This window comes from Macaca fascicularis, chromosome 10 (genome assembly GCF_037993035.2).
Source record: "Macaca fascicularis isolate 582-1 chromosome 10, T2T-MFA8v1.1".
Lineage (NCBI taxonomy): Eukaryota > Metazoa > Chordata > Mammalia > Primates > Cercopithecidae > Macaca > Macaca fascicularis.
This window is the reverse complement of record NC_088384.1, coordinates 14,566,803-14,635,785: the sequence shown is the minus strand read 5'-3', so window position 1 is coordinate 14,635,785 and position 68,983 is coordinate 14,566,803. Positions and strand designations below refer to the sequence as shown.

Sequence of the window (68,983 nt, the reverse complement as noted above, 5' to 3'; positions counted from 1 at the left end):
TGAGGCGCTGGCATGGGGCTTGGGCCCCTGGGGTCAGAAATAGGGCAGGATGGTCAACCTGAGGTGAACAGAAAGAGGTTTTGGAACCGAGGTCCTTCCAGTGCAGCCCTGGAGGGTGGAAGCAGGAAGGAGAACAGGAGACAGAGACAGGAGCAGGGGTGGGGTGGGAAGCTGCCAAGAGCCAAGGGAGGAGGGGGCAAGCCCCAGAGGCTGCGACTCGCCTGGCCTGGCCATTGCGCAGAAGGTGCGAATGTGTTAGGCTGGCTGGCAGATTCAGCATGGGGGCAACGGATCGCAATAGAAAGTGAGGCTGAGTATCATTAAACTAAGTCACCTGCTTGCCATTCGAGGACAGCAGAGTCCAAACAGGAGTTGCAGGAACTGGGCTCTGAATTATCATCCCACTGAATCATTTATGTTCCAACTGATTCTGCTGCCTTTAAAAAAAAAAATTGGCCGTAAGAAATATTTATTAAAGACCCAAAAATAAAATGGCAGAATAGGCAATTAGAGAAAGTTGTGAATTCATGATTTCTAAATAACTGGTTTTTTAAAAATAAATTATTGGCCGGGTGTGATGGCTCACGCTTGTAATCCCAGCACTTTGGGAGGCCGAGGTGGGCGGATCATGAGGTTGGGAGTTTGAGACCAGCCTGGCCAACACAGTGAAACCCCCCCCTCTACTAAAAATACAAAAATTAGCTGGGCATGGTGGCATGTGCCTGTAATCCCAGCTACTTGGGAGGCTGAGGCAGGAGAATCACTTGAACCTGGGAGGCAGAGTTTGCAGTGAGCTGAGATCACGCCACTGCACTCCAGCCTGGGCGTCAGAGCTAGACACCATCTCACAATATGTATTATTGTTTGAGGAGACAACACCTGTACTCTGAATAAATCTTAAAAGGTACCAAAGGATTCACGGGAGCCTCTCTCCCAGAGCAGCCCCAGTGAGTCAATTCCTTTCTCCCAGGCGAACACTATGTCAGTTCTTGTGTATCATCAGAGACGATTTGTGCATCTAAAATAAAGCACATATATATGTGTATATATTGTACATATTGCCTCTCTCTTTTTTGTCCATAGCATTTTGTTTTCAGATAATATGATAGTATGCCTGAAAAACCCCAGAGAATTAATAATAAAAGTTACTCAAACAATAAAAAAAAAAAATCAATGAGGTATACAATTAACATATGGAAAATCAGGCTGGACACAGTGGCTCACGCCTGTAATCCCAGCATTTTGGGAGGCCAAGGTGGGTGGATCACTTGAGGTCAGGAGTTTAAGACCAGCCTGGCCAACATGGCGAAACCCCATCTCTACTAAAACTATAAAAATTAGTCAGGTGTGGTGGCGTGCACCTGTAGTCCCAGCTACTCAGGAAGCTGAGGCACAGGAATCTCTTGAACCCGGGAGGTGGAGGTTGCAGTGAGCCGAGATCATGCCACTGCACTGAAGCCTGGGTGACGGACTCAGACTCTGTCTCAAAAAAAAAAAAAAAAAAGAAAAAGAAAAAGAAAAAACTAACATATGGAAATCAGTAGCCTTCATACACTCAAACAATAGCCAGTCAGAGGATATAATGGTAGGCCAGGTGCAGAGGTTCACACTTGTAATTAATTCCAACACTTTGGAGGGCCGAGGTGGATGGAACATGAGAGGATGGCTTGAGCCCAGGAGTTCAAGACCAGCCTGGGCAACAGAGTGGGACTCTGTCTACTTTTTTAAAAGAAGAGAAAGAAAGAGAGAAAGAGAGAGACTCCAATGGTAGAGAAAATGCTCAGTTACAATAGCAACAAAAAAAAAAAAAATCAAAAGGACAAAAAAAGCAACTTAACAAGAAATGTGCAAAGCCTATTTAGGATAGCTTTAAAATAACCTCCTAAAAGACTCAAAAGTAGGTTTGAACAAATGGAAGACATTGCTCGTCCTTGAATAGGACAACGCAACGTCATAAAAATGTCAGTTCTCCCTAAGATAATTTAAACATTTGACCCAACCACAGTAAAAATATCAACACGCTTCTTTATTGGGCTAAAAATGCTGACCCAAGTCCACGTGGAAAATCAAACATGCAAGAATAACAGGAAAACTTTGAAGAGAAAAAGCTACAAAAGGTCTGACACTACAAGAATACTCTAAAGACTCTGTAATTAAAACAGTGTGTGGCTTGTGCATGAATAGACAGACCAATGGACTAGAATAGTGAGTCCAGAAATAAGCTCAAATACTCAAGGAAACTTAGTGTATGATAAAGGCATCTCAAACCACTGGGGCAAAGATGGACTTCTTTTTTGTTTAAGAGACAGAATCTCGCTCTGTCATGCAGGCTGGAGTGCAGTGGTGTGATCGTGGCTCACTGCAGCCTCGAACTCCTGGGCTCAGGCAACCCTCCTGCCTCAGCCTCCCAAGTAGCTGGAACTACAGGTGCATGCCACCACTCTCAGCTCCAAGTAACTCTTGAATGTGATATTTTGGCTGCTTAGACTATGCATACTCAGGCAAAATACAAAATAAACAAAAAAATTCCCATAACAAATATTGAATTCTTGTTAATAGGTTTGTTTTTCACAATGTTATAGGTTACCAGTTATAAAACTAGGACTGGCCAAATAAGTGAATATATTAAATATACTGGGAACAAACTTTTTCCCTATTGGAAAGAAGACAAACAAATATGGAAAGGGAGAAGACTTGAATGTTGGAGATATCAGTGTGAACTCAGGATTTCTACTATAGACAGGTGCAGAAACTGTGTGTGTGTGTGTATGTGTGTGCACGTGTTTCCCAGCTCTAGCTCTGTTCCTTGAGATTTCCTGAAAGCAGTGACATCCTAATGCAATAAGCCCACCAAATGCTCAGGTGTTGGTTTTAGTTTTATCCTTTTTTTTTTTTTTTTTTTTTTTTTGAGACGAAGTCTTGCTCTGTTGCCCAGGCTGAAGTGTAATGGCATGATCTCGGCTCACTGCAACCTCCGATTCTCAGGTTCAAGCGATTCTCCTGTCTCGACCTCCGGAGTAGCTGGGATTACAGGTGACTGATGCCACGCCCAGCTAATTTTTGTATTTTTAATAAAGACAGGGTTTCACCATATTGGTGTCGAACTCCTGACCTCAAGTGATCCGCCTGCCTTGGCCCGCCAAAGTGCTGGGATTATAGGCGTGAGCCACCGCACCCAGCCTGGTGTTGGTTTTTTTTTTTTTTTTTTTTTTTTTTTTTTTTGTTGAGACAGAGTCTCGCTTTGTCGCCCAGACTGGAGTGCAGTGGCCGGATCTCAGCTCACTGCAAGCTCCGCCTCCCGGGTTCACGCCATTCTCCTGCCTCAGCCTCCCGAGTAGCTGGGACTACAGGCGCCCGCCACCGCGCCCGGCTAATTTTTTGTATTTTTTTTTTTAGTAGAGACGGGGTTTCACTGTGGTCTCGATCTCCTGACCTTGTGATCCGCCCGCCTCGGCCTCCCAAAGTGCTGGGATTACAGGCTTGAGCCACCGCGCCCGGCCGTGGTGTTGGTTTTAAATACCATTAGCCATCAAAAGGAACTGGAGCTGCCGGGGCAGGGAAAGTATAATATGAGCCCAGACTGTTTTGCTGGGCCACAAAGGAAGGAAGTGCTCAAATGATAATGGGGATGAGTCAGAAGGATACAAGAGCCGGTTAGGAGAGGAGAATGGAGACCCACTGTTTAACGGGTACAGAGTTTCAGTTTTGCAAGATGAAAAGAGTTCTGTGGATGAATGGTGGTGATAGAGTCACAACAATGTGAATGTATGTAATGTTACTAAACTGGACACTTAAAAATGGTTAAAATGATAACTTTTATGTGCATTTTGCTACAATGTTTAAAAAGATTCAGTGTTTAAGAACCTGTTTTTAAAAAACGACACATGGGCCTGGTGCAGTGGCTCACGCCTGTAATCCCAGCACTTTGGGAGGCCAAGGTGGGTGGATCACAAGGTCAGGAGTTTGAGACCAGCCTGGCCAACATAGTGAAACCCTGTCTCTACTAAAAATACAAAAATTAGCTGGGCATGGTGGTGAGTGCCTGTAGTCCCAGCTACTCGGGAGGCTGAGGCAGGAGAATCGCTTGAACCTGGGAGGCGGAGGTTGTGGTGAGCTGAGATCACACCGCTGCACTCCAGCCTGGGCAACACAGAAAGACACCATCTCAAAAAAAAGAAAAAGAAAATTCAAAGGGGAAAGAAGTAACTGTACAGCTCAGAAACCTGGCAGACACCAACTTCACAAAATAATCAGCCGAGATCTCACCAGTAATGGGACAATGGACATCAGGGTCCTTCAGACCTGATGCACTGGCAAGAACACAGCTTCTTTTCTTTTCTTTTCCTTTTTTTTTTTTTTTTTTTGAGACAGAGTTTCGATCTTGTATCCCAGGCTAGAATGCAATGGCTCCATCTCGGCTCACCGTAACCTCTGCCACCCAGGTTCAAGCGATTCTCCTGCCTCAGCCTCCCGAGTATCTGGGATTACAGGCATGCACCACCACGCCCGGCTAATTTTTTTGTATTTTTAGTAGAGACGGAGTTTCTCCATGTTGGTCAGGCTGGTCTGAAACTTCTGACCTCAGGTGATCCGCCTGCCTCAGCCTCCCAAAGTTCTGGGATTACAGGTGTGTGGGCCACGGTGCCCAGCAACACAACATCATTTCTATGGGAGTCCTGCCAAAAATGCATACGCCAAATCAAATCATGAGGAAATATCAGACAAACCCACACAGAGGGTAATTCTACCAAAAAAAAAAAAAAAAAATCACCTATACTTTTCAAAAATGAAAGAGAGAGAAACTGTCCCAGATCAAAGGAGAACGAAAGAGAAATGACAAGAGAATGCAATTGTCCTAGATGGGCTCCCAAAGGCTTTTAGCATTTTTTTTCCCTTTCTTTTGCTATAAAGGACATTAGTGGGACAAATGGAGATTGGAAGAAATCTGTAAATAAGCTATGGTATGTATCAATGTTAATTTTCTGACTTTGACCATTGTCCTGTGGTTATGGAGAGAATGTCCTTGGTTTTCAGAAATCACGTTGAAGAGTTTAGGAGTGAAAAGTCATTAATTTTGCAGTTTACTTTCATATTTATTTATTTTTAATTTTTATTTTTTTGAGACGGAGTCTCGCTCTGTCGCCCAGGCTGGAGTGCAGTGGCGCGATCTCGGCTCACTGCAACCTCCACCTCCTGGGTTCAAGCGATTCTCCTGCCTTAGCCTCCTGAGTAGCTGGGATTAAGGCATGTGCCACCACGCTCGGCTAATTTTTGTATGTTTAGTAGAAATGGGGTTTTACCATATGGGCCAGACTGGTCTCAAAGTCCTGACCTCAAGTGATCCACCGACCTCAACCTCCCAAACTGCTGGGATTATAGGCGTGAGCCACCATGCCCAACCTGCAGTTTACTTTCAAAAACAGTTCAGAAAAACAACAAAGAAGGTGGAGAGAGATCAACAAAGGAAGGATTGTGTGAACACTTGGTGAATCTGGGTAAAGGCTCTATGGAATTGTTTACCTTAATGTTTGTAACTTTTCTCTAAGTCTAAAATTATTTTCAAAGCGAAATGTTTTGTTGTTATTTTAATGCAGTTTTTTTTTTCTGATTTAGTTTCAGTTAGGGCTGCTTGCTGACCCCACTTTCTTTTCTTTTTCTTTTTTTTTTGAGATGGAGTCTCTCTCTGTTGCCCAGGCTAGAGGGCAGAGGTGTGATCTCAGTCACTGCAAACTCCACCTCTGGGGTTAAAGCGATTCTCATGATGGGATTACAGGTGCCCGCCACCACGCCTAGCTACTTTTTGTATTTTTAGTAGAGACAGGGTCTCACCATGTTGGCCAGGCTGGTCTTGAACTCCTGACCTCAAGCGATCCACCCACCTCGGCCTCCCATAGTGCTGGGATTACAGGCATGAGCCACTGCACCCAGCCGACTCCACATTCTAAAACAAGGTGAAGTGATGGACTCTCGAAAGGATTTCTTGCTACTGAAGTGGTTAAGAGCTAGCTGTAGAACCCTAGGACCACCCCCCAACCCACACCTCTCCTGCCCCCCGCAGAGATAGGAGAGCTGCCACCAGGAGCAGCAGGAAGGTAGAGGATGCATTCTCTAGCGGCAGGTGGTGCTGTCCCATGGAGGAGGTGCATGGGGTGCCTCCCCTCTCCACAGGCGGAGAGGGCTTCAAGGAGGCCATCTGCGGTGCTTCACCGGTGTGTCCTGGATTCTGGGGTCTCGGAGGCTGGGTGGACCCTTGCCTGGAAAAGCCTGCATCCTGGCCAGCTGCTCCTTGCTGGGGTCAGGAGGCGCATGTGCTCTGAGTCTTGTCAGGGTGGGGCCTGCCTGCAGGCTTTTCTGGGCCCAGCTGAGAGCTGGCTGAAAGGAGATGGCTTGGAGCTGTCCAGAGGAGGACTTGGTGCATGAGGGCACAGAGGCCGGAAGCGAGGTTGGAGAGTGGGTGGACAGTGGAACCCAGTAAGCTGATCCTTGAGTAGTATCCCAAGGGGTGAACCAGAGAAGACACTGCCCAGGAAGAGACCTGTAGTAGGAGCTACTCCCAGCAATGGGGGTACCAAATAACCCCCAAAGCAACCTGCCAGAAAACAAGGAGGCAGCTTGAAACATCTGCTCCAGCCACAGCAAAACCACACCAGAGAACAAAGGATGCCAGGCAAGGAAAACCTTTCCTGCCCTTCCTTCTACCCACATCCCCACTCCCGCCAGGGAGGAAATAGAGGGGCACCAGAGGGTAGAAGGAGCTGGAGGAAAGGCTGGGGCCACAGCAGCACCGAACACTCCTTGGGCTCCTCCTCTGTAATGTGAGATCACGGCCACATCTCCCTGTTGGGTTAGGATTAAAAGATATCATCCACAAAAGTGCTTGGGCAGTGCCCGGCACATGGAAGTGCCCATAAACATCCCTCTGGCAGCAGGGGCAGAATCCACGGGGCCCAGGGGGTCAGACGGTAGATCCCTGTTCTGTGCAATCAAGCTGTGGAATTACATGCGTGGGAGCCAAGGAGATGTTGAGGCAGGAGAGGGGAGTCCTGGGGAGGGGAGGCCGGTGAGAGTTAGGCCAGCTGCCATGGCCTCAGTCCTGAGAGCTGAGCTTCTGCAAAAGGAATCAGCCATAGCAGACACATAGGCAGGCAGGTGCCCTGGGGCTGCTGTCCAAGACACTCCCCAAGGACCTGGGCGGCGGGCACACCCCCTGCTGGTGAACAGGAGTCTCCAGCCACTCTCCTGCCCAGTCAGGTCAGGCTGGGAGCCCGCTGAGCCCCACCCTGCTGGCTGAAGGGAGCCGAGCCAGGGGCCCAGGGGGTCCAGCAGGGGCCCAAGGGGCCAGCATCACTGCCGCCCCCACTGCACCTTCGGGCAAATTAGAGAAGGCACCCTTTCCTCCAGACATTCCTGCCCTTCCTTCTACCCGCATCCCCACTCCCACCAGGGAGGAAACAGAGGCCCGGCAGAGGGTAGAAGGAGCTGGAGGAGAGGCTAGGACCAGACATTCCCAAGCCTGTCACAAGTGCTGAGCTTCAGACTTTCAGAAACGAAGGAGACACAGACCTTCCCCTGGAAGAGCTCACTGGGAGGGCCTGTAATGTCTGCAGACTCCAGGGTTACCATCATATCGTGAAAGGGCTGTCAAATATTCAAGTCTATGAACCCAAATCTAGCCTCTCTGAGAACGATGCTTCCAGCCCAGGACTTAGCACATAGTAAATGCTCGGTGATAATGGCTAATATTCACTGTGTGCAATAGCACTAATAAGCAGGAATTACATGACGATGTAAATACTGCAAACGGTTTGAAGAGGTTGCATCACTAACAAGGTGTCATGAGTGAGGATCCCAGCCCGGAGCAGAGATTCAAACCCTGGGCCGTGGGCCTCTGGAAGCCTGATCTCATGCACCCATAGCTCTGGCTGGTCAGGAAACACTCTCTCTGCTTGGATATGCCTGTTTCTCTCCTCAAATGACCTGAAAAGGTGCAGGCTCAAAACCAAACAGTCCTGCACCAAGGATAAGTAGCAGAATTGGCCCCAGGCCGTGATAGGATTGGATTTGACATAAAGAACAGAATATGGCTGATCAGAACGTTCTGACGTGCTGAATCTGGGGACGAGGAGAACTGAAACCAAAAAACCCAGCAGGGATGAGTGACGTCTTAGTCATGGAACTGACAGCAGCTGTGAAACGAGCCGCTCAGAAGTGAGGCAGAGACTGCTGCTAAGCTGAGAAGGTTCAAAACAGGACTCAGTGATGTGCTCAGGTGAGAACTTCAGGATGTATCTTGTGTTCTTTCAGCTCTATCTGGAGCAGAAAAAAAAAAAAAACTCCTGGGCCATTCTAGGTCACGGGCGGGGCGGGGTGGCATGAGGAAATGACAGCCAGCCTGCTCTGGAGCTGGGGACATCTATTGTGGCCTTTCTCCCTGCCTTTCCCTCCAACCCCAGGAATGGGGAGTTGGTGGGCTTGGTTCTTCCCTGACCAAAGAGAAATGGATGTTAAGGGGCAGCCTTTGCATCAGGCACTGATCTTGCGTCCAGACAATGATAGGCAGGGTGGCAGGACTGGCTTCACCAAAGCCAGTGTTCCCTGGTCTTCACACAGGTGGCCTGGCGAGTGGCCTCCACCTGCTACCTCTTTAAATCCTCACAACAGCTGAGGTAAGCACTATTATTGTTTTCAATTTAGAGATGGGGAAACTGAGGTTCAGAGAAGTTAAGTGACTTTCCAAAAGTTACCCAGCTGATAAACCATGAAGCCTCGGCTAGCATCCTTGTCTGGGGGCCTGTACCCCTTAACCATATCTCTGTTCTATTTCACTTTCAAGTGCAGTCCAGAGCCATATTAAAAAGCACTGAATGGGACATGCACGGTGGCTCATGCCTGTAATCCCTGCACTTTGGGAGGCTGAGGTCGGATGATCGCTTGAGGTCAGGAGTTCAAGACCAATCTGGCCAACATAGCGAGACCCCATCTTTTAAAAATGACAATAAAAATAAAAATAAAAAGCACCAAGGCACCTGATCCCTAGTGGTCTTGTGGTTGGGGCAGGGCGCAAGGGTCGGGGTCCGGGGAAGAAGGAAAGGAGAAAAAAAAAAAAGTACTTGAGGCTGCTCTTCCCAGAAGAAGACATCAGGGGGCAGTGTAACCAGCAGACATTTGAAATCTGGCCCTCCTCCAGTTTAACCATCTCCCTGAAAAGCAGCTAAGGAATGTTTGGATTTTTATCATTATCCTCCAAATGGGGAAGACATGCAAAAATCTATGCAGACTGACAGTCCATGACTGCTAATAGGACTATCTGGGATTCCATGTTTTGTCCAAGCCTCCCAAGCCCACCTACCCCAAACCAAAGCCTTCCCTAGGGCAGAGGCCACCTCTGGCATCTTCATCTCTGTGTTTCAATGTCTGGCATATATAGTGGGTGCTCAGCAAGTCCAGCCGTGGCCTGAATGCTGGGTTGGTTGTGGGGAGGGGCCAAGCGTCCTTTTCAGAGGTGGGTGCACCCTTTCCCAACCCAAACATGGCTTCATCCGGACAAAGCCCAGGCACGGGCAGGGACGTGGTGGCATCTGTCGGCTCTATGTAAGCATCCCGGGTCTTGCCACCTGGCTCTTGGCTGTGGCCCTCACCGGTGAGGTTGTGGGTTCAGATGGGAGCATTTTAGAAGCTTGTTGAGCAGAGCGCTGTGTCCAGGGATAGGTTGGGGTCTCTGTGGAAAGGAGGGGGAGTGACACTGGCCCAGACAAAGCCTTTCCCTCCACTTTGGGACCAAAGATGCTGGCCAAGTCCCTTCCTGGCTCCTCCAGGACTGTATCCCATAGGCAGCGCCTATGGGACGGCGGAGACCAGCCCTGCCCCCGGCTCAGACCGGCCTGTGTTGGACCAGCCCTGCGACTGCAGTTTCCTCATCTGTAACATGGCGTCAAGAGCACCTGCCGCAGGGTGCTGTGGGGTTCCATGGGAGGCCGGAGAGCAGAATGGTTATCAGCTGTAGCTTCAGAGCCAGCGAGACCAGGCTTTGAGGCCAGCGCGGTTCTCAGTAGCCATGTCCAGCATGACCCAGTAAGGACCCCTGGTCTCTGAGCCATGGCCTCACCCTCTGTAAGATGAGGGTGGGAACAAGATGGATCTCATGAGCTTGCTGTGAGGATTACAGGAAAAACACATGGGCACTACTTGGTCCAGAACAAACCCTCAATAAATGACAGCTGCTGCTCCTGCTGTTACAGGATGCCTGGAACACGGTCCGTGGTACCTAGCAGATGGTAAAGTTGTCTTCATTGGATACACACAGTACGTGTGGTGTTGCACTTAGGACAGTATCTGGCACATGGGAAGCATGAAGCAGTGAAATAAAATAACATGGGGGCAGGTTCTCACATCTGTAATCCCAGTACTTTGGAAGGCCGAGGTGGATGGATCACTTGAGGTGAATAGTTACAGACCAGCCTGGCCAATATGGTGAAACCCAATCTCTACTAAAAAATATAAATATATGAATTAGCCAGGCATGGTAGTGGATGCCTGTAGTCTCAGCTGCTCAGGAGGCTGAGGCAGGAGAATTGTTTGAACCATAGGCGACGGAGCAAGACTCTGTGTCAAGAAAAAAGCAGGCCAGGCGCAGTGGCTCACGCATGTAATCCCAACACTTTGGGAGGCCAAGGCAAATGGATCACGTGAGGCCAGGAGTTCGAGACCAGACTGGCCAACATGGTGAAACCCTGTCTCTACTAAAAATACACACACAAAAAAAAATTAGCTGGGTGTGGTGGTGCATGTCTGTAATCCCAGCTACTCGTGAGGCTGAGGCAGGAGAATCGCTTGAACCCAGGAGGCAGAGGTTGCAGTGAGCTGAGATCGCACCACTGCACTCCAGCCTGGGCGACAGAGTGAGACTTGGTCTCTAAATAAATAAATAAATAAATAGAAAAAAAATTAAAATAACATGGAAATACAGCATGAAGGAAGAAGAGTCCATCTCTGCCCTAAAGACATTCCCAGTGTATTTGGGTTCTTGTTCCATTTATCCCCCTCCCAAGTCAGGCCCAGTGTTTGACATCTTTGACACCTGCAATACAGCAGAATGGGGACAGGGCCTGTCCTCAGGGAGCTCACACTGTAGAGTGAGGGAAACAGACCAGAAAATGGTGCTACTGGAAGTGGGGGTGGTCTCTGGGTAGGTCCCCGACAATGTAAATGTTGGCTCTTACCCTTCCCTCCCCCTTTCTCCCTCCCTGACCCCGGACTTTCCCCCACCCCAACTATCTATCTTGGCACCAACGCCAGGTTAAGATTCCCCAAATGCCACACTGACGACGCTCCTCCTTTGCTGAAAGACTCGGTGCTATCCAAGTTCTGTCGCAGCATCCACATGCCTCAATAGAGAGAGGCAGCCCTAGGTGGGCAGGGGCTGGCCCAGGAAACGTGGGGGCTCTAACTCACCTTTCTGACTTTGGTTTTTTTGAGACAGGGTTTCACTCTGTCACGCGGGTTGAAGTGCAGTGGTGTGATCATGGCTCAGTGCAGCCTCGATCTCCTGGGCTCAAGGTATCCTCTCACCCCAGTCTCCCCAGTAGCTAGGACTACAGGCACATGCCACCAAGCCTGGCTAATTTTTTTTTTAATTTTCTGTAGAGACGGCGGTCTTGCTGTGTTGTCCAGGGTGGTCTTGAACTCCTAGACTCAAGAGATCCTCCCACCTTGGCCTTCCAAAGTGGTGGGATTACAGGCGTGAGCCACTACATCTGACACCTTCCCAACTTCTCCTCAGGTCAACTTGTTTCATCCCAACTGGCCCACACCTGGCCTCGGGAATGCCCTTATTCCTCCCTATCCAGCTTTGTTCTTTTCTCTTTCCCCACTCCGTCCACCATCCCTTCTCCCCACCTCCCGAGACCCTCCCTGGACCCTTTTCTCTGACACTTTGTTGGCTGGGATTACAGGCGTGCACCACCACGCCTGGCTAATTTTTTATATTTTTAGTAAAGACAGGGTTTCATCATATTGGCCAGGCTGCTCTCAAACTCCTGACCTCAGGTGATCCACCCTCCTTGGCTTCCCAAAGTGCTGGGATTCCAGGTGTGAGTCACCACGCCCGGCCTGGGCTCCCCCTACTCTTGAACCAGATGCAGGTGGTCTCCTAACTGGTCTCTCTTTGCTTCAAACCACCCTCCCTGCAACCTAGGTTGATCCATGTTGCAAATCTGACCGTGTCACTCTCCTGCCTGCCACCCTTGCGTGGATGAAGAAGTATCTCCTGCTCTAGTTTTGCTTTAGCTGACAATGGTTAAGGCCTCACTAAGTGCCAGCAGTCCTGCCAATCTTTCAAGGCCACTTCACATCCCGTCTCATTCACCCATTCATGCATTCAAACATAATAAATGCCAGGGACTCTGCTAGGTGTTTTTTTTGTTGGTTTTCTTTCTTCTTCTTCTTCTTTTTTTTTTTTTTTTTTTGAGACGGAGTCTCACTCTGTCACCTAGGTTGGAGTGCAATGGCATGATCTCAGCTCACTGCAACCTCCACCTCCCGGGTCCAAGTGATTCTCCTGCCTCAGCCTCCCGAGTAGCTAGGATTACAGGTGTGTGCCACCGTGCCCGGCTAATTTTTGTATTTTTAGTAGAGAAGGGGTTTCACCATGTTGGTCAGGCTGGTCTTGAACTCCTGACCTTGTGATTCGCCTGCCTTGGCCTCCCAAAATGCTAGGATTATAGGCATGAGCCACCACGCCCCACTGTTTTTCTTGTTTTCTATCATTTTATTTTTTAAAAATAGAGATGGGGGGGACAGGCGCGGTGGCTCACACCTGTAATCCCAGCACTTTGGGAGGCGAAAGCAGGAGGATCACTTGAGCTCAAGAGTTCGAGACCAGCCTGGCCAACGTGGTGAAACTCTATCTCTACTAAAAATACAAAAATTAGCCAGGCGTGGTGATGCATGCCTGTCATCCCAGCTACTCAGGAGGCTGAGGCATGAGAATTGCTTGAACCCAGAAGGCAGAGGTCGCAGTAAGCCGAGATGGTGCCACGGCACTCCAGTCTGGGTGAGAGAGTGAGACTCTATGTCAAAAAAGAGAGAGGGGGGGGGGGGTCTCACTATGCTGTCCAGGCTGGTCTTGAACTCCCGGGCTCAAGTGAGCCTTGGCCTCCCAAAGTGCTGGGATTACAGGTGTGAGCCGCCGCACCCAGCCTATGCTAGGTATTTACAAACATTTCATAACTTAATCTTCACAACAATGCTCTGGGGTCACAACTATTGTAAGTCCCATTTGGCAAGGCAGAAAGCCAAGGCTCAGAGAGGAAGTTGCTCAGGACACACCTGGTGAATTTTAAGTAGCAGGATTCCAGTACACCTTTGATCCACTCCCTGCCAAGGAGAAAAGCTTTATGCAGAAACCAGGGCATTGAGTGGTAACAGGGAAACTTCTCCCAGTACAGGGCCAGGATGCCCAGTGTTCAGGCTAGCTGTGTGTGACATTGGATCAGTGAGGGGAGCCTCTCCCACATAGGCCAGGACCAGGACTGAAACCAGTAAGGAGAGGAAGCTAAGGAAACAGCTTCCTTGTCAGCCTCTGTCCCTCCCTGGTCCCAGACCACATGGTGGGGTCCCTTTCCCCATCCTGAGGTCCACAGAATGACAGTCCCCCTCCAAGTTAACTGGGAAATAACTCAGAAAGCCACCCGCAGAACTAATCCCTCCTCCTGCTTGGGGAGGACTTGGAAAAACTGAGAACAGCCAAAAGCCAGAATGGAAACTCAGTTCTCCTGACTGGGATCCAGGGCCTGCTCTACTCTTCCTCCTTAGAAGTCCTTCCCAAGGATCCCTGACATTCCATGGTCGGGGAGCAGGAAAGAGGCCTGGCGGGTACTCACTCACCAGCTATGTGAGTAGAGCGGTCACTTCGCTTCTGTGGCTTCATCTGTAAAATGGGTATAGCCCAAAATACCAGACTCACAGGGCTGCTGAGAGCTTAAATGAATAACACACTTACGCAAAGTGTCTGGCATACAGGTGCTCAGCCAACCTCAGGTCCAGCTATGTCGTTCTCCAAGAACTTAGATGAAGGAAAGAACCCACTCCCACCCACCTCGCCCCCACCCCGATACACACAACGGGCAAATGAAAAAATATGACGAAACACATGCGGGTCAATGCTATGGGGATTCCTCGTCGGGGAAGTTTCTTCCCTTATCAGCAGTTGGATGACGCAGATGGCACAAAGGAAAAACAAGAACGCTCGGACCAATGGGAAGACTGCGATTTGGGGAAGCACTCATTCTTTTCCCAGAGATCGGGAGTTCGACCTTCCCCATACACAGTGATTTAGCTTCACTAGCCCAGACTGCGGGCCTGCAGGGAAGGGCGAAGCGGGGCGGGACCGGGGGCGGGAGCTGCGCGAGGAGGGAGCAGCGCGGGGCGGGAGCAGCGCGGGGCGGGAGCAGCGCGGGGCGGGACCCTCCCCGCGGCCCACGCGGCGCCAGGAGGCGCGGACTACAGCTCCCGGCCTGCCCCGCGCGTGATTCCCTCCCGCCCCCCGCGCCCGGGAGGAGGATGCAGACGCCGCGGCCGGCGATGAGGATGGAGGCCGGGGAGGGAGCGCCGCCGGCGGGGGCGGGCGGCCGCGCCGCAGGCGGCTGGGGCAAGTGGGTGCGGCTCAACGTCGGGGGCACGGTGTTCCTGACCACCCGGCAGACGTTGTGCCGCGAGCAGAAGTCCTTCCTCAGCCGCCTGTGCCAGGGGGAAGAGCTGCAGTCGGACCGGGTGAGGCCCCCGGGGTGGGCGGCGAGCGGGCGGTGGGTCCTCTGCTGGCCCGACGCAGGGCTGTCGGGCCTGGCTCGCCCGCCAGGCTGGGGACCCGGCTGCGTTCATTTCCGAGGAACTGGAGGCGGGAAGAAGCGGCAGGAGGAGGGAAGGGGGAGGTGGGTCTGGTAGTGAGGGATGTGCCCATTGCCGTGGCAACGGGACAACGCAGGTCGCGGCCATTAGAAGCTCTCCAGCCGCCCTGGATCAGGGTCTCACCTTCTCCTTTGGGGCAGTGGACAGGGAGATACCTGGGGCCTTTCCTCCCTCCCAAAGGGGACTCCTGCTCTGGGGAAGGAGTCGACGAGGCTACTTCTCCTGCCCTTTGGGATGTGGGTGGCGGAGGGGTGCAGGGAGCTAGCTGGATGGAGGAGCCCTGGGGCGCCTTTTGAGCGGGCTGAATCTAGAAGGAGCGCTGGCCCAGCGGGCACTGTTTCTGAGCACCCACCCTGACTCTGCTGCACGCTGCCTGCTGCGACCTTGGGTCGGACCCTTCCCTGCACTGCGCTCAGCCTCCTTCCTCATCTGTAACACGAAGGGCTGGTCTGAAGATGACCTCTAAGGTCTCCTGTCCCCCATCCGTGACCTTCCGATGCTGTGGCCTTTGGCAAGTCGCCTCGCCTCTCAATGTCTCCCATCTCTCTGTAGAGTCGCATGGAAGCCCACTCTGCCTCCCTGCCTGCCTGAATGTCCAGTGAGATAGTGGCTTCTTTGGAAACTTGTAAACATCCCCTGAAAGCCTGGGGACCTGGGGGCGACAGTGGGGCTGGCATCAGGGGACAGCTTCTAAGAGGGACATTCGCTGAGCCCTGTGCTGGCCCAGTTGCCACTCAGACCTCCTGTCACCAGATGCTCACAGCGACCCCTGATGATGGGGAGAGGAGTGAGGCTCAAAGAGGCCAAATCATTAGCCTAAGGTCACACATTCAGGAAAAGTCAGAAGCAGGGTTTGAACTCAGGTCCACCTGACCCCAGTGCCTTTTTGCTCCTTTGTGCCTGCTCCATCCAGGGAAGAGCTCTCCCTGGACTCGCTTCCCTCCCTGTGCATGTGTGGGGTTGGCCTGGGAGAGGCCTCACTCTTCGCTCACGGAGCATCCCTCACCTCCATAGGATGAGACCGGGGCCTACCTCATTGACCGTGACCCCACCTACTTCGGGCCCATCCTGAACTTCCTCCGGCATGGCAAGCTGGTGCTGGACAAGGACATGGCTGAGGAGGGTGAGTTGGTTCAGGGGACTGGCCTGGGGCCCACATCCTAGCCCGGCCCTCTGCAGCCTGCCAGGGCCCTCTGTGGAGGCCCCAAGCCATTTGGACAACCAGGATGGCCATCTGCCTGCTTCGTTGTTTCCTGCCTCTTCCCATCCGGACGAGTCTGATTCCCAAGCATCTGCCTGTGCCCAGCCTGGGGCTCTGCCAAGCGGACGGGCTCAAGCTTTCCCAGGGTGCTGTCAGGGAGGTGACAAAGACACACGCGCAGGGGATAGAGGAAGTCAGCAATGCCCTGTGGCCTCTGCGGTGGGCTGTGATGCCCTTTCTCTCTGGCCTCCTAGGAAGCCAGATGTGGACCGTCACATCCGGAGGCTGGGGTGACAGGAATTTGGTGTTGACAGGCATGGGGAGAGCGCTCTCTCTCTCTTTCTCTGGCTGATCCAGTATCTCCAATTCTGCCTGGTGAGGGCTTGTAAGTGGGTGGAGCGGGTGACTGTTCACTAAGTCTGGCAGCCTGTGCGGCACAGTGCTGGTTGTGGGTGGAGGCAGGGGAGGGGGGAGTCTGCTTCCCAGTGGGGCTTTGGTTATCCCCAGGCCTAGGTGGCAGAGGCCCTGGATATGCCCATATCTGGGCCTAACAAACAGTGGGGAAGCCGTGTCTGGAAGAACGACCTGTTAGCAGAGCCCCAGCCAGGGGCAAGGACTAGAGTCAATGCCAAGTTAACTCTTCTTTGGGACACAGGGTGTGGCTCTGGGTCAGCTGATCCAGCCAGACCAGCTTGAACATGTCACTTCTCCTCGCTGCGTCTCCACTGGTATCTGTTAAATGGGGGCGGTGATCTGCCTCCTGGAGGGAGATGTCATGAATCCTGTGCACAGACAGCACCTGCATCTGTGCATGCCTTCCTGCTCTGGGCCATGGTCTGCCCTCCCTGAGCCCTATGGGACACAGTGGTCTGGAGGCCCAGCAACTCTCTAGCAGGTCAGGGCCGCAACACCAGAGTCCACTGTGGGTACCTGGCCCTGCAGAACCCCACAGCTTCCCTGTTAATCCCTGCGGGAGCACAGATACCATGGGAGTGGCCTAGGCTCAGGAGCAGGCCCCGCCGGGAAGGAAGTAAACACCCAAGCTGCGTCACAGCCAGCACCTGTTTACACGCCCTGCGTTCTCAAAGCCCTGCTATTCCCACACCTGCAGACAGGCCTGTCCAGGACTAGAGGATCAGACAGGGCTATCCGGGGGCTAGGGGATCACGCAGGCCTGTCCGGGGGCTAGGGGATCACGCGGGCCTGTCCGGGAGCTAGGGGATCACGCGGGCCTGTCCGGGGGCTAGGGGATCACGCGGGCCTGTCCGGGGGCTAGGGGATCACGCGGGCCGGTCCGGGGGCTAGGGGATCACACAGGGCTAGGGCTCATCCAGGGGATAGGGGATCTGAGATGAGACTTACTAGCTGTGTGACATTGAGAAAGTGACCTAACCCCTCTGTGCCTCCATGTCCCCATCTGTGAAATGGGGGACCATAACACCCACCTCACCGAGCTGTCATGAGGATAAAAGGAGTTAATAGCAATGCATCATGGAGTTCAGTGCCTGGCCGGTGGATGTGGGTTGCGGTGCTAGCTGTCTGTCACCTGCAGGGCTCTGCCCAGGGCACTGGGGATAATTCTCGCAATCAGGTAGCAGCACTCCCTGACCTCCTGCTCTGTGTTCGGTCCTGTGTGGGCCCCGGGGACAGAGGGCAGATCAGAAATGTGAGCCCCATCTTAGCCATTTCAGGCGGCAATCATGAAGTACCATAGATTGGGTGGCTTGTGAAAATCAGAAATTTATTTCTCTCGGTCCTAGAGGCTAGAAACCCGAGATCGGGTCCCTGTGGCAGCTTCTGGTGAGGACTTTCTTCTGGGCTGAAGACTGCTGACCTCTGGTTGTGTCCTCACACGGCAGAAAGAGAGGCAGCTAGCCCCCGCCCGCCCCTTCTTGAGAGCTTGTTTGGAGGTTCTAGCAGGGCAGCGCAGCTACTCACACACCCTTGACCAAAGACTGGTCCTCTATCGGGGGTGGTCGCCCTCTTCGACGGAGCTGGCAGTTTTGGGAGGGACACACCTGGAGCGGTGAGGGAGGAAGGGGACATGCACCTAGCCAGCCAGATCCGCTAAATCAACCCTGGCGATTCAGTGGGGTGACAGACGTCACAGCCAGATCACCCTCACATCCAATCAATCTTTCTTATAGGAAGACCGATCCCACCCTGGGGACTGTATCCCCTGATCTCATTACCTCCCCTCCTAATCGCATCACAGTTTTCAGCAGGTGGATTTTTGGGGAACACACACATTCAGCTCATTTGAGCCCTGTCCCCAGGGAGCCCAGAGGCCAGTCAAGGAAAGGGCCCGAAGGTCCCGTCTTCTGGGAGTCTAGGGGAGTGGAAACAGCTGGAGGCTCATCGCTTCACTGGTAGGCTGACATCTTCATCTCCCAGATTAACTTAACTGTCAGATGGGGACAGTAAGGCCGGCTCTCCTCACATCCCTGGGACTTGTGATGAGCTCGTGTGGGGTGTTGCAAACTGTAAAGTGAGGCAGTTGGGGGAACGTGTGGTCACAAGGGTATGTACTTACAGTGGGAAGACAAGGGCTCTGGAGTCTGCGGTACTTGAGTTCCCTCTGCCACTTACCAGCTGTGTGACCTTGGACAAGCTGCTTCTCTTTGGGAGCCTCAGTTTTCCCAGTTGTTCAATGCGGATGATGAAAGTACCTCCTTCTAGTTCTGAGAATTCAAAAACGTAATGCGCCTAGCACTTAGAGTGTGCTTAATAAATAGGAGCACATGATCGGGAGTTAGGCAGGGCCCTGCTCATGGTGACATTCTGGGGATCAGTCCCAATGACCCTGCTGTCTCTTGATGGCCCTAAAGCTGCCCCAGACTGTGGCCTGGCAGGTGCCCCTGGGTCACCACGCTCAGCACAGCAGAGCTGTGTGGCAGCCTCTCAGCCCCTTCCACAAGAAGCGTGGGATCCAGTGAAGGAAATGCTCCCTTTTGCTTGACCCCTGAGCTCACAGACACTCAGCTCACCCTCAGGGCGGGTGATCGGAGCAGGAGGTGGGTTCCGGGGTGGAGGGAACAAGAGGAGAATGGGGCATGGAGGCAGAAGGAGTGACCTGGGATCTGTTCTGTCTGTGCCAGGGGTCCTGGAGGAAGCCGAGTTCTACAACATCGGCCCACTGATCCGCATCATCAAAGACCGGATGGAAGAGAAGGACTACACGGTGACCCAGGTTGGGAGCAGGGGCAACATACATGCCAGGGCAGGGGCCGGTGGGGAGAGGGAGGCTGGGAGACGGGGCGGGAGGCAGAGGAGGTTGGAAAAGACAGGACCAGTGTTTATCATGGGGAGACCAGGCTGGCCTGTAAGGAGCGGCGTGGTTGTTCGGCTCCCAGGCTGCCCAGCACAGCCCCAGACTGGGAGATGGACACTGGGGTTCAGTCCCTGTCTCAGCCCCATTTGCTCTGTGATGTTGGGCCAGGCTCGCCCTCTCTGGACCTTGATTTCCTCTTATGGGATAGAGAGGGGTGGGAATGGCACACCCATCCCTTCCTCATAGGCAGAAGGGGGTCAGTGTGGAGGTACAGGGTGCCCTGCAGAGGGCAATGCAGGATTAGCAAATTGTGCATTTCGTGGCATCAGATGGTCGCCTGGTGGGCTCGGCACAGGCTGTTGGGGCTGGCGTTTGTGAGCCTGGAGCCTGGGCCTCCCTGGCCAGTCTGCAGGAAGAGGGAGGGAGATTTTCCGCCTGCTCTTGGGGATGTGTAAGGGTTGGGGGACAGGTAGTGAGGAACCATCTCCCAGGCCCACGGGATTGAAGAGGGGAGGCTCTGTGTCTCCTTGAGGGCCTGACTCCTTGAGGGTGACCCAGAATGTTCCCCAAGCCCCACCCATGTTCTTTCTTGAATTACCTGTGTTCTGGTTCTGTCTCCACCCTTGAGCTGGGTGACCTTGGGCAAGTAACTGGACCTCTCTGAGCCTCAATGGAAAGTCCCATAATGCCTAGGATTCTTGGAAGGATTAAGTGAGATGGCATCTGGTGAATGCCTGGTGAGGAGCAGGCACTCAGAGCATGGCTGCCTCCCCGCAGCCACCTCTTCTTTCTCTTCCTCTCTCCTTCTTTGGGTATGTTGCGGGGGTGGTGGCAGGAGGTGCTCATGCCCCTCCTGGGGTGCCTGGTGCTCCCACAGGTGCCCTCTATGTGACCCTTCTGCCCCCAGGTCCCGCCTAAGCACGTGTACCGCGTGCTACAGTGCCAGGAGGAGGAGCTCACGCAGATGGTCTCCACCATGTCTGACGGCTGGCGCTTTGAGCAGGTGCGCTGGGGATGGGGCATGCCACCAGGACCACCCTAGGGCTTCCTGGCCTCTGACCAAGCAGGCCCCTCCCTTCCTGCAGCCCCAGCCTTGGGTTCCCCACCACATTCCCCGCTGCCCCAGGGGTCTTCTAAAATCAAACTAAACAAGGTTAGGAGAGACCACACTTTGTGGCAGGTTAACAGAGAGAGAGAGGACAGGAGCCCCAGTGGCCACAGGGCAGCACGGGGCATCCTTGTTGGTGGGAGTCCTCACAGCAACCAGGTGGTGATCTGTCTGGTGGCATGAGCGAGTCTCTGGCCCCTGAGTGACAGCCCAGGTACAAGGAGACCAGATCCACATAGGTGAGCGGAGTCCACCTGGAGTCAGCGCCTCTTAGAACTGAGTCAGCACCACGTGATCCAGCAGTTCCTGATGCACAGTGTTCAGGGTCTCTGCAGGGGACATGCCCAGCGGCCAGCATTGCAACATGCAGGGGAGCCCAAAGCAGTGACTTCCCGTGAGGTCTTTGTGGTGAGCGATGGTTCCTCCCAGTCCAGATGCAGTTTACCCATCGGGAGATCCTTATCCCAAGGCACTTTATCCCTAGTCATGCAGCTGACCTCCCACCTCTCAGGTTTCCAGAGGAGCAGAGCCAGAAAGTGAGCCCAGGGTCAAAAGTGCCTTTAGAGAAGGAGAGGGTCTTGGCTAACCTTTCTCCACACCTACCCACACGCTCCCTGGCACATGGAGACTGCAAGGCAGAAGGTCGGGGCCCCCAGGATGGCCTGGAGGGATGGAAGAATGGGCCCAGTGCAGAGCCAGAGGCCTGGCTTCACCCCTGGGCCTCGCCACGGACATGCCTGCCACGTTGGACAAGTTGCATCTCCTCCACGGGCCCATTTCCTCATCGGTGAAGTGGGCTAACAGTACCTCCTCTGTAGGACTGTTGTGAAGATTAGAAGGGCCATCAGTAAAGCTTACAGCCCTCCGTAGGACTCCCTATGTTGGCACTAGTGTCGTGCAAATCATTAGAAATCCATATTGAAGTATGCGACCCTCAGAAAGGACTTGGGACCCCCGATGCCATTCCCTGCTCCACCCCTTCCTGGCTGTGAGGCCTTCAGCAGGCCTGAGAGTCCCTCCAGGGTCCCTGAGAGCTGAATGAGATTCATTACCTGGAAGAACTTTCTTATTTCTTAGCCAGAAGGGCTCTGTGGGCGTGGTTATTCTAGGGACCCTGGAACAAAGGCAGGGCCACTCTGAGAGCCTCTGGGCGTCTCTGGCAATTGCACAGGCTCTCAGAGGCTGAGCAGGCAGGCCAGGGGCCATTGGTCATTTGCCCTTTGGTCTCAGGAGTGGACCACCTGTCCCACCTCTGCTTCCAGGAGTGAAGGGAATATTCTGTGGGGCTCCACCTTGTCAATGCCACCCTGCAACCTTGTCCTGTGTCAGCCACATCTGGAACGGGGGACAGCCGCCCTTTAGAGGCCTCCGCCTGCATTTAGAGAAGGGCCGCCTGGCTCTGGTGCTAGGCTGGGGGTGCTGGCGGGGACAGCGGTAATGCTGCCACCCTCCACCAGGGATCGGACCAGCCAAGCCAGGCGGAGAGGCTGGTCCTGGGGCACAGACCACAGGCACAGGTTGCAAGGGGGAAGACTCCACCCTCCTGCCCAGAGGTGCCCTCTACAAACCCGGGAGCGGGCCCGGCAAGCCACAAGAGCAGAACCTGAGCTGGTGTCTTGATTTGAGTGCCGAGGTCTGCCCTACCCGGCCCCACGGCCCCCAACACCAACCTGCGTCTTTCTCCCCATGCTCCGCCCCTCTAGCTGGTGAACATCGGCTCCTCCTACAACTACGGCAGCGAGGACCAGGCAGAGTTCCTGTGTGTGGTGTCCAAGGAGCTCCACAGCTCCCCGAATGGGCTGAGCTCAGAGTCCAGCCGCAAAACCAAGGTGAGCCCACCCGCCTCAGCCTGTGTCCAGAGAAGGTTCCTGTCTCCCTCCACCCTCCCCGCCTCTCCCACCCCTGCGCCTGCACCATCCCTCCACCTCTCTACCCCTGCTGCCCATGCACAACCCCATGCTCACAGCCACCGCCATCCATCCCATGCCACCTGCCGTTACCCAGGCCCAGGCTGGGAGCAGTGAGATGAGAGCATCCCAGGGTGCGGCCGGAGTGGACTCAGAGGCTGCGTGAAGGGGGCCGCGTAGTGGCCACCAGGCACTGTGGCATGGACTAGGGGTCAGGGCACAGCGTGGCACTCTGTATGACTTAGGACAGGGCTTGTCCTCTCCCGGCACCTTTGCTGTGCTCTCTGAAGTGAGAGGGGAGGATCACGTACTCTTTGTGGTGCCTTGGAGCCTGGAGCTTCTGGGATCCCACATGGCCGTTTATTCCCCAGGGACGGGTGCATGTCCCCAGCTGGCCTGAGCCAGGATGGGGAAGCCACCGCTGTAACTCCTGCCCCTTTCCCAGGCCCCCTCCTTGGCCGCTCTGCAGGATGGGGGCAGCCTGGTGGCTGCCAGTCCTGTGTGTCTGCCTGGCCTGTTGAGGCAGCCTCCTGAGAGTGCCCTGGCAGCATCCACTGTACCACTGTGGGGAGGGGGCCGAGCGGGGGTCCTGCCACCCTGGACACAGTGCTGTGGTGGGAAGTCCCAAGGGCCTTCGGCAGAGCCACAGAGCAGGCGTGAACCAGGCTGGGAAGAAGGCAGGCTGCCCCACCTGGGGCCCAGCCCTGCACAGTGGAGGCTGATCTCTGGCTTCCTGTCTGTCTGTCTGTCTGCCTCCCTGTCCTGCTGTGGCGCACCCTGCCTGCCCACCCACCCCCACCGCTGCCAGGGCTGGTGCTGCCCTGCAAGGGTGCAGAGCGAGCCTGCTCCTTCTGCCTTTTTGGGCCAAAGCCCCTGGACCTGGGGTGTCAGAGACCTGGTGGCATCCCAGATCTGGGTGGTGTCTGCCCTGGGGCTTCCTTGGCCACATTTCTACTCAGGAGCAGTCTTTCCAAACAAGGCCTTCCCAGGCACCCCTCAGGGATACCCCAGTCCCACACCCTCCCCGTTCTGCTTCATGCCCTCGCTGTAGCCTCACTCTATGTAACAGCAGCCAGGCTGACCCCAGAGCATGACCACAGCACCCCATCCTCAGCTGCTTTCCCCAGGCCCTCCCCAAGCCGCCCGGGGGACTGGAGAAGATGCCCCCAGCTTCTGTGGCTGGAGCCCTTCCCTCTCCTGAGGTCCCTTTCACCTTGCCTGAGACTGGGTCTTTGGGGATAGCCAGCAGGCCCTGGCCCCTCTGTTAGTGTCTCCACTCTTTCTTCCCTGGGTCCGCCGGCTGGTTCACAGAGCACGGAGGAGCAGCTGGAGGAGCAGCAGCAGCAGGAGGAGGAGGTGGAGGAGGTGGAGGTGGAACAGGTGCAGGTGGAGGCAGATGCACAGGAGAAAGGTGCAGCCAACCCCCAGGAGGATGATTGCTAAGCAAAGTCGGAGCCTCCCGCCCACTCCCTGCTGGAGCCAGCTGCAGAACCGGGGGCCCCGGGGCTGCTGGGGGGGCACCAGGGTTAGCTCAGCCACTTGCCTGGCGCCTCACCCGCATAACCATCCCTTCTCTCACTTTCTCTTTGCAGCCCAGTCATCTCAGGATCCCGCTAACCTTTTCTCCCTCCCACCACTGCCTCCTCCTCCGCTTCCCGCTGGAGGTCCTGCCTCATCTTCATCCACCTCTTCTTCCTCCTGGATCTCATCTGCACCCTGCCTCTTCCCTCTCTGCCCCTGTCCGGGTTTTCTCTCTGCCTGCTCACGCCTCCATCCCGGGTCTGCCCTGGTCCCAGCCTCCCGTGCCCTCCACCCAGGCCCCCTGGCCCTGCATCCCAGAGCGTCCTGCCTGCCGCCTCCTGCGCCCCTTCTGGTACCTCCTGCCTCCCAGCCCGGGGAGGAGGGGCGCAGCTGCACCTCCTCTGTGCCCACCAACCCTGCCGGGCACCACTGAGGCTGGGCCCCGGCCGCAGGCCCTGCCCCGCCTCCTCTCCTCCCGGCCTCCTCCTCACGTTTCCTCCTTGCAGGTTCCCGTCCGCACTCTCTCAGACCTGAGGCTGAGCTTGCAGTGAGGGCTTCTCCTCGGCCCCTCGCCCGCCCCCAGAGCTGCCATCCCTGGTTTGTAGCTTGGCGGTGCTGGAGGGAGGGGTGGAGCGAGGAGGGTGCTCATCTCTTGATCCTTGGACTTGAGCCGAGCTTTCGGCTGATTATCTCCACCCACCAAAGTTTCTCATCCGACCTTGGCCTTGGGGGTGAAGCTCTGAGAGAAGAAAGTTAGGGAGTGGGAACTTTCCCACCAGCCCATCAGCACCAGAGCCAGGCTTGCGGGGAGGGAGGGACCCGCTGAAGCCAGAGGCCTTGGCCGAGTCCCTGCACATCCAGGAGCTCCTGTGTCACTGCCTTGTGGCATCCCCTATTTCTGTGGGGATGGGGAGGACAGGCCACTTTTGGATACCCTTGGCCTATGAAGTGTCAGCCAGAGCTGGCTTAAGGATTGCAGAGTGTCAGAAAAAAACCTGGCCACATGCCCACAAGCCCCCACCCCAGTCTTTTCTTCCTGCTGTGTGACTTTGGGCAAGTCACTGTCCCTCTCTGGGCCACAATTGCCTCTAAAACGGGGACAAACAGCTGCTCTCCGTGGCTCCTTTCGCCTGGAGCATCAGTGCTTTTCCCAGCCTGACCAACCCCCATCCCACCCCCTTAAGAGTCTTGGCAGAATCTGGCCTCTGTAGGTGGCTGCCACTGAGCCCAAGACAGGGCATGGGGCTCCTGGATGGGTTAGTTGGGCACCCTTCCTGCTCCTCCCCCACTCAATTCTGAATCCACCTTCTCTGGGCCTCAGCCCCATCGCCTTCTCCAGAAGGAAGCCTGTGACTCAACTGCCTCTCTCTCTCTCCCTCTCCCCACCCCTTCAATCTCCTCCACCCCCTGGCCCTGCATCACCCCCTCCTTACCGGCCCCACCTCCGTCCCTCCCATCCTCCTGTCCTTCCCCTCTTTTTTTTCTAGCTGTTACAAGCCAGAGGCACCCGGATGTGAGGCCCCAGATCACCTCCAGGGACTTGGGGTTCCCATCTGAAATCCTTTATTTTTGTACCATGGGGTGGGCCCCGGGCCTGAGAAGGAAGAAGCTCCTCTGTCTGCATCTGTGGGGCTGTGACTCACCCCTGCCTCCAGGGCCGGGGCGGGGCGGGGGCCCCCGGGACCTCTCAAGGCCCAAGGTGGGCCCCAGGATCTCTGGGCAGAGCCGACTGCTCATGGCGGACGTGTGGCAATGTCTGGCTGTGTGTCTCCAGCCCCCGCGTCCCCTTTCCCGGGCTCCCCTGCTGCATGGCGGATGCACTCCTTCCTGGCCCAGTCACATCGCCTCCTTGAGCCTTAGTCCAGGGGGTAACTCCTCCCACCCCACCTACCTCACAGGGTTGTTGTGAGGGTGCACAGAGGAGCAAGGTCCCTGAAGGCCCTCGGGCAGTATATAGGGGCCGCCCACCTTCAGCTGCCCTGGGATGGGAAGGACCCAGCCCAACCCCTGGGCGTAACACTGTGTTTGCAAATGGAGATTCAGGTATTGGGGATGCAGGTTGTGGGGAGCTGGCCTGTCAGAGTAGGGGTAGGTGGCTTGGCCTTCACCTTGGTGATCCCATCCCCAGCCATTTGCATTGCTGGCCCAGCGCCTGGCCTGGGGGGCGGGGAGAGGCAGCAGAAGGGGCTGGGCAGGGGCGGTGGAGGACTCAGGAACTGCCCGGGGAGAGTGGGTGTGGCGGCTGAGCCAGCGGCCGTCCTGTGTTTGAATTCCTGGAATGGGTCCTTGCTTCTCGGCTATGTCGGACCCCACCGTGTAATAAAACCCGAAGGAACAGCCCAGCCTGGCTGTCACCCTCTCTTTCTCTGGGCCACTTTTGGGGAACTCAAGGTGTGGTAGACTGGCCCAGAGGAATGCAGCTTTCTCCTGAAAGCCCAGGGACGCTGCCCTGTTGTCATTTTCCTGGGTGTGTTGCAGGGAGGGCTTGGGGAACTGGCTACATCCTTTGCCCTGGGGCCAGATACCAAAGCACCTGCCCTACCTGGCCAGGAGCCAGAAAACAGAACTCTAGGGAGAGCCCTGGGCTGCCTCTGCCACATCCTAAACCTCTCAGGACGCCGCCACCCCCACTTCTATTCTAACACCTGGGCCACCTCCGTCCCTCCCTATTGCTGCCACCCCTCTGCCCGAAATCCCGGGAAATATAAACACCCCGCCCTCTCCTTTCTCTGAGCCTGCTGGACCCAGCCCAGACCCCAGACCTCCACCCACCCTGGCCAGTTCCTTCAACTCCCCAGTCCTGCCGAGCCTACCCGCTGCTCGAGGAAATCCTGCCGGGCAGTGAGCCCCTAGGGCGCAGGCCCTCCATAGGCTGGGGCAGGGGCACCCTCTTGCCAGCTCAAGCCTGGAGGGCCTCGCCACTTCCCCTGAGGACGCTCCACTTCAAAGCTGGCCTCACTTTTGGGGTCCAACTATCCTTGCAAAAGAGTCGCCAGGAGGCTTGTTAGGAGAACAGATGACATCCCCCACCCCTCCAGGATTCCGACGACGACTGGGGTAGGGCCCACGGTGATTCCAGATCACCCAAGGGATTCTGCATGTGTTCTGCCCACCTGCTCTGGAGACGCCCCCTGCTCGCCCAGCTGCCCCGGCTCCTCCTGGCAGGACCCAGGTGGGTGCTTCCCGTCCCTGGTTCCCCTTCTGCCTCATTCACCCACAGACCTGGCAGCAGCGCCCATGCTGGAAAAACCCCTCTTCAGTCTAGGGCCCCTCTGAAGCGCCCTCTGTCCCTTCCGCTCCCAGTTAGGCTTCCAGAAAGAGTTGTCCACACTTGAGCACCCACCCTCACCTCCAGCGGGTCCCCCGGCTCCGTCACAACTGCCCTCAGGGGTCCGAAATCATCCTCCAGTCCATCCCGTGGCGCCGCTCAGTCCCGGCCCATCCTCTCCTTCCCGGAATCCTGCAGTGGCCTACCCAGCCTCCCTGCCTGCCACTCCCTGCACACTGGTGCCAAGGCTGGTTCCAAAATGTGAGTCCACTCATGTCACCCCTATGCTATAGAGCCTACCATGGCTCCACAGAACTTGCAGGGTCAAATCCTTGGCTCAACTCCAGGCTCTGCTATCCCGCCTCGGTTTGCCCCTCTGAATTCTTCAGTCCTTCCCCTCTCAAGCTCTGTTGTAACACTCACTCGGCTTGCTGGGTCCTGGTGTGTCTCATTCTTCCGGGACTCTGTGCCTTTGCACATGCTCTTCCCCTGCCTGGAATATCCCTCCCGGATATTCCCACCTTGACTACCTCTGAACCCCAGCTCAAGTCTCACAGCCTCCAGGCAGCTTGCCTTGACTTGCCCGGTCTGCGCTCCCCTCCATCCCCTTCCCACTGGATCATCCCCATTGCTTCTGGGGTCAGGAGCCAGGTCCTTCACCCCTGTGGCCCCAGCACAGTGCCTGCTCAATGATTCAAAGAATTCAAAGGGAATGAGTGTCGCGCTGGAGGGGGCCATGGCAGACGGGGAACTGGGAGACCGGAGTCTATGCCACCTCCACTCCTAACCCCCAGTGCCACCATGAGGATGTCTTAACCGCCTCTCTGAGCCTGTTTCCTTTAAGGTTCCAAAAGGAGACCATTGCTCCTCACATCCCTCCCTGTGACCTGAGGGTCCCCAAACGATTGCCTTCCCAGCATTTCTCCTAGGACCTGGGCAGCTGCCCCAGAGGTCCCAGCCCTCAGTGGCCCTCAGTGGCCACGCCTGCTGCCACTGAGCCCACCTTGGCCTTCTGGACACTTGTCAAACAGGCTGTGCTGGAAGCAGGGACTGCTTCAGTCAAGGGCATGAGGCTGGTGCCCGGGTCCCCATTCAAACTCCAGCAGAGGGGCTTGGATCAGGCAGCTTTATTCCAAAGGGCAGCTGAGCTCACCTGCCGGTGAGGGTCTGGGCTGTGAGGGGCCAGGTGGCAGGCAGGGGTGGGGCAAGGACCTTGGAGTCAGGGCTTCCCCACCTTTTTTGGCTTACGGTGGCAGCCGGCCCACCTGGCAGTCCCCAGGGCTGTGAGGGTCCCCTCCTATGGGGGCACCTTCCATTCCCAGATCCCAAGTTAGACCAGGGGCTTCCGAAGCTGGCATCTGCTCTCTAGAGGCAAGGCTGCCCAAGCAGCCTCTGTACAGAGTAGGGCACAGCTCAGACACTCCTGGGGACGTAGAGCCAGCATTCTTGCTGCTGAGCCACTTCCTTGCAATAGGCAGCAGTGGAGGAAGGGGACAGAGGAGAGAGAATCGGGAGGCAGAAGGGCTGGGTGTGGGCCTGGGTCCCCAGGGGACGTCTTGACCCCCAGCTGCTGGCACTCCTCCATCCTCCTGCCATCACTGGAGCAGACATCAGGGACAAGACAAGATGCCACCTCCTGCCACCACAGGGCCTGCTTGCGCCCCCCTCCCCCCAGAATACTTGTCCCCCTGCTTGGCAATTGCCCTGGGCTCTCTTGAGTCCAAGAGGTGGGACCTGCTCTGCAGGGGGGCAGTTCCTCAGGTCACCACTTGCTGGATCCAGCCGATCACACCTGTGATGCGGGTGTAGACGCCGAAGTAGTTAGGCCGGCCACAGCCCAGGCCCCAGCTGACCAGCCCTGCCAGGAACCAGCGGCCACTGAGTGCCTTGCATACCAGCGGACCACCCGAGTCACCCTGAAAGGGGGAAAGGAGAAAGGACTGAAGCAGGGTAAGGACACCCCCTTTCCAGGCGAGGGGCCATGGGGATTAAGTCCTGACTGTTGGGAATTGACTGGGTGCCAGAGACTCACGTTCAGTCTTAAAGCTCTGCTTTTTCCTCGCCTGCTAAATGGAGAGAGTCCAAGCCAACCCTCTTTGTCCTCCAGCCAGCCTGGGCCCTCCTGGAACTGCGGCTGTGTCCCCACACCCCCACTCTGCCTCCGCCGCCCTTCTGTGGCTGACACGCCTTTCTTCTTCCTTGCATCCACCTCACTGTGGGACCCTGGGCCTAGTGCCTTGTGATGGGCAAGGAGCAGAACTGGGTTTGAGCCTAACACCTGCCCGTCACAGCATCTCTTCTGATCCATGGCTCTGCAACCTTGGGCAAGCTCCTCAACCCTTCCAACCCCCAGTCTCCTCTTCTGTAAAGTGAGGGCGGCCATCGCCACCTTTCTGGGAGGATGGGAGGCTTCAGCAGGCTGATGTGAGCATAGGGCCAGCCCCTGATGATGTGAGCAGCATCCTTTCTGCTTTCTCCCTCCCACACTGGGGGTACTCACCTGGCAGGCATCCTTCTTGCCCTTGCGGTAGCCGGCACACAGCATGCGTGGCGTCACCTGGTAGCGATAGGCCTCGCTGCACAGGTCCTGTGGGATCAACTGCACGTCCACTTTCTGCAGAGCATTGCTGGTGGGGCCTGTCCGTGGTCAAGGGCAGAAGTGAGATCTAAGGAACCTGGAGCACCTGTTCTCCCTAACGCTCCTTTGCATCTCAGAAGCCTGCTTCTCTCCTGCTCTGCCCACCCTTACCTCTGCTGGGGTTGCACCTGCCCCTCTGCCTCCCTGTCACTTTATTCTAGCTCTTTCTCTGTGGGGTTCATGGAGACAGAGCCCCTGACCAAAGCCCATGTGGAGAGCCAGGCGAAGTGGCTCACGCCTGTAATCCCAGCACTTTGGGTGGCCAAGGCGGACAGATCACCTGAGGTCAAGAGTTCAAGACCAGCCTGACCAACATGGAGAAACCCTGTCTCTACTAAAAATACAAAATTAGCTGTGTGTGGTGGTGCATGCCTGTAATCCCAGTTACTCAGGAGGTTGAGGCAGGAGAATCGCTTGAACCCAGGAGGCAGAGGTTGTAGTGAGCCAAGATCCCACCATTGCACTCCAGCCTGGGCAACAAGAGTGAAACTCCATCTCAAAAAAAAAAAGAAGCCCTTGTGGATGAGTGTCTTACTCCAGCGTCTTGTCCCCCACCTCTGTCTGTTCAGGCACCTCTGGGCTCTGGCTGGCTCTTCGCTGCTATGTTATAGCACCTGGGGATGTTTCCAAAGCCCACATCTGACCCCTTCACCGTTTCCTTACAACTCTGCAGAGCCCCAACTCTGCAGTCCACCCCAGTGCTTCTCCAGGAGGGCAGCATATCACAGTCCCCTGGGAAGCCTTGATACAAGGGTTTTTCTTGAACCACGCATGGTTCTAAGGTGCAGGTAGGAGGGAGAACCTCCTGGCCCAAGATCCTTACACTGGCTGCTCCTTGCCCAGGCACACCTGCCCCCCACCTTGGCCCCTCTGGCAGGCTGCGGATGTTCTCAGGTCTTCCTGTCTTGGCACCTGTGTCTTCACCTGAATGTCTTTTCCCTTTGTCTGGATGTTGCCAACTCATCTTCCAGGCCTCAGCTTAAACAACCCTCCCCTAGAAGCCTCCCTTGACCCTACCTAGGCAGGAGCCTCCTCTGTGTCTCCACTGTCCCTACACCTCCCCATCCATGCCAGCCCTTATCACTGTCTGTCTCCCCGGAGAATGTTCTCTCTCCATCCTGATGTACCCTTCCCTTAACCCCATACCTGGTACATAGCTGGTGCTCAGAAAGTGTCATTGAGTGACTGAATGAGTGAAGGAATAGTGAATGAACCAGCCTTTGCTTTGCCATGACCTCTGCCATCCCCTTGGGTAAGTCACTGTTCCTCTGAGCCTCAGTTTTCCCATCCTTAAAATATCTCTGCAGCCCTGCCTGCCTCCAGATTGTAAGTCACTGTACACATTTGTGAAGCCACCAACACTAAGGCTGCAGGGCATGTCTGTAGGTTTGCCAGCTGGGTCTGTGTCCCCAAAACTGTACGGTGGCCGCCAGGGACAGCCAGCTCTGGTTAGTGAAGGTAGAAAGGGGAGAGACCCTGTTTCTGAGAGCAGTAGCAGGAAGAGCGGGGGCTCTGGAGGCAGCCAGTCCTGGGTTCTAATCTCTGCTCCAGTCCTCTCTGGCTGTGTGTGGAGCCTTGGTTTCTCCATCCATAAAATGGGGCCACAGCATCTGCCCCAGGGCTATTGGATGGATTACGTGAAGTTATGTTCCCCTAAAATTCAGCCTGGATGTGGAAAGTGCTAATAATTAAGAGCCTCCGCCCTTGCAGGCCAAGGAGCAGCAGGTGGAGCTTGCACGTGGGCAGTGGCCCCCCAGACCTGCCCCTTTGCCCCACACATAATGCCCTTCCAGAATGAAGGGAAGAGCTAGGAGGGCAGGGGCGGGGGGCTATGGGCCGCATTAAAGGGTGGTTTTGTACCGTAAAATTCAGCCCAATTTGAATCCCAGAAGTAAAGGGCCTGTGGGGTGGAGCCCCGGGACCCCCCAGCCCCGCCCTTCTCCAGGCCGGGTGTGGCGAAGCGGCTCCGCACGGTCTCCCTCCGCCTCCCGCTGTACGTGCCGGCCGCTTACCGCCTTCGCGCAGGGCGCCCCAGCCAGTGATCCAGCAGTGCAGGCCGGGTTCGAAGAAGTGGGAGCGCGCGGGCAGGCAGACGGGACGCACGGCGGCCGAGCGCACCACCGGGTGGTCGAGCTGCAACAGCGCCACGTCGTAGTCGTGGCTGTCCTCTTCGTGATACGGGTGCAGGAGCAGGCGGCTCACCTTGAAGGACACCTCTCCAGGCCAGCGCGAGTTCTGCCACACCTTGCCCAGGAACACCGTCCACAGCGCCGGGGAGGCCATGCTGGGGTGGGGTGGGGTGGGGTGGGGTGGGGTGGGGGGAAGCTGCCTCTCCCCATCCAGGGACCCTCAGGATAGCCAACTGCCGCCTGGGACAGTGCCCTCCACACCCAGCCCTCCCTTCCCTCCCTGAAGGCCGCCTAGCTGGTGGTACAGCTTTCAGCCTTCACCCCCTCGGCCTGCCTGGGTTCCAGGCCCCAGCTTTATCCCTCCCTAGACATGTGTGTGCCTCTCTAAGCCTCTGCCACCTCATCTGCAAAATGGGAACGGCATTTTCTACTCGACTGTTCTTGAGAGAATCCAGTAAGACCGTATATCTAAAAAATGTAGCACAGGGCCAGGCCCTCGACACAAATTTCTTTTTTCCTTAGCACTTTACGGACCCAGGCTGCTCTGAGTTCCCCGAGGTTGGTGGGTCCTGGTGGGGAGGGGGTGGGCGTTGACCGTGGAGGAATTGGACTGCCGCAGTCAGCTGCCTGCGTGGCAGGCGGGCAGCCTTCGGGTCTCTCTACCTGAGGGCAGTGCGGAGCCTGGGATGGGGTTAAAGAGAGCTAGGTGGTCAGAGCAACCTGTGCCCCAGAGAGGATACAAAAGAGGATCCCTGTGCAGGTTCTGGGGGCAGGATCTGGAGCCCAGATCTGTCTGCGGGTGGATTGGGGGAGGTTTCAGCCCACCAAGCAGATGGGAAAGATGGCCATGAGGCCTGATGAGATGTCCCCTGGGGGCTCCCTGCTACTTCATGTCACACCTGGGGGAGCGTCATAGCTTATGACCAGGTAGGGCAGTTCTGTCCTTTACTGTATCCCCAGCATCTACCATAGCCCCTGGCACATAGTAAGAGCACAACAAGTGTTGCTGAATGAGTGAATGAGATGAATGAATGAATCACTGGCCCAACTTAAAGCAAGATACCGAAAGTAGATGGCAGAGAGGTAGAACAATGTGTCCAGGGACCCAGTAGGTCCTGGTGGAGCCAGAACTAGAACCCACATCACAGTAGCCTGTCTGAGGGGTTCACCACCCTTCCCTCTATCTGCAAAGAGCTCAGACACAGTGCGCCGCCCACCCAGCCTTCCCTGCCCTTGCCTCTTATGGCCTAGGCCCCCACACCCTCCCCCTTACCTGTCCTCCTGGAAGCAATGGGCAGCTGTTATCACCCAGCGGTCAGCGATGAGGGCGCCCCCACAGATGTGTCGACCCCGAACCTGGAGGCTGGCCTGCCATGGCCACTCACCCTCGGAGGACACGGCCCCACCAACAATGCGACTGGAGGGGCCCTGGAGGCCACAGTCTGGGGATGGGGGGCAGGTGGTGGGGTGGACAGAGGAGGAGGGGAAGGGGAGAAGCAGACAAACAGAGAGGAAGGGCAAAGGAAAGAGATGGAGAGACAGAGAACAGGAGAACAATGGAGGGGGAGAGATCATAAAGACCCAGGTGTGAGGGGGCAGAGGGTGGGATAGAGAGAGACCAGGGAACGGGGTGAGATTTCCCTCCAGCGTCCTGCTGTGGGCACCCCCCTCCCTCCCAAGCTCCAGGGCCCCAGGCAGCCGGGCAGGGCTCACCACAGTGCTGCTCGTCTGAGCCGTCCCTGCAGTCGGGCCGCCCATCACACTGTGGGTTGGGCTTCTTCACGCAGCTCTGGTCCTCACACTGGAAGGTGAATGTCCCGCAGGGCACCCCTGGGACAGAGGAGATGGGGACAGGGCACAGAAGGTGGGTCTCTGAGCCCCAAAGGAGACTTCCAAAGTAGGGTGCAGGAACGATGGAGCCAGAAGATCCAGGAGGTGACTGGAGAGTCTTTTCCTGAGTCTCCTTTAGGGTTTCCTAAAAGCAGGCCATGTCCCCCGCACCCCCAGCCCCTCCACTGAGACTGGTCTGTTGAGTGCAAAGCAGTGTCTCCATTCTCAGACTGGAGCTCCTGACCACAAGATCATGCCTCCCCCTCTGGTGTGGAACTTCAAAGCAGAACTATGCCTCCACTTTCAGACCAGAGTCCCCACCTAGCCTGGCAGTCTCCCAGGCTCTGGCCCTGCCCGGTTGCCACCTTTTCCTCCCTGCTCTTCACTGTAAAGAACTTTCCACTCCACCACTTGGTCTTTGCCGCTCTCCTTTCCTCCTGCCCATTTAAGTTTTAGCTCTCACCAAGGGCCAAACGCCTACCTCCTCCAGGAAGCTTTTCATGTCTGACCTCCTCCCTGCCCCACAATCTACCTACACGGCAGGAGAGTCACTCATCGTATCGTCCTAACAGATAAGCCTTGGAAGGCAGGGGCCGCATCTCTGCTGTTTTATTCCCACTTCCTCACTGCACCTTGCCTATTGCTGGATAGTCTGCAAGTGATGGTCAGTTGGTCAGTTGGGTGGGTAGATGGATGGATGGATAAATAGACCCAGACAGAAGATTGAGCAGAAAAGCCAATGGGTGGAGTGGTGGTCCATTAGGGAGACTGACAGACAGCTAGAAGGTTGGATAAATGTGTGGATGTAAGGACCAGTGGATAGACAGGGTGCTAGGGAGATCAGTGGATGGGTAGGTGGATGGGTGGATGGATGGATGGATGGATGGATGGATGGATGGATGGATGGATGGGTAGATGGATGGATGGATGATGGATGGATGGATGATGGATGGATGGATGGATGGATGGATGATGGATGGATGGATGGATGATGGATGGATGTATGGATGGATGGATGGATGATGGATAGATTGATGGATGAATGGATGGATGGATGATGGATGGGTGGATGGATGGATGATGGATGGATGATGGATGGATGGATGGATGGATGGATGGATGGATGGATGGATGATGGATGGGTGGATGGATGGATGAATGGATGATGGATGGATGATGGATGGATGATGGATGGATGGATGGACAGATGGATGGAACAGTGGCCATTACAGGCAGGTAGTCAGCCAAACTAATAAGTGGGTAGATTGACAGTTTGATGATAGGAAGATCAGTGGTTGCAAAGGTCAGTAGATGCATGGATAAATGGGTAGCTGTATGAATCGATGGACAGACAGGGTGATTGGAGACCAGAAGATAGATGAATGGATGGATGGATGGATGGATGGATGGATGGATGGATGGATGGATAGATATACAGGTGTAAATACAGAGGGGTTGGTGGGTGTTGGGACAAGAAGCTAGAAACCTTTGCTGAAGCATGTAGCAGGCCTAGACTGCCTTTGGTGTCCCTCCAGACACTCAGCCAGGCCCTGCCCTACCTTCCTGGCACCGCTCTTCATCGCTGCCGTTGAGACAGTCAGGCTGCCCGTCACAGACCTTAAGCAGTGAGATGCACGTGCTGTCCTCTTGGCACTGGAATGTGGCTCTGCAAACTGTGTGGAGATACAGAGAGGGGACAGGTGGGAGGAAGCCAGAGGAGCCAGCTGGGGCTTGGCGATGCCTGTGGAAGGTGTGCTGTATTGCACATTACCGATCACAAATCTCTCACTGCTACTTTATTTTAATTTAATTTAATTTAATTTAATTTTATTATTATTATTTTTTTGAGACGGAATCTCACTCTTGTCATGAAGGCTGGAGTGCAATGGCACAATCTCACTGCAACCTCCCAGGTTCAAGCGATTCTCCTGCCTCAGACTCCCAAGTAGCTGGGATTGCAGGCTCCTGCCACTACACCCAGCTAATTATTGTACTTTTTGTAGAGATAGGGTTTCACCATGTTGACCAGGCTGATCTTGAAATCCTGACCTCAGTTGATCCGCTCTACTCGGCCTCCCAAAGTGCTGGGATTACAGGCGTGAGCCACTGCGCCCGGCCTCTTTCTCTGCTATTTTACACCCAAAGTTTCACAGCAACCCTGTGAGATACCCCATTTCATTGGTGGAAACAGATGAGGTGACTTGTCCAAGGTCACTTGGCTGAGCCAGAACTTGAAGCCAGATGTTCAGTTTCCGAATATCAGGCACCTCCCCCAGCACCGTGGCAGGATCATCCCCCCGGCCATGAACATCTTGCTTCCCTCTTCCCACATATTTAAACCTTTGACAGGGCAGAGGAGGGGGACATCTCCCTCACCCATTCTGTTCCTTCTTGGAAGGCTGGCTGGGACAGGGGTGGGGGTGATAGCCCTGAGCTGGAAGTCAGGAGACCTGGCTCCCCACTTGTCCCTGCCACTGTCCCACGAGGTGGTGTCATCTTGCCACCCCCGCACAGTGAGAGAACCCCACTTCCTGGGTGTTGATAATGGAAGCTACATGTAGGAGTGGGGTCTCCACTCAGCTCAGAGCAGGGAAGGTGAGGAGGGAGGAGGGATTGGCGGGAAGAGGAGGGATGCGCAGGCGGGTTGCTCACCGCAGTTTCTCTCATCCAGGCCGTTGGGGCAGTCCTTGACCCCATCACAGGCAGGGACGCAGAGTCCGTTCACAGAGCAGAGGAACTCTCCAGGGCAGGCTGCGAAACCACAGGGGACCGTGGAGGCAGGGAGGGCGCCGTTAGGCCATGCATAGCCCCAAAGGCGCACAAAGACATGAATGCACCCGTTCACTCACACACACATGGACAGGCACCATGTGTTCCTGGGCACCCGTGTACACATTCCAAGCAGACATACATATCCAGACACATGCACAGAACACACATACATATCCAGACACACGCACAGGCTATGTATGAGTGTGTATTCTTGCAAACCCGTGTGGCTGCCTTGCACACGTGGGCACACACAAAGCTGCATAAATTTGTGCAAGCACAAACACACTCTCTCTCTCTCTCTCTCTCTCTCTCTCTCTCTCTCTCCCCCCCCCCTTTTGTTCGGCCTCATAAGCAGCTGCCTACAGCCCCCTTGGTGGTTCCAGGGATGGCCAAGAGGCAGGGAGTCACTGCAGGGGGTTCCCCCGGCTGCCCATACTCACGGTCCGACTGGTTGTACAAGCCATAGTGCACCCGCACACCAGGCCCTGTGAGGGAGATCTGGGAGGTGAAATTGATGGTGATGCCGGCCGTGGCCACCACGGGGATCCTCTCGGCGTAAGGCTGCAGGATGCGCAGGCCACACAGCCTGGGGGAAATCAGACACAACTCAGGGCTGCACTGGCTGGTCTCCTGGGTCCCGTGCACAGAGCAAGGACAGGGCAGCCAGAGGGGCAGGGGGAGCTGCACCCCCACTGCGCCTCCTCTGCCCTGATTTCTCCCTTGGGTGACTGTTCACCCCCAGAGTTATCTTCTAGAAAGTAGCCTGGCTATATCACTCCCCTGCTCAAAATTCTTCAATGGCTTCCCATTGCCTGCCAGATAAAACTCAATTCTAGTCACAGTGACCTGTGAACTGTGAGGTTCTAGCAAGTCAGGGTCCTTCTTTGAGCCTCACTTTCCTCCCTCATAAAACAAGAAAAATTGGCCAGGAGCAGTGGCTCACACCTGTAATCCCAGCATTTTGAGAGGCCGAGGTGGGTGGATCACCTGAGGTCAGGAGTTCGAGACCAGCCTGACCAACATGGAGAAACCCCATCGCTACTAAAAATACAAAATTAGCCGGGTGTGGTGGCGCATGCCTGTAATCCTAGCTACTCTGGAGGCTGAGGCAGGAAAATCACTTGAACCCAGGAGGTGGAGGTTTTGGTGAGCCAAGATTGTGCCATTGCACTCCAGCCTGGGCAATAAGAGCACGAAACTACATCTAAAAAAGAAAGGAGGGAGGGAGGGAGGGGGAGAGAGAGAGAGAGGAAGGAAGGAAGGGAGGCAGGGAGGGAGGGAGGGAGGGAGGGAAGGAAAAATTATTTCTGTTGACCTTGAATCTGACAAAAGGCTTCAATGTGTCAGTCAAGGCAAAAGCCCTTGACTGGCCTACTGTCCACAGATGTGCAAGGTTATTCGCCTTGAGGTTGGTGTGGGACGAGGGGGCAGCAGTGCTCCCCGTTTAGGCACCATCCTTCCTGCCTCCTTGTGACACTGTGGGTTTGAGGGAAGGACCAGTCCTTCTCCCATGACCAGTAACTTAGTGCTGATGGGCAGCACCTTCTCCGTGCATGGCCTCATGGGGTGGGACCACCCCCAGCTGTGGGAGCACCCTCACATCCCTGCTGGACAACACCGCCCCTGCTCCCCTGCCACAACACCACCAAGAAGATACACTTGTTTAAACAGAGCAGGTGGGGGAACCTCCAGAGAGGCTGAGTCTTTCTCTCCTACCAGAGAACAGGTAGGAGCCCTCCCATCTCTAGGTCATAGGTCCAGGGGCTCCTCCTGCAGAGAGTCCGGCGCACCTCGTCCCCCAGAGTAAGTGGGCAGCGGCGTGCCTTCACAGAGTGGGTGTAACCACTCCCCGAGAACAGTGGAACCCTCCCTCCACAGCCGCCGGGGGTTCCTTTTCATCCCAGGTGGGACACGCTTGCAGAACAGACGGGGACAGCTTCCTCAGCTCATAGAAATGCCTGCCACAGAGCAAATCAGAGCGCTTTGCAGATGGGGAAAACACACACAGGGCGCAGGCTGAAAATCTGCAGGGAGAGCTGAAAATGCCCCTGGCAGAGAAAGCAGAAGGAAATCCAGAGAGCATCAGGAATACCCCTGAGGGCCGATGGAGATACCCCACAGCAAATCCAAACCCCTCGGAGCCAGCCATGATTCCCAGGGGCCAGGCACTTCCCCAGAACTTCTAGAACGTGGTAAGCACTTAACCATTCAATAAGTTAATCAATTCACCAGCCACTGAACAGCTGAAGATGAGCTTTGAGGCTGTTTTAACATCTCAAGGTGTGTGGCTGGGGCTGAGCCTCATCAGCTATGGCATCACAAGGCCTCGTTGCATGGGGATTCTGAGTTTCAAGCAGCACCTCCGCCCAGGGAGGGAGGAATTGCTCTCATCCCATTTTACAGATGAGGCTCATGAGCGCAGGAGCCAAGGTGTCGTCAGAATCTGGCCTCAGGGCCCAGAAGAGCTCACCTAGCTTGCTTGGCGGGAGGGATCCTGATTCCCACTGCACCAGTAGCTCTGAGGTCTGAGCCCCCTACATCCCCCATGTCCTCCACAGACTTGGCCTAGACTCTGGCACCCCCATAAGTCTATCTGGCCACAGTGATCACGATCTTACCCTTACACCAACCAGCAGTTCTCAGAGCACAGTCAGGGGACCCCCTGGGGTCCAAAAGTCATTTTTTTTTAGTAACATTCAGATGTCATTTGCCTTTTTTGCCCTCATTCTCTCATAAGGTGACAGACGAGTTTTCCAGAGACTACGTGTTGTGTGACATCGGGACTGATGGAACTCGGAGGCAGATTCGAAGGTCCCGCCTGTGGTCTGTGAAGCCAGTTGTTAAAGAAATGTACAAAAATGTAAAAGGACAGTACTCTTGCCACTAAATGTTTTTTACTTTTGGAGAATGCAACTAATTTGCATAGAATATTATTTATATTCAAATGTGTAATGGGCTGATAATTACATTAAAGGAATTAATAAACATTTTAAAATTTTGTTCCAATTTCTAATGCTACAGGTATAGATCTATAACCTGTATAAGCAACAACTCTTTAGGGTGCTCAGTCATTTTGCAGAGAGTAACTGGGTCCTGAGACAGAGCAGGTTGGGAGCCGCTGCCTCCCACCGTGGTTCCCCCAGCCCAGCAGGGCCGGTGGGGGATGAGGCACCGCCAGGGGGCGCCCCTGAGCAAACCCGGCCCTCTTGCCCTCGTAAAACCCAGGAAACCCTGGTTTTGATGTCTGTTTATAAAGTTATCATGGATTGTTTTCCTCACAGAAGGACCTCAGGAAGTAGACAGGGGAGCCAGGGGTTGCAAAGGACTGGTCCGGGGAATGAGGAGTCAAGCACATCCCATGGGCCTTGGGGTGTCCCCCCCACAGTCACAGGGAGATTGTGGAGAGACAGAGAAGGAACCCAAGCCGGGGTTGGAGGGGAGTGGAACGTTTCACCCTAGAAGCAACTGCGTGGAGGGCTGCAGTGTCACCCAAGCCTTGGGCAGGGGCTGTAAGGCAAAGGCACCTGTGCCTGCTACAGGAAGTTCTCTCTATTAACCTCCCGGGAGAGTCCTAGAACCAGCCTGTAGCTGGCAGCAACCTTTCCCCAAGGCTTCACCGCGTACCCGGGAAACTGTCTGCCTGGGTGGCATTTGGTTCTCACTCTGGAGGCCTGGAGCAGGGGTAGAGGTGGTGGACCCCTAGGACAAGCCTCTGCTTAGAAAGCACCAGAGAGGAATTCAAGGCAGGGGCTGAAATCTAGTGGCCCAGGGGGAGTCACTCAGCATAAAGACAATGTGTTTATGCAGCGTGTAGAAATTGCTTCATTGAGTCTCGAGCTAATTTCACATAATAATCCAGATTCTTGCTCCTTTAGAAGGAGAAGGAGAAGAGGAAGAGGAAGAGGAGGAAGAGGAGGAAGAAGGAGGAGGAGGAGGAAGAAAGATGAAGAGGAAGAAAGGAGAAGGAGGAGGAGAAGGAGAAGAAGAGGAAGAAGAAAAAGAAGAAGAAAGAAGAGGAGGAGGAGAAACAGAAGAAGAGGAAGGGAGAAGGGAAAAGGAGAAGAAGGGAAAAGGAGAAGAAGGAGAAGGAGGAGGAGGAGGAGAAGGAGGAAGAAGAAGAAGGAAGGAAAGAAAGAAAGGGAAAGAAAGAAAAGAAAGAAAGAAAAAAGAAAGAAGGAAGGAAGGAAAGAAGGAAGGAAGGAAAGAAAGAAAAGAGCCTGGAAAACTACCCCCGTCATAGGCTCTAGCCCTGGCCTGGCCCCTTGGTGCATCTGAGTTTTCTGTTTCTGCTGCAGAGCTTTCTGGGAGAGGGTGCACATTCTCTGGCTCTCCAGGGCCTCCTGTCCATCAAGTGCTCCTCTCTAGCCCTCTCCAAGAAGCACCAGAAGCCTGACTGCTGCGATGCCTGCCAATTCATCTCGGCTACAAAGTACTGAGTGTCTGAAGGCACATTTTTGCACCGTGTGGCCTGCCTTGCTTCCTCACCTCGTTGAATATGGGGAATATTTCCTTCTTGCCTCATCCAGGAGGTACCCTGTCAGGAAGGGACCTGTCAGGAAGTACTGCCTGGAGGGATAAATGCATGGATGGGTGGATGGATGGAAGGGTGGGGAGAACACAAGAAGGAAGAAGGAAGGAAGGGTGCATGGGTGGATGAGTGCACACCACCATGCCCTTACCTACAAACAGGTTAAAGGGGAAGGAGGGTCACAGAAGGCAAGTGCTGAAGAGGGGAGGAGAGCATCACCCAGCATGGCCAGAGCTCTGGACCTGGGGCTGCAGAGCTGAACTGACAGCCTGACTTTGCCCCAGGAACAAGCTGTGTGACCTTGGGTCACCCTCAGCAAGCTCTAGTTTTCACATTTGTAAAATGAGTGATCATATCTCCCTTGTGGCATGGTTTAAGGCATGCATAGGAAATGACTTCTTTGAAGCACCTGCTGACGTCAGGTTGTGAGCTCATGGAGGAAGTAGCGGGCGCTCTCCTGCATGGCCAGCCCAGCTCAGGTCAGCCACACTGAAATTCTCACTGAGCGTCTGTGGCTGCCGGCTGTACTGGCCACCAGGGCTCCAGAGAACACAAGGGCCACCCAATAGCCAGGCCAGGCCAGGTCGGGGGTGGCTTCAGCTGGCCTAGGGAACCCATGATTCTGCCTGTCCCCACTGGCTGGGAGTGAGTGGAAATGGTGGGGCGGATCACAAGAGAAGTGATGTCACAGGAGAGGAAGCTGGCAGGAGGCAGGTTCCCAGAAAGGGGGAAGCCTGTGCTTTGGTGGCAGCCCGTGAGAGTGGCTTCTGCTAAACGGAGCAGCCGTGGTCAGATCTCACAGGCCAAGTCCTTCTACCACCCTCAGGCCTCTCAAGGGCATGAGGCCTCAGCTGGGCTCAAGTGGGCACCAGGAGAAGCTAGGTAGACAGCAGGTAGGTCGGGGTGAAGGAGGCACCACGGGCTCAGAGGAGTCAGGTGAGGTGCCTAAGGATGCTCAGCCCGTGGGAGGCCCAGGCCAGCCTTTCCTCATCACTACGCTGGCACTTGAGGGTTAAGATACCCTCTCCCCTGACACACCCTCTCCATCAATGGGCATTCTGGGCCAAAGGACTGCACCTCCCCCTCCCTAAAGTGCCTTGTCTGAAAATCTGCTCTTCCCTAGACCTATGTCTTTGCCACCCACACAAGCAGATTTCCAACATCGCTCATTCTAAGAATTTCTCAGCATCTACATGGGATGATCACTATCGCCCATGATCATAACTAGAGGGCACGGTGTCCCAGTGCAGATGGTTCGCAGGTACCACCTCTGCCTTCCCTTCCACAGTCATTCGCACAGGAGGAGTCTGCGGGGAGGGGACAAGAGTGTGCCCCTGGGGATCCTGGACCCTTAATGAAAGTCTGAGAAGAAAGGGCTGGGACTTCCCAGGCCACTCTGCAGCTGGTGGGACAGCCACAGAAACCATCCATCCCCCCATCCGGATGCCGGTGGGTTGGCTGGGGATGGCTGAGGGAGTCACCAGCTGGCATGGGCCACTAGAGGCCCAGAGGGAAGAATCGCACACGTGGACCACACACACATGCACACACACGTGCACAGACATGCATGGACGCACGCACACAGACATGCATCTGTGCACCCACGTGCACTCCGGATCAGGCTGCCTGGCCTTAGGTCTGGCTCAACAAGCTGGGTGACTTTGTGCAAATTACTTCGTGTCTCTGTCTTGGGTGTCTCACTGGTCTATGAAGTCTGTACAGGCACGTGATTCCTCGCTGGGTTGTTGAGGCTGAAAGAGCCAGCACCGTAAACCCCTCAGCTTGTGCCTGCCCAGAGCGGAGTGACGGCCGGTGAGGAACGCAGGGTCGCTGCACTTGACCCACGCCCACGTGTGCAGTGTTCTCCATGCACTGTCTCATTTAGTCTTCCCAGGGCGGGGGTCTCTTTCACGACCTTTTTTCAGATGAGTTACCTGAGGCTGGGAGATCTAAGTCCTCGCCCAGGTAGGAAGCAGAGGAGACAGGTGCTGAGCCTTGGCCTGTCTGGTTTCGACACTAAAGCACTTTCTGCCTCACCAGCCTGACTTGGAATGGCCTTTGGCCAGGAATTAATAAACGCAACTTGTATGGGAGACAGCATCTCCCTGATGGGTAAGTAATCAAAGGTTGGGGCTGGCCTGAACCCCTTGTTTCACAGACAAGGAAGGGAGCGCATCTAGAGATCCATGCAAACCCTGACGCCAGATTCCACTGAGCACTTCCACCCCCATGTGGCAAGGGAGGCCTGGACAGAGAGAGGGGAGCTATGGGGGCACGGGGAACTGCCAGGCCTCATCCTCACCACCCAGCCACCGCTTAGCTACACCCTGACGTCCATCTCCACCACTGAAAGGCAGAAAAGACAGGGACAAAAGGCCAAGTCCTTTTAACCATCGCTGATCCCAGTTTCCCCACCTGTACCATAGGTTGGGTGCTAGGACCAGTCCAGCCCACACGTTCTATAGCTCAATGGTGCTCAGAGACTCTGGGGAGATCCCTCCACCCCATTGGAAGCTGTCCTAGCGCCTCAAATTCACCATTGAGGCATCATTCCTTTGGATTAGGGAAAAGATTCTCCCATCCGTGTTCCACACTCTCTCTGTCATTACCCAAGGGTAGCTCACGAAGTCCCTGTCTCCCCAGTTCCCAGACCCTTGCCCGACTGCATCAGGGAGGGAGGAGGGCCCTCCCCCAGGAAGCATGGGGTGGAGCATCCTTTGGCCTGCTGTTTGTGGCTGGTGGGGTATGGGAGAGACCCCAACTGTGGACCTATCTGCGTGTTACCTAATCCTGCTGAGCCTTGATTTTCTTCTCTGGGAAATGGGAACGGTGCCAATGACCACACAGGTTGTTGGGCCAATGCACTGAACACCTGTCTTAGCCCCTAACTCCAGGCCACTGAACTCCCCACAACCCCTGAATGCTGGGGCCCCACCTCTGGCAAATGGAATTGCCATGGGGGTGAGGGATGAGATGGGGGTGTCAGACCCAAGACTGTTCCTTCTCCTTTCTGAGCCTCCCTGAGACATAAAGTTCAGCTCTGGGGTAGGGCGGGAGGCAGGAAAACATGTTCTCATCATTCGCAGAACTGTGAATCATGGATCCATCTCAGCGTCACCCTGCGGGTTCCTGTGAGCGGGGGTGAGGCCAGCCATCCTCAGCCTAAGTGAGCAGCAAGGCAGCCCCAAGGGAGCTCCATGAGGGTCAGGGCAGCCATTCCCAGAGGTGCCCCCATCATGCTACAGATGCCTTCTCTCCAGACAGCACAGACCTGATGTCACCGGACCAGCATGTCACCCCAGCAGCACAGGCCTGATGTCACACTCCATCAGCATATCATCACCAAATGCAAAGCCCTGAAGCCACTGCTTCACCATGTCACCCCCAACAGCACAGGCCTGAAGTCACACCCCATGTCACCCCCAACAGCACAGGCCTGAAGTCACACCCCATGTCACCCCCAGCAGCACAGGCCCAAAGTCACTTCCCATGTCACCCCCAACAGCATAGTCCTAAATCATACCATGGGTAATTCTTCTCCTTTCCTTTAATCCTAGTCCCAGATAAATTGCAAAAAGGGAGTCAAGCAAACCTTGTCATTCTCTGTCACCTTTTGTCTGGATGATCCTTTTGAATAGGATCAACCAACAAGCAAATTACAAGTGTTGGTGAATGGGAACTCAGACCCCAGAAATCCAAGAATTCTAGAGCCCCAGAGCCTTCCAATTTTGGCATCTTCCAAGACTGGCATCTTGGATATTCAAACTCTGTGAAACCAAGAAATGATGAATCTTGCATACTAGACTCTCAACCCATTAAGCCCCCAGAATTCTGGGGTTGGAAGGGAGGGCAGAGCCCAGTCTGTGATGAGGGGTAGTCTCCTCTTTCCTGACGCTGACACGATGACCGTTTTCACCCTGGATTCCCAGGGGAAGGGTCTCCCTGGCTCTGCCATCGCTGCTTCAATATTCCTCTTCTCTCTCCCCAAACCTCTGCTCCCCAACAATGGAGCCGTGGGAGGGCCTCCCTCTCCTCTTGCCCACCCTCCACCCTCTAAACAATATTACCTGTACCTGAGCCTCCTTCTCTCCCTCTGGGGATGCTGGGATGATCCACACATTTGAGATACGGAACCTCTCCTGTCTTAAATGCCCCTTCCTTGAATTGCCTAGTTCTCTTTTCTTCCCAGACAAATGAAAACCTGTCCATATACCCTGTCTCTGTTTCCCTGCCTCCCTGCCCACCCCAGGCCTCTGAAGCTGCTGGCAACACCCATGGCCTCCTGGTGGCCAGGCCCAGGGGGCACTTATTGGCCTCATGCCATAGTGACCCTGGTGACGGTGGTCGCTTAGCCTAACTCTGCTGTCTCTTGCTCACATCCCTGGAAGGACTCACTTCTTTGTCAGAAACTTAGTTACCAGAGGGGGCAAGGGCAAGAGCAGGGAAGAGGGCAAGTGCCCTGTTGGGGATTCGGGGGATCCAGGGCACCCGTGATTTCCATGTTACCCTGTGCAATGGGATTGGACCTGGCTGTGCATCAGGGGGTCATAATAAGGGAGAGGCCCCTTGGATTGTACACCTTGGGTTTAGGGGGAAGGCACCGAAGTGCCCATGAGTCCTTTGGCTCTGGAATCATTTTATTGAAGAATTGAGGGTGCCAGAGGGGGTTACAGCACCCAAGGAGATGAGACTATTTTGCTGTAATTAGAACCAACATCCAAGGTGTCTGATGACCAAGAGTGTCTGAGACTGCTGGGGTAGCTAGAGAGGAAGCTGGGGCCACAGCGGGGGACCGGGACGAGGACAACAGGCCCAACACCAGCCCCAGCCTCTGCTGGCTCTCCCTGCTGTCCCTCTGAGGCTGGGGACTTGGGCTTCCAATGAGGGGGTCACCTGTAGGGGAGGGAGGAGAGGGAGGGGGAGGGAGGAAAGGAAGCTGGAGGGAGGAGAGGAAGTAGTACCTCCTGTTCTGGATCGTCCACTGGCCCTGGGTGCACGGCAAATCATACTTCTGCCTCCGCAGTGCGTAGGCGTCAAACCAGAGGGCCAAGCCGTAGTCCAGAGAGGGCACCTGGGAGGGAGGAGCGGGCCATCAGGTGGCCCATGGGGTGTGGCCAGATTGGTGAACCCACCTCCCTAACAACAAAGAGAAGGAGACATAGAATCCCAGGTGGGGCTAAAGTCTGTCAGTCACTCAACAAACAGGCATTGCTGTGATCCACAGAGGGAGACCTCGCCCATACCCCTCTCCACCCTAGCAGGATTGGTACCCAGGGCTCAGCCTGTGGGCGCTTCAGCAGAAGCAGGACACTGCCCGCTCTCATCCCGGGTTACCAGGGACCGGTGCTGTGCTTGGGGCAGAGGACAGGTGGGCAGGCAGGATGGGGTCTCACCGTGAGGTGCCAGGAGCAGTGGGTTCGGGGCGAGTAGTAGCTGGGGAAGTACGGGGTGCTGAGGACGCCCTGGGAGTCCAGCCTGTCATCCAGCGTCAGGTTTACCTCGCAGGCTGGACGAGGAGAGCAGCCGTTACACGGGGTCCCCTGGCTGCACCTCCCAGCAGGCGAGCGCAGCTTGTAACCCCACCACCCCTACCACCTCTGCCAGCAAAGTGCTGTGGTTAAGTGTAACTGTGTGAACTTGGGTCTCAGTTTCCTCATCTGTAAAATGGGGACAATAATAGCACACACCTCATAGGGTAGTAAAGAGGATTAAAAAGACATAAAACATTCGAACAGCCTGGCATGTAGTAAGTGTTCGATCCGTGTTAGTTATTGACATTTGCGGGACAGCACCCGCCAGTTTACAAAATGCATTCACACCTGCGCAGGCCTCACGGTGGCGGCTGGGAGAGAGAGAGCTGTTCCCCTTTTCCAAGATGAGGTTTGGAGAAAAGGAGTGGCTTGGTTGAGGCTACACAGTGAGAAGCTGAGGGGTCCAGGGGTCAGGACAGGAGCACGCTCAGCTGCCCTGGCCATCTCTCCATGGGGCCAGGGCCCCCAAAGCCGTTTGTTCCCTCCTGCCTTGAGCCTGTGTCAGACTCCCAAGAGAACAGCTCTGCTACCCATTTAGAGCTCCAGCTTGGCCAGCTGGGGACCCTGGTCCCTGCCAGAGAGTTTAGGGATAAACTGAGAAGAGGGCAGGGACCCTGAGTGGGAGGGAGCAGACTGGGGACAAGGGTCGGGGGAGAAGCAGCTGCCAACACTCTGTGGCTTCCTCTCTGCCATCTTCCCCTCCCAAGCTCCAGAAATGGCAAAGTTTGAGCTTCCTGCCCAGAGGTATGGCTGGCCCCGGCCCAGGACAGCTGTCCAGTGCAGAGTGGGACGTGCCCTTCCTAGGAAGGGGGCAAGGGGGGAGGTCCTGAAGCAGGAGGAGGGTGGGGGCTGGGAGGGCAGTGGGGGACCTGTCACACCGGTGGCCCTGGCCTGGCTGTGCTGCCATCATGCCTCCCCAAGCTCCCTGTGCCCTCTTGGCCGTAAGCGGACTGTCTAGGGCAGAATCCAAGGAGTTCTGAGTCCTGCTGCAAACAGACCGGTGTTCCAGGCCCAGCCACTGGTGGGTGCCGAGGGAAGAGGGCAGGGAGGGGCAGAGGGGAGGGGACACAGGTCCAGGAGGGTGAGGAGGGAGGAGAGGCAGTCAGCACAGAAAAGAGAAAAGGAGGAAGAAGGATGGAGAGGGAAAGAGGAGAGAAGTAAGGGAGCGATGCCGGGAAGACAGATACTGCGAACGGGTAGAAGGGTCAAGGGGCAGAGCGGGGTGGAAGTGCAAATGGCGTAAGGAAGAGTGGGGCCAGGGTGGGGAGTGGAGAGCAGCAGGAGCTTCCAGAACCTTCCCTCTCCATCCCGTCCCCAAGTTGGGCAAAAAGGTGAGCAGTGAGCCCAGTGGAGGGCCCTGGGGTTCTACCACCACCCCTCCCCTGCCCCAGAGTCCCCTCACCCCTCACCCTGGAAGACCACCGACTGCACGGAGAGCATAAAGGGGTCGTAGTAGCTGTGCAGGCCCTTCTTCCAGACCACCGCCATGATGGCCCCCGATGCCAGGACTTCCACCACAGGCTCCTGGCGGCTGCAGCCATACACCCTGGCAGAACAGAAAAGCGGCAAGGCTGGGCCGGGGTCTGGGAGGGGAGTGGCAGGGAGGGTGGCAGGCAGCTGCTCCGGGATGGTGGATGAGAGTCTGGACATCTGGGTTCTGGACCCAGGTCTGCTACTAGAGACCGCTGTGTGTCCATGGGGAGTCTGTGTCTCCCTGGCCTCAGAGGACAGACTGAAGGCCCTCCAAGGACCAGGCCAGCTCCTTGGGTGAGAGAGGCCTGGAGGTTCCCCAGACTTCTGGAGCTTACAGTTCAATGATGATGGCTGGCTCAAGTCTCATGCTCCCTCCCCAGCCTCCTCCACCCTGCTACGGAATCACCTGTGGCCCCTAGCATCCCTGGCAGGAAGACTAGACTGGCATCTGCAGGGGCCACCCCTTCTGGCTGCCTGCACTGCAACTCCTGGCCGTGTTCAAGGATGCGACAGGGAGAAGGCAGGTGTGGTCTGGTGACCCCCAGGGTGCCCCAGAAATCTGCCCAGAGCTTGGTGCCTGGGGGGCTCGGAACAAATAACCGTATCTTAGACTTCTGGGCTTTTAGAAGTCTGGAATGTCAGCCCAGAAAAGACTCCAGTGACACTGTTGAAGTCAGCTTCTTGATTCCCAGATGGGGAAACTGAGGCCTCACCGGCAGTCCATGGCAGAGACAGGCCTGCGCTAGGCATTGCCTGTGATGACTGGTACCCTCCCACATACACAGATGCCCCTGGTCTTCCTGTCTCAGACACGGGTTCCCCAGCGCCCCTTCACCCTCTCACCAACCTCCACCAAACTTCCCAGTGTCAATGACAATACCCTCTGGAGGCCCAGCGCATCTGATGGGCCAATTTATAAGAAACTAACAGCCCTGCCTGCCCCTGAGTGGGTAACCCAATAGCCTCCCTGCCTACTGACTGTGCGTGGGCACCTGGGCCTTGACAGGAGGAAGGGGTGCCGCTGGAGGGATTTTGGGCACCTTGGCAAGCGAGCTCCTCCAAGGACAGCCGCAAAATCACTACACGTGGCATCCGAGCAGCCTGCAGCCGGTTGAAGGCGTGGTGTGCATAAGCCCAGGGGGTCTCCCTGGGAAGGTCTTGGTGCCCAGAGTCCGGAGATGGGGCAGTTCCCCTGGCCTCTCGCCAGAGGAGGGAGGTGGCCTCCAGTAGCAGGCACCACCCCGCTCGCCCCCCAGGCCCTCGTCCCTTCTTCCTACCATTCCAGCTTGGTCTTCCTGCAGTGCTCTAGTCTCCCCAGCCAGACCGCGCCCCCCCCACCCTCCCACACAGCCATGTCCTTTTGGGCCTTACTGGCTCATCTTCCCTGGGAGGTGGAAGATACGATATCAGGATGGAAGAGACCTGGGGGTCACCTTTAAAGGGGGCTTTTGCTTTCATTGTTGGGGGGGGTTATTTATTTACCTAGCAGCAGAGCCCTTGTCAATGAAACATGGAACACAGAAACAAAGCACATGGTTGAACCTGGGCAAGGGGCCACCTGCTCTGTCTTCCTGTCACCACCAAAGGCCCCCTCACTCCCATTCCCTAGCAGGTTTCTGGGATACGAGCTTGAGAACCCCAAATGTTGTCTGACCTGTCATTTTAGAGCTTCTCCAAGGGTCTGGGATGAGGGAGCCACCAGGAGCCACAGTGACTAGGAACAGAGTTGGGCCTGGCAGTCAGGTCCCCTCCCAAGCTGAGGGGCACCTGGAGAAGCCCCAGGGGAAACCCCTAAGTGTCCCCACCCTTTTTGGACCTGGAAGTCAGATGGTGTCTGGCTTCTCTGTGCTTCCCAGAGCCCTCCAGGAACTCAGCTCACGCACATGCCGCAGATCTCAGAACTTTCAATAGCTCCCCACTTATCAAAGTCCAAACGGCTCCTGGTACTCAACGCCTTTTGTGGCCCAGTCCCAGTTAGACTATATATAATGATAACAATAATGGCTAGCATTTACTGGGCACTCACTATGTGTAAGGATCATGGTACAGATAGTCTGATTTAAATCCTCCAATGATCCCGCAAGATGCAAGGTAAGAAGGTTCTGAGAGGCAAAGTAACTTAGGGCACACAGCTAGGAGGCAGGGGGTTCCCCATCACACCCCCACACCCCCACCCCACACACCAGTAAACCTCTCCGCTCTTACATTTAATCCATGAGCTCTGATGCATTGCTATAGCTTGCAAAGCAGTACCACCTTCATCATTCATTGGTTCACTCAAAATAGATGCTGCACACCAACTGTGCGTTTGATCTAGGCACCAGGGCCCGGCAGTGAAGATATCCCCTCCCATTGCGAATCTAGTGTCTCATTTAAACCCCACCAGCAGCCTGGAAGCAGGGAGGGTGGGTGCTCTGCCAGGAAGCAGTCAGGATTTAGGAATGAGCCCAGAGGTTGAAAGTCCAGGCTGCAGCCAGGCTCTGAAATATCCCAACAGGCCACAGTGCCTCCCAGAGCTGTCTGTACGGGTCATCTAGAACAACAGCTTTGTTACAAATGGGAAAACCGAGGCTCGGGGAGGGGAAGCACTCGCACTACACAACCATCTCCAGCCTCCTCTCTCCTATCCCCTCTAGACTAGCCGTCCTGTCTCCCAGATACCCAGGCCCAAGGTCCTACCCCCACTTGTCTAAGAATGTTGTGTGTGACTTTTAACCCCCTAATCAGCCATTCCCCTTTCCAGCCCTCCCTCCCGCCCTCCTTCCCAGGGACTCACGAGGTGATGAGCCTCTTCTCCAGGGGCCCAGCCACGTCATACATGGCCAGTCGGTCCCGGCACTCGGCCAGCGTCCACTCCAGCCGGAGTTTCAGCATGAGGTCTTCGGGGCCCTGCAGGTGCCACAGGCAGCTGGAGGCCAGGTGGTCGGGTCCCTTCAGCCGGAGGACCTGACCCTGGCCCACGTAGCTGTAGCGGTAACAACCTGGAGCGGGAAGAGGGGCAAAGCCCCTGATTCCTGTGACCCAGAAGGAGGGGACCCTGGGGAGCCAGGTTCCTCAAGGTCCTCCCCAAGGCAGGATGGGCCGGGCAGGGGAGCCAGGTGGGGACAGTCAGACACGCTCTACCCGATCCTTCTCTTTCCCTGCCAGTATCCTCATTCACGCATTTGTTCATTAGTTCAGTCATTCACTCATGGAACGGACACCCACTGAGCTTCATGGTTTCTCAGTGCCCAGGTAAAGATACAGTCACTGCCTGGGGACATGGATGACAGCGGAGACAAACAGACACAGAACAGGCAAGAATAGCTCAGGAGGTGATGGTTCCAAACCCAGCCTATAGGCTGGGGGCGTCCTGGGGGTCCCCGCATGAGCAAAGAGGCTGGGGCGAGCCAGGCAGCTTTGAGAAAAGTACACACAGGGCACATGTGTCTAGAGGACAAGCTGAAGGCAGGGAGGCCCGGACCAGGCCACTCCCAGGACCGACGCTGCTTTCTCCTGCAGCCATAGGGAGCCACAGAAGGTTGAGCAAGGCTAGACATGGGCTGGCTTGGACCACATACTCCTCTGGCTGCTGCGAGCAACACTGTGGAGAACAGCGATTCCACACGCAATGAGGAGGCAAGGGGATGAGGGCTTCACTTCTGGTAGAGAGAAGGGACTGCCCCAAGGAGGAGTCTGGGAGGCTGCCTTGAGGGGAGGACGTGAGCTTTGAGCTAATCATGGTGAAGTCGTCAGAATAAAACAGGTGCTTATCAAGCATTTGCTACAGGCCAGAAACCGAGCTGAATGCCTTCCCTCAGTGTCTCACTGAATGCCCACAACAGCTCTATGAGATACGTTCAATGATTGTGCCCATTGCACAGACCTGGGCCAGACACATTTAGGTTTGCCCAGCCACCACCTAATCTTTCCTGGGCCTTGGTTTCCTCATCTGTAGAATGGGACAATAACACCACCCTTGCAGGGTCATCAGCAGGTTGTGACATGACGCACGTTTGAGTGCCCAGCACGGCGCCTTGCACAGTAGGGGCTCAGTAAAGACATTGCCTGTTCCTCAGGTGGGTGTGATGGAGCAGGTAGGGCTGGGAAGAAAGGCCTGTGACTTGTCATCCTGCCGCTGGCCCCGCCTGAGGCTCAGACCTAGCCCATCTCACGGCTGCCTCGCTTCACAACTCCTTCACCATTACAGCCTACACCCCTACCCCACACACCAGTGAGCCTCTGCTCTTCCATCTAATCCATAAGCTCTGATGCACTGCTAGAACTTACAAAGCAGTACCACCTGCATCATTCATTCATTCATTCATTCAAAACAGTGACTGTGCACCTACTGTGTGTTCCATCTAGGCACCAGGGTCTGGCAGTGAACATATTCTCTCCCATGGAGCATCCAGTATCTCATTTAACCTCACTAGAAGCCTGGTGTTCTTCCAGGAGCCAGTGGGGATTTAGGAATGAACCTGGGATGTGGGAGGCAGCCTGGTGATATGAAATTATAAAACCTGAGTTTTCAGTCTATTTTCTCTGCTTTAAATCGTCTTATTTGGAAGGCCACCGACAAGCAAAGGTCCCCCAGGGCAGCTCCCTAGGCTAGCCATCTGCTGGGCCCCCGGGGGAGGGGGGAGGGGGAGAAAACTGGAGAGAAGGAAGGAGGGGCACTACCCTCCCCACCTAGCACCAACACTCATCAGCTGTGTGATGATGTCATTCTTGGTCAGGCAGCAGTGGACCAGATTCGGTGTCCAGGCTGCAGTGAGCCAGTCTCTGTCCCCAGGCATCGTCTGATTAAGTCCCCCGGAGGCTCTCAGGAATAATAACTCTGACTTACTATTGATTGTAGATTATCAACCTCGGACTCTGTAGAGGTAGATGTTCACTACCTCTGGGTAGTTAACTGAGTCTGGGCCAGTGGCTTAGCCATTCCAAGTTCTGTCAAATGGATGTGATAATAATCCCTGTCCTATGACCTCCTCCGGGCAGTGCTGAGGACCAGGAAGGGAATGAAGGTGAATACACTTTGCTCTGATGCTGCCGCCTGTGGCTCAGCTCCTTCTCCCTGACCCCTGGCTGTGCTGACTGCAGTGGGGAGCCGAGCTCCCCAGGGAGAGACCAACAGTATCTGCCTAGGGAAGGGACAGAGCCTCCACCAGCAGCTGGGGAAAGATGCCTGGCTCTTCCTAGGGTTTTGTGTTCTTTAAATCTTGCTCTAAGCAGATTCTTTGTTCTTGCCACTTTAATAATTACTTTTTTTTTTTTTTTTTTTTTTAGGTGAATTCAGTGGAGAGGTGTGTGCTAACCTCTTGTTAATCAGAAGTACCGTCAGGGAGCCTGGCACCTCTCGGGGCTGGGAGGAAGTAACTGAACATGCCTTGGGTGTTGCTCTCCCTTGGCCTTTGCCCCTGCCATTCTCTCTGCCCAGGGAACCCTTTCTCCTTCTCACCCTGACAAATCCCTGCCTACCCCCACGCCTGAATTTCTTTTTCTTTTAAAAATTATTTTATTTTATTGTTGAGACAGCCTGTCACCCAGGCTGGAGTGCAGTGTTGTGATCACAACAGCTCATTGCAGCCTCAACCTCCTGAGCTCGGGTGATCCTCCCACCTTAGCCTCCCCTCCTCCACCCCCGAGTAGCTAGGACTGCAGGTGCACACCACCATGCCCGGCTAATTTTTTTTTTTTTTTTTTTAATGGAGTTTGCTCTTGTCGCCCAGGCTGGAATGCAATGGTGTAATCTCAGTTCACTGCAACCTACACTTCCTGGGTTCAAGAAATTCTCCTGCCTCAGCCTCCCAAGTACCTGGGATTACAGGCATGGGCCACCACGCCCCACTAATTTTGTATTTTTAGTAGAGACGGGATTTTGTCATGTTGGCCAGGCTGGCCTCGAACTCTTGACCTCAGGTGATCTGCTCAACTCGGCCTCCCAAAGTGCCGGGATTACAGGCGTGTGCCACCACGCCCAGCCCATGCCCAAATCTGATGCCCCCTCCATGAAGTCTTCCAGGATCCCCCAGTCAGGAGCACCCCTTCCTCCTGTAGATCTGGGACTCTGTGTGAGGCTCTTGATTTACCCCTCCTCTGCTTTGGAACAAACAATTCCCTCTCTCCACTGCCTCTGGGGCCTCTATTTTCACACTGGCACTTGATGTTATGAGAGTCTGTTTATGTGCTCTGTCTCCCTCATGGGGCTTGAAGCTCCTCCGAGGGCAGGGGTGAGGACACGGTCGTCCTGGTGTCCTCAGCACAGGAATGGGGCCTGGCATAAAGGAAGTGCTCAGAAAGTCCACTTCAAGGGTTTAAGTTGTTACCGCTGCTCCCTGAGACTCTGCCCTGGACGCCCACTGAACCAGTCTCCTCATTCATGCTTTCATTCATTTGTTAAATCATTCACTCATGAAACGAACACCCACTGAGCACAGATAATTACAGAACAACTGTAGACAGACAGATATCAAGAGAGGGATGATAGACAGATAGAAAGATAGATAGATAGATAGATAGATAGATAGATAGATAGATAGATAGACAGACAGACAGACAGACAGATCAGTTTCTTGCATTCTTTACCATTCCGCTGGTTCCCCTGTTAATCAGTTAAATACATATTTGACACGTGGTCACTCTATCTTTGTATGAGAATCATGATTTCACCTCTTTGAAAACTGTACTTTGAGCTCATCACCTCCATCCAACAAAGAAGCAAACATTTGACCAGCAGGATGGGAAAAGGGGAAGTTAAGGAAAAGTATAACAAGGATTTAAACTCTGCCTCCCTCCCTGAGAAGGGGTTGAGACGCTCACCCCCACCTTGGCTCTGGGTGACAATGCTAGATACTGTAGGAGGAATCTGAGAATTTAGGGGCCGTACAGTCCAGCAGCCCAGTTGGTGCACTGCACAACTCACACAAACTACAACTTGGACAGCACCTCCTGCCTTGTGCAGCGCGGTGACTCTGCTGGTCAGCTGAAAGATTGTGGGTCCACTTGGAGAAATGCAAGGTGACTCTAGCAATATGGCACCAGGTAGGGAGGGAGGGCTGATGAGCCTGACTGGGAAGGAAAGGAAAAGGTGGAAGGAGTGTTTTTGAATGCAATGGCACCGCTACCTCCAAAAGACCTGACACACCGTGAATTGGCGAGGTGATTTTCTACCATCAGTGGAAAAATGGCTTGTGGGCAGGTTGAAGTCAATGATAGAGAAGGAGAGTCACGTTTGTGGACCACTAAATCTGACTCATTCTCACACCCACACAGGAACACATGCACACTTGTCTACAAGACACACACAAAATACATGCGTGCACAAAGCCACCTCCTCTCCCCCTACAGGTTCCAAGACTTGCTGGGGACACATCACTGAGTCCACCATGGCATCCCCTGGGTGACTCTGGGCCAGGGCTCTCTGCACCCACGACAGAGGCCATGTGTCCCCCTGACACACAACAAAGTCAATACAAACACCAACTCAAAAGGAAAGTGGGGAGGGGAAAAAAGTAGCGTACCCAGCGTGGAATTCAGTGCAGCTATGTCTTTCACACTGGCTTCTGATAAAAGGAAATGAACAAACAAATAAACAAGGACAAAATAAATAAAAGAAAATACAATGAAAATAAAATTAGAGGAGACTCTTGGAGCCAGCCTTGTCTGAGATTGACCCTAAGCACCCCTACGCCACCTTTCCTTCCTGGCTCCTTGAATGCAATGGCTCTGCTACCTCACCTGGGGGGCCCTCCTGGGGGGCCCACCCTGAGGGCACCCCAGCCCTGGCAGGCAGCCTCCCCAGGCCACACCACAGCTTGTTTCTCCCAACCTCACGAGGCCAACCCCACGTTTCCGCTCCCAGTACCGACCTAGGATCACTAGGCCCTCGGGGTCCACTTCGTACTCGGCCCTGTAGGGGACGGCCGCCGAGCTGTTGACTGTGGACAGCAGCTCCTCCACCAGCAGTGCCTGCACCACCTCGGGGCTCAGCATCAGCCGGCGGTGCTCGGGGATTTGGAGAATGAACCAGAAGAAGCAGGTGAGCGGTCCCTCCCTAAGGCAGGCAGAAATGAGAGGGGCCAGGGAAGGATTCTGAGGTCTGGCCCCTGCCCCGCCCCTGCTCATGCACATTGAGCACTTTCCACACCCCAGCCATTGCTGTCCGTCTTCACACAGAAGCCTCCTAGCAACCTCTGAAGGAGGCGCTCTCATCATCCTTATTTTACGAATGAGAAAACTGAGGCACGAGAGTTGAACTTGTGCCTCATAGACTATGCTGCAAGGCAAGTAGCAGAACCAGATGCGAACAGGGCAGCCAGGCCATGGAGCCAATGCTCGTAACCCCATCGCCCTCCAACATGGCCTCACCTGATGGTGTCAAGCCCTTGATCACCCATCACAGTCATTGCCTGGTGCAAACCTATCACACCCATGTTTCCATTCTACAGATGAGCCCAGTGAAGGGAGGGTGACATGCAGGAAGCCAAGTTCCCTCTCCGTGCCTTAGTTTTCCCATTTGAAACATGAAGGCATTGCATCAGAAGCCTACAGAGTCCCCTCCCACTCTTTGTATCTCAGCTTCTTGCAGGAGCTTGTCAGGGGCAAGGACAACTCACCCAAAGGAATAGACGGAGCTGGAGTTGTAATAAGTTCCCAGGCGGGTGCTGGCGATGAGCTCCTTGAGCTGTAAGAAGGGAAGACAGGAGCTCCTGGGACCCTCTGCAAGGAGGGCCACTTCCTACTTCAGGGTGCCCTTTGCTCCTCCCGGCAGCCCTGCTCCATGCAGGAGCCTCCAAGGTGGACAGGCTTGATCACAGTCACACGGTGCTGAGTGGCCAGGCCGGGGCATGCATGAACCTCACACCCCATCCCCTTCTTTCCCTTTACCCTGTACCTGACTCTCACCTCCACCCGCACTGCCGATGACCCCTCTGCGCCTTGCCAAAAGTCACTCCTCAACTCTGAAAAACCCCACTCAGCTCCTGGGTCCCCTCCGCACCTCCTCCCGTGGCCTGGGACAAGCCAGCAGCTCTGATGGGTAGCACAGCTGGCTGGATTTTTTGCACATCTCCAACTACAGCGCTGCTGGCAGGATTACAGGCTCTCAAGCATTTGCGCGGCGTGGGAATAGTGTTCGTGTTATCTCAACTTCACTGCAACCCGCAACAAATCTGCAGCCGGGTCCTGTTGTTATCACTCCCACTTCATGGAGGAGGAAACAGGCAGCCTCAGGCTGGGTCCCTCAGAAGCAGACCCTCCATTGACAAGGTGGGGCAAGTGGTTTATTTGGAGGTGATTCTGGGAAACAGTAGTTGGGAGGGAGAGACTGGAAAGTGGGTAACCAACACGGGGCCATGAATGTGCAGTGTAGAGCTGAGAGCTTCTGAGCTTAGCCCAGCAGGGCATCTCTGGGAGACAGCCTGGAACACTCTCTGAACCGTTCCCCCAGCCAGGGCCAAAGAAGCTGTGGTATTGATCCACCCACTCCAGCGCTCATGGCTCAGGGGTGTTCCTGGGAATAACTCCCTGGCACTTCTGGCCTGCCTCGCTGGGCACTGATCCTGCAGCCTGAGAGTGGCAGGCAGTAGACCAGCCTCTGTGCAGTGAACCACTGTCCTGTAACGGAGAGGCAGGAGCAGGCCACGTCCTGTAATGGAAGGGCAGGATCGGGCCCTTGACAGTGTCAGCTGCACTGCGGGAGCTTTCCCAAGGTCATGCTCCACCCCTGGTAAGAGGCAGGATCAGGATCTAATCCGAGTGCGATTGACTCAAGCGTCCGCTAACTTTCCCATCACCCTCAACCTCATCTGCTTCCATGGTGCCTGGAGCAGGGCTGTGGTCCCCGTGAGTGCTCCAGATGGGTTGACCAACTGGCTCCATGTGATCAGACCCCACTGCTCTCTTTTCACCCCCACATTCCCTCCCTCTCATCCCTCAAATCCTTTCCTACCATCTTCTGGGCTTTGGCGGTTTCACTGCGGAAGGCACTGGATTCCCGGCGGGTAAGATCCTGGGAGAAGTGGCGATTGAGCACGCGAAGGCTGCCTGAGTACACCTGGCTGACCGTCACCTCCGCCTTGTACCCTGCCCAGGAAGGAACCAGCAGGGTTAATGGAGGAAGCTGATGGGAAAGGCCCCTGTCTCTTCCATGCCTTCTCCTGCCACCCACACCCTCCGCTCAGCCTCAGTGTCTTGGGTCTCCACAGCACCATCATCCTCATCATCATCATCTTTGTTACTGCCATTGTCATCATGGTCATCCAAAGTTTATTGGATGACAAACTGGTTGCACGGTGCCAGGGAGGTGAGAGGCTCCCAGATGGATGGTGTCCTACAGGTTCCCAGGGAGAGGCTGACATAGCGAGCAGTCCAGGACACCAACGACAGGAAGGCCAGGAAATCCACATAGGCCCAGGAGGCCAAGGCTGTGGGTCAGCACCACTAGGCATCCTTCCATTCGTGAGCTCATCCAGGGATCCCACAGGTGTGTGCTAAGCACCAACTACATGGGGTACGCTAGTTAACCAAGACAGATGTGTCTCCCCTCATGAAGCTGACGGTGGATAAGAAAGGCGTGGCATTGGCAAACACACAGCACGCGGCACCCATCTATAAGCAGTGCCATCAGGGAGCAGTGCCACTCAGTGCTGTTGAGGGGACGTGACGAGGACACTCAGGCTGGGCCAGAGTGGAGTGACCCTCCAGCTGGTATGTAGGGATGGGGAAACCGTAAATTGGTAAGAGAAGAGGAAGAGAAGTACCTTCAAACAGAGGGAGCAGCATGGGGCACAGGACTGGTGGCACGGGGACCATGGTGAGGACCCGGGCTGAAAGTCTGTTTGACTGGAGCAATCAGGGATGGGGAGGGGTGGCAAGGAGCTGGGGCCTCCGCAGGGCAGGGCCCACTGGGTCTTTACCCGAAGAACAAGAGAAACCGTGAAAGGTTTAAAATCAGGAATGATGTCATCATACTTCTGTTTTGCAAAGACTATTTTGGCTGAAGTGAAGAGGGTAGACTCATAGCCCTGGTTTACACCCCTATTTATCCACTCAACAAATACTTCCTGAGAGCCTGCTATGTGTAGGAACTGAGCCAAAGCACTTGGGACTATATGAGCAAAACAACGAACAGAACAATCAAGAAAAAACTGCCCTTAATAGCTTGCAGACTAGCAAGGAATCAGACAGTAAACCACACATAGCGTATAACAGGTTAGAGGTGATCAGTGCGGTGGAAACCAGGGCGTGGGGCGGGCTGCAGTATGGAGGTCAGGGAAGAAGGTGATGTACATCTGTGGAAAGAGTATCACAGGCAGGGGCAAGTGCAAAGGCCTGGTGTGGTTCAGGAGCAGCAAAGAGTGAGCAACAGGACAGCAGGAGGGTATGAGATTGGGAAGGGGACAGCAGGAGGGTATGAGATTGGGAAGGGGACAGCAGGAGGGTATGAGATTGGGAAGGGGAGAGGCCGGGTAGGGCTTGTCAGGCCTGGGAGGACTCGGGCTTTCACCCTGGGTAAGATGGGAGGAACGGGAGGTATTTTGTTTTGGTTTTGTTTTGTTTGGTTTGGTTTTGAGACGGAGTTTCGCTCTTGTTGCCCAGGCTGGAGTGCAATGGTGCGATGTTGGCTCACCACAACCTCTGCCTCCCGGGTTCAAGTGATTCTCCTGCCTCAGCCTCTCGAGTAGCTGGGATTACAGGCATGTGCCACCACGCCTTGTTAATTTTGCATTTTTAGTAGAGACAGGGTTTCTCCCTGTTGGTCAGGCTGGTCTCGAACTCCCGACCTCAGGTGATCCATCCACCTCGGCCTCCCAAAGTGCTGGGATTACAGGCGTGAGCCACGTGCCTGGCCCCACGTGAGATTTTAAGCAGGGAAATTAGAGGATTTGGTTTGCTTCATCAAATGGTCCCTCTGCTGTTACGTTGAGAAAGGCTCTAAGAAGGCTGGACAGAGGCAGGCAGAGCATCGAGGACACACCTGCAGGGCTCCAGGGCAGAGATGTCCAAGGGGACAGAGCCTGGCCCCGGCTGCGGCAGAGGAGAGGGTGGGAAGTGATTGGCTTCAGCCGTTTTTGATGTATTTTGGAGTCAGAGATGACCAGGTTTGCTGGCAAATTGGGGCTGGGGTGGAAAAGAAAGAGAGGAGTAAGGGGAAGGTGCCAGAAAGAAGTGGTCTTGGACTGGGATGTGGGAGGTGCAGGTCTGGGGGAAATTATGCAGAGACCTCACGGTCTGAACGCCTGGGGTCTGAGATGCTCCTTAGACATATGAGAGGAAGAGCAGGGGCAGCTCTAGAGTCAAGCTCAAGGGAGAGGCCCAGGCTAGAAATGCAAATGTGGGTGTCATCAGGGTATAAAGGGCACTCGAAGCTAAGGGTAGCAGATGAGATCACGAAAGAAGTGGTGGAGAGAGAAAGGAGAGGGCCCCCCCCCATCAGCAGGGACACAGAAAAAGCAACCCGCTGAGCAAAAAGGACCCAGTGGCGGCCCAAAGTCAAGAGAGGAAAGGGCTTCTGGAGGTGGGAGTGAGCCCCCGGGTCAAGTGCAATGAAGACTGAGAACTGGACATTGGATTTAGCAACCTGGTGAGCTTGACAATGGCCGTTGGAGTTGGGGGGCAGGGGGAACCAGGTTGGAAAGGGCACAGAGAGACTAGGTGTGTGGACTGACAGCTCCTTCAAGGAGCAGAGAAATGGGGGAGGCACCCCAAGAGACACTGATAGACGCTGCTGCTGGGGGAAAGAGGGCACCCTTGCTGGTGCCGGGCCATTGTGTGCGCAGAGGGGGCGGGATCGGGGGCTCCGGAGGAGTGCACGTGATGCAGCTGGGAGGGCAGGTGGGCCGACATGTGTGGGGCTTCTCTTCTAAGCCATTCTGTTTTCTCACTGGAGCAAGAGACAGGGGCAGGCGGGTGCTGGGGGCTTGAGAACATATAAAACTCCTGCCTGGGAGAGCAGGAAAGGAAAAGGACCCAGGAAATACGGTTGGTGGTATTAAGGGCTCTGCTACCATCCTCCTTGAGAAGCCGGCCCCACCCTCTCCTCGGGCCAGGCTGCCCTCCTCGCTTGGGGCCTGTGCACCAGTGTCACCGGCCACTTGTGTACCTCCTCTTCGAGACAGGGCGGGGCATGTCTCTGATCCACCTCCTTGCCCAGCACCCAGTCTCAGGAGCACAGCCTGGTCCAGGCGGGAGGAGTCTTTCAAACAGCTCCCGAAGTGCCTCCTCCAACCCTTAATCCCTCTGTGGGGGAGTTGGCTACCCCCAGCCGAGGCTTGGGAGCACTCACCCCTTGGGTCCTCAGCCCCATGGAGCACCTCTCCTGGGGTGGGGATGATTTACCCCAGGAGCATAATCAGGGGGAATTAAACTCCTCTGCAAAGAGAAATAATTGGCAGGTGAGTTCCTGCCCCTCCAGCCCAGTGCCCCATGGTTTACCCTTAAGACTCATTAGCCCGAAACCTGAGGAGGCCCCCACAGCCCTGTGCTATCTGGGGCACTGGCTTCTTGCCGGTGGTGAAATGCACACAGCGTCTACTGCCTGCGTTGCTCAACTCTGGGTAGAATCACTGTAAGTCATTGCAAGCAGGCCCATGTCAGACCTGGGGTTCCCAACAGCGTCACTCCCAGAGGCTGGTTCCAGACACCACCAACCCTGACCCCCTTGGATCTAGGCCTACGTGGATTTCGCTCCACTGCTGCAAGGTTGGTCCCCAGGTTGCTTTCAACAGGCCTGGAATTCCACCAGGAGATTCGGCCAGTAAAAGCACTAGCTAACCTTTGCAGGATGTTTAATGGGATGCCTCTGATCACGCAGGCAGCTGGATTGTCCCTGCCGTGGCCTCCCAGCCCTCAGCTTTCTCTGTCCCAGCACATGCTGTGCTTTAGCGTAAGTGTCAGGTCTGACGCCTTGGCTAAATCACAAGGACAGGGGCTGACCCCAGTACCTGGCACACAGGAGGTGCTTGGCACTGAATAAATGAACGAATGAATGGGTCTTCTACAGCGTACAGTGTATAGGCACAGTCTAGTTTGGTTTCTCCGTTACTTCCCACTGTCAAAGGCAGAAGGAAGAGGATAGACTCCATCAATCTTAGAGAAAGATAATAGATGCTCAAGAGCATTTATTCAATGAATGAATGAATGGAAGCCTGGATGGATGGACCCAGAGCACAGGCCAGTTGCTCCCCAAGCACCAGGACACTGACTGAGGGTTGTGTGCCAGCCATAATTAAGGACATGGGAGAGGCCCCTAAGGCTAGCTGCTCTCCAGCTGCCCGCTCCATCCCCCATTCATGCTGGACCCTGGAGACCCAGAAGGGATAGAGCTGTGGTCCCCACCCTAGAGGAGAATGCAGGCTGGGCTCAAGTGAGCAGAGGCACTAATTGGTACCAGGCACCATGAGTGCCTCTGGGCCTCCTTCTTCAGGCCTGGGTTGGCTCCAAGCCTCAGGGGCAACCCAGGAGGACTGTAGGCAAGGGAAGGCAATGTTTATGCTCTGGGGAATGCTGGTTCACAAGAACTGACTGCTAGGAGAGCCCATTTTCCCCACCTGGTAGGGAGCCTTGGGGCACTTTGCCCAAGCGGGAAGCAGGCCTGAGCCATAGGACCTGGAGCCAGGCTCTGACAGCGTCTCCAGCTGGCAGGACAGGGAGGGAGACCCAGAGAGGAGAAGTGACTTGCCCAAGATCACACAGCAACATGCTAAGCATGGCTGAGCCTGGAACCCCGTTCTGTCCTGCTGTGCCTGCTACTAAGTCCTCCCCAGGTGCCTCTCCCAGGCAGTCCCACGACATTACCTAGGAAATACCAGAGTAGCACCCCCACTGAAGTCAGCACAACCAGGGTCAGCCACAGGGGCGCCAGGCGGAGGTAGCCCCGGGCTTTTCTCTTGGAGTCCTCACGGGCCTCGAACATCCCCTCTGGCTCCGCTTCCTCGCCATCACCTCCGTCCCCCTGCCCACCAGCCACCTGGGGGGCCTTGGCCACAGGCATCCTGCCAGAGAAACAGACCGAAGTTGGAATCAGCCTCGCATTTGCAAGGGAGCCTCTGCTGAGCACTGGTGGGGTACAGAAGCAGGACTTCCCTGCCTTTCGGAGTGGAAGAGTAACAACATCAGGCGGCAGTGACCGGAAGTGGGTGCTGAGACAGTTCACAGAGGAGCGAAGTGCATCTCAAGGCAGCTCACCCCAGAGGGCAGGCACCAGAGCTGGACTGGGTGTGGCTCAAGAACCCCACCTTTGCTTCCCGCTGGCTTCCCTGTGGTCAGAGGACAGATGGAGGTCTCAGTGCCTGAACACCCACCTCCCTAGAGGCTGCACCCACAGACAGAACTGAAGTACATGGGGTGTAGACTTCTGTAGGCATCGGACCTTTTGCCCTCATTTCCCTTCCACGCAAGGAATGCTGTTTCTTGCTCCTGGTTCTGGTTCGCAGAGCTTCCCACCACGCCCACACAGCCCATGCACTTAGCCCCTGCCCCAGAATCCCCTGAGCTGGCACTGTGCTGGGCCAGGGACCTGCCTTCCTTCACAGAGTACCATCTCTCTCACCTTTCTACTCTCAAACTCTCACAGCAGAGGAAGGGAACAAAAACTAATATTCATTTCATGCCCTCATGAGACATTTCACACTTAATCTTCAGGTCACCCAGGGATGTGGAACCATTGTCCCATGTTTTCTTCCTCAAGCCCACACCACATGGGTACTTCACCTGCATTATCTCACTTAAACCTCCAGTTCTGTACCCATTGAACAGATGAGGAAACTGAGACCCAGAGTGTTCTAGCAATAACGCAGTCTAGGGCTTTTCCTAGCTGCATTTTTCCATTGTGAGTTGAATACCTGGCATTCACTCTCAGATGCATTTTACAGATTAAAAAAAAAAAAAAACCATGAAGCCCAGAGAGGCTAAGCCACTTGCCCAAGGTCACACAGCAGGAAAGCGGAGGTTGAGTCTGGATGTCTGACTCCCTGCTTTTTCCACTAATCTAAGATGCCTCCCATAAATGAGCTGTTGATTAACAAATCATGATTAAATAGCAACTGAATGTCACCCCTCTCCATGTTCCAGGGTTCCAACTCTATTTTGAGAGGCTTTGAAGCAAATATCCCAATGTATGTGGCCTTTCAGGCAGGTTTCCCGACAGTACAGAGAAAGCCTTTGACCCGCCCACCAGGAGAGCAAGGGCTCCACACTACTGGGAAGCTCATCTTCTCTTACTGTATCCACAAATACTGAGTAGCTTTAAAATGCACCCCAGGGCCGGGCGCGGTGGCTCACGCCTGTAATCCCAACACCTCAGGTGGGTGGATCACCTGAGGTCAGGAGTTCGAGATCAGCCTGGCCAATATGGTGAAACCCTGTCACTATGAAAAATACAAAAATTAGCCAGGCGTGGTGGTGGGCGCCTGTAATCCCAGCTACTCGGGAGGCTGAGGCAGGAGAATCACTTGAACCTGGGCAAGGGAGGTTGCAGTGAGCCAAGATCATGCCATTATACTCCAGCCTAGGTGACAGAGCAAGACTCTGATCAAAAACAAACAAACAAACCGTTAAAAAAAATAAAATGCACCCCAGATGCAGGCGGGGGCTCCCTTTGGGCTGTGTCTTAGGATTTTACAAAGTGGGTTTCCAAAAATGCGGCTCTTTAGTGACGCTCAAAATCCTCCCAGGTGGATATGAAGGGTCCTGGCCCTTCTCCCAGCTTCCCGGCTCCCTCCAGCTCCCCTTGGCATCCTTCCCAGCTAAGGGTCTTTGGTGTCCAGCCACAGTGACTCTGTTGAGCGGTCCCCATCAGATACAAGGAAGGGAGGGACTGCAGGGGACCCTCATTGGGCATGGCACCCCCCTCCACACCCTAAGCTAGGATATTCCCACATGTGGGATGGGCCCTACTGGCTTTTATGGGGCCAAGGCCAGGGAATGGTAAATGATAAATGTCCGGCAATGGGCAATGGGTGGGAGAGCCCTGCCCACTTCCTCAAATGTTCACAGTATCCCTGGTGCCCTACTACCTCTCAGATAATCAGTGTAAAGAGAGGGAAACTGAGGCTCAGAGAAGGTCATGGGTCCATTAGAGGAGCCCCGAAGAGGGGCAGCTCAGGGTGAAGTGCTTCGTGGGCCTCCCCTCCCCTCTCATCCTCCAAGCCAGGCCTCCTTCTCTATGCAGATTTTGCCTCCCTCTCAATACCCCTCGCATCCATCTGGGAGGACTTGAGCATCACAGAGGGGTTCGTTTTCAGGAAACCCTCTGTAAAAACCCAAGCCATAGTCCAAATGGTGGTAGTAGGAAATTAACTCCCCCAGGCTCATCATAACTTCCCACCCAGGCCGGGCGCGGTGGCTCAAGCCTGTAATCCCAGCACTTTGGGAGGCCGAGGCGGGCGGATCACCAGGTCAGGAGATCGAGACCATCCTGGCTAACAAGGTGAAACCCCGTCTCTACTAAAAATACAAAAAAAAACACTGCGTGTTGTCACTATGTGCCCTGTCCACGAGCCTCCCACGGCTTCCATCCAACTAGAACTCAGTCCCACAAGGCCCAGGGGCTAGGTTTTCTGTCCTCTTCGCTGAATGGGAGTTTGCTCCTTGCTGAGCCTGGGATGCTTTCCTTTCTGCTTGCCTCATAGCTCCCTCCTTTACCTCCTCCAAGGTGTCACATGTCACCTTTCCAGAGAGGCCTTCCCTGGGCACTCCCCTGTCTCTCCTGCTTTTTTCTTTATAGCAATGACTGAGGCCTAAATTGCCTGATATGCAAATACGTTGTTTATCTGTCTCCTCCCTGTCTAAGCTGCGTGAGAGCAGAGTCTGGTACTCAGCGGACACTCAGTAATTGTTGAACAAATGAATGACAAGGTCCCAGCTCCTTCCTCCCCACGGAACTCCAAGGTGCTGTGTGCATATGTGGCCTGGCCACCTTCTCCTGCCTCCTTTTTTCTCACCCTCTCTTCTCCCCGTCACACCCCGGGGACACTGGACTTCCTTCCCTTGGTAAGAAATTTTAACAATGGGATGGTGGCAAACATTTACGGATTAAGAGCAGCCAGCCAGCACCAAGAGCCCTCCTGGACCTTGAGCCCTGTCAGTGCTTGTTCACGGCCAGGCATCCCCACACTCTTCCTTCTGCCTGGACCCCCACCTCCCAGCCTGGCCAGCTCTTATGCAGCCTCTGTCACCTCCACTCAGACCTCACCTCTTTGCAGCTCTCCCAGAGTGCCCTAGAAGGAGCAGCTGCGCCTCGCGATGTGCGGTTCACCTATGGGCACCCTCTCTGCCCCTCACATTGAGCTCCTGGAAGCGGGGACTGTGCTGCAATTGCCACAGGGGCCTGAAGCAGTCCCGCAGCTCTGAGCACCTGGACCCCACCCTGGCACCTGCTCTTCACTCCCTCCTGCCCTTCTGGCCATTGGCGGGTCTGGAGTCTGCCCGCTGGAGGCTGAGCTCCTTGGGGCGGGGCCGCCACTCCCAGGCAATGCAGATCTGTATTCAACCACTGCGTGTGAACTCCTACCATGTGCCAGCCCTGCGCTGGGCGGCGCTGCGAACTCCACTGCAGCCTCCAACAGCCTGGGGTGTGTGCTTTGCTAACTCTGTTTAATGGCTGGGGAAACTGAGGTAGAGAGCAGTAACATGACTTACCCGAGGTCCCTTAGCCAGGGCAGAGCAGAGCAGAGCGGGGACTCTGGGCTAGGGTTGTAGGTGCATCTTTCAGTGAAGTCATTAGGCCCTAGAGACCTGAGAGTGTGGGAGACTGGGCGGGGCTCCCTTCTACACATATAAACACATTCACAGACCCACAGATGTACACAGGCGGAGACACGCGAGGGATATTCATGACACAAAAATTCACAGATGCATGCCCTTCCCCCACACACACGAACACACACACGAACACACACACACACACACACGCCAACTCTGAGCCTTCGAGCCCAGGGTCCCGTGCTTAAGTCAGTACACAGGTACAATGTGGGGCTCTGGGCCTGTCTCCTACACCAGAAGGCCCAGGTGGGGTACCGGGTATGGAGGGGGCAGCACGTCCAGTCCTGCGAGGCAGGCGTAGGGTGGCCTCTGCCTTCCTCCTGTCCCTGCCGCCTGAATCCCAGGCCACCAACCACCCAGCACTGATGCTGTGCCTGTCCGCACACCTGGTGTCACCCTGCATGGTCCCTCCCCTCCCCAGCTCTGTGGGCCCCTCACCTTCTGCTCACTGATCACCCTCTGGCCGATGAGGCCCTGCAGGCCTGGCCTTGGAGCAGGGTAGGTGACTCAGGCCCCAGGGAGCCAGGCCCAGCTCTTAGGGTGGACACTGTCACTAAGTCATTTATAGATCCTGGTCCCCTGTTCTGGAGGCCCCCGCTTACCTTTGGGAGTGGCGGATAGGTGCTGGGCCTGCACGCAGGCCTCAGAAGCCTTTGTTTGTCCAGGCCAAGGCCTCCCTACCCCCACCGTGCCAGCCCGGCCTGGATCAATGGCCTAGAGCCATGGCCAGGGTGTCTGGCCCTTGTCCCCTGTGGCCTGTGGTCCCAGGCTCCATGGGGCTCCTCCTGCTGGGCCCAGGACGGCACTGTGACTGAGGACAGGTAAACAGGCAAGAGGCAGGAGAAGGCAGGGCCGGCCTGCCCCATCCCCCCGCCCATGGGCACCCCAGAGGCTGGCAGGCAGGTGCGGGAGATCTGAGCTCTCCCCCGAGGCCTGTTGCCTGGTGACATGCCTGCCTGGTTACAGCCCCTGGTCCCCAAGAGCATGAGGTAGGGGGGGGGTCAAGGACTGGGGACTATGCAGAGCCCAGTGCAGGTGAGTGCAGGGGCTCACACAGGTAAGGCCAGGTGCTTACCTGGACGGGAGAAACTAAAGGAGCTACAGGCCTGAGAGAGAGTAAAGGAGGCTGGGCCCATGTACTCTGGGGACTGGAGAGGAGAAAGGAGAGGCAGGGGTGGGGTTTGATGCTATTTTCTGTTTATTTGAATTCCTACCTTGTTCCTTTTTTTTTTTTTTTTTTTTTTTTTTTTTTTTTTGCGGGGGTGGGGGATAGAGTCTCACTCTGTTAACCAGGCTAGAGTGCAGTGGTACGATTTCAGCTCACTGCAACCTCCACTTCCCCAGGTTCAAGCAATTCTCTTGCCTCAGTCTCCTGAGTAACTGGGATTACAGGTGCCCACCACCATGCCTGGCTAAATTTTATATTTTTAGTAGAGACGGGGTTTCACCATGTTGGCCAGCCTGGTCTCCAACTCATGACCTCAGGTGATCCCACCCACCTCGGCCTTCCAAAATGCTAGGATTACAGGCATGATTACCACCATACGCAGCATGAATTCCTACCTGGTTCCGTAGCCCTGTGCTGTCCATGACGGTAGCCGCTGGTCACCCGCAGCTCCTGAGCCAGTCTGAACTGAGAAAAGCTGCATAGGGAAGACGCACAAGAGGTTTCCAAGGCCAAGTGCAAACAGGATGTCAACCAACACGGTAACAATTTTTATATTGATTGCATATTGAAATAACACTTTGGCGATCATGGGATAAATAAAATGTATTATTAAAATCAATTTTCATCTGCCTCTCTTCACTGTTTTTTTTTTTTCAGAGACAGGGTCTCATTGGGTTGCCAGGCTGGTCTGGAGCTTCTGGGCTCACATGATCCTCTTGCTTCTGCCTCCCGAGTAGCTGGGATTACAGGTGTGGGTGACCACCCCCCTTGTTGCATGTGGCTATTAGAGAGGTTAACTCACAAGTGTGACCTGCATTGTTGTTCTATGGAACAGCATTGCTGTGTAGGTGGCTTTGAGCCATATGTGTGCCAAAGTGCTGGCTGGGAGCCAGGGCTTTCTAGGGTACATGCAGGCTGGCGGGCGTCTGTCTCAGACAAGGCTGACTTTCAGTGAGTGTACATCCTGAGGCCAGAATGCGGGGTGCACAC

The 68,983-nt window shown here is 55.2% G+C and overlaps 2 protein-coding genes and 1 long non-coding RNA gene across 10 annotated transcripts; 2 read left to right on the top strand and 1 right to left on the bottom strand.

Annotated features, from left to right (window-relative positions):
• Positions 1-14,561: 14,561 nt before the first annotated feature.
• Positions 14,562-26,254, top strand: KCTD17 (potassium channel tetramerization domain containing 17). Of its 6 annotated transcripts, none has more exons than XM_005567387.4 (9): positions 14,562-14,769; positions 15,919-16,027; positions 19,204-19,295; positions 20,284-20,379; positions 22,188-22,313; positions 23,703-23,802; positions 23,984-24,055; positions 24,419-24,509; positions 25,400-26,254. In XM_005567387.4, exons 1-9 carry the CDS (start codon positions 14,581-14,583, stop codon positions 25,467-25,469), a joined length of 945 nt encoding a protein of 314 aa, XP_005567444.2. In that variant the 5' UTR covers positions 14,562-14,580; the 3' UTR covers positions 25,470-26,254. The 6 variants fall into 6 exon arrangements, 5 of the variants coding, with proteins under 5 accessions (XP_005567444.2, XP_005567443.2, XP_005567445.2 ...); XM_005567386.4 differs by having other exon boundaries at positions 23,984-24,264; XR_010578352.2 differs by having other exon boundaries at positions 23,984-24,509.
• A 1,067-nt stretch (positions 26,255-27,321) lies between these two features.
• LOC141407839 (uncharacterized) lies at positions 27,322-30,175 on the top strand. Its single transcript, XR_012418770.1, has 2 exons — positions 27,322-29,130; positions 29,980-30,175. It is a non-coding gene; the product is annotated as an uncharacterized lncRNA (long non-coding RNA).
• Positions 28,293-67,480, bottom strand: TMPRSS6 (transmembrane serine protease 6). 3 transcript variants are annotated; one of them, XM_045363696.2, is made up of 18 exons: positions 67,264-67,480; positions 62,860-63,056; positions 58,013-58,146; positions 56,679-56,746; positions 55,932-56,116; positions 55,584-55,625; positions 50,858-51,062; positions 48,018-48,154; positions 46,471-46,583; positions 46,039-46,148; positions 36,990-37,135; positions 36,430-36,528; positions 35,337-35,450; positions 33,661-33,777; positions 33,221-33,389; positions 31,831-32,102; positions 29,681-29,817; positions 28,293-29,096 (listed from the first exon to the last, which is right to left on the bottom strand). In XM_045363696.2, the coding sequence occupies exons 2-18, from the start codon at positions 63,053-63,055 to the stop codon at positions 28,938-28,940; spliced, it is 2,403 nt and encodes an 800-aa protein (XP_045219631.2). In that variant the 5' UTR covers position 63,056; positions 67,264-67,480; the 3' UTR covers positions 28,293-28,937. The 3 variants fall into 3 exon arrangements, with proteins under 3 accessions (XP_045219631.2, XP_005567441.3, XP_045219632.2); XM_005567384.4 differs by having other exon boundaries at positions 67,428-67,480; XM_045363697.2 differs by lacking the exon at positions 55,584-55,625 and having other exon boundaries at positions 67,428-67,480.
• Between the last annotated feature and the right edge of the window lie 1,503 nt (positions 67,481-68,983).

Excerpts from the sequence above, each read along its gene's own strand:
- KCTD17 (XM_005567386.4), top strand. The coding sequence starts at position 14,581 with ATGAGGATGGAGGCCGGGGAGGGAGCGCCGCCGGCGGGGGCGGGCGGC. Across the intron at positions 19,296-20,283 it reads AGGACTACACGGTGACCCAG|GTCCCGCCTAAGCACGTGTA; the intron begins GTTGGGAGCAGG and ends TTCTGCCCCCAG. Across the intron at positions 22,314-23,702 it reads AGTCCAGCCGCAAAACCAAG|AGCACGGAGGAGCAGCTGGA; the intron begins GTGAGCCCACCC and ends GCTGGTTCACAG.
- TMPRSS6 (XM_045363696.2), bottom strand. The coding sequence starts at position 63,055 with ATGCCTGTGGCCAAGGCCCCCCAGGTGGCTGGTGGGCAGGGGGACGGA. Across the intron at positions 58,147-62,859 it reads GCTACTCTGGTATTTCCTAG|GGTACAAGGCGGAGGTGACG; the intron begins GTAATGTCGTGG and ends CTTCCTGGGCAG. Across the intron at positions 29,818-31,830 it reads GGGCGCCCTGCGCGAAGGCG|GCCCCACCAGCAATGCTCTG; the intron begins GTAAGCGGCCGG and ends GACCACGGACAG.